General features: G+C 42.9%; 1 protein-coding gene across 1 annotated transcript; it reads left to right on the top strand.

The window, feature by feature from the left end:
- The first annotated feature begins 25,943 nt into the window (after positions 1-25,943).
- Positions 25,944-50,941, top strand: LOC148030104 (ABC transporter B family member 10-like). Its single transcript, XM_087686365.1, has 11 exons — positions 25,944-26,974; positions 27,229-27,283; positions 27,376-27,551; positions 27,688-27,888; positions 27,980-28,239; positions 46,943-47,259; positions 47,339-47,562; positions 47,730-48,103; positions 48,181-48,614; positions 48,693-48,928; positions 49,141-50,941. Exons 1-11 carry the CDS (start codon positions 26,597-26,599, stop codon positions 50,344-50,346), a joined length of 3,861 nt encoding a protein of 1,286 aa, XP_087542491.1. The 5' UTR covers positions 25,944-26,596; the 3' UTR covers positions 50,347-50,941.
- The last annotated feature ends 21,148 nt before the right edge of the window (positions 50,942-72,089 follow it).

Raw genomic sequence — 72,089 nt, 5'->3', positions numbered from 1 at the left:
GCCACTTTCATAGAGACTCCTTACCATGATGTTTATCTTCGAGCCATGGTCTAAGAGTGCAATACATGGTGTTTATTTTTCTCCAATTTTGATGACTGTCTTCGTTGTTGCTCTTGCCCAATGCATACGGGAGTAGTGACTGCTTTGAATGAACCGAGCCTCTTCCTCCTCACGCATGTGCTGTAGACGGCCTTCTTTTTTAGAGGTGGGCTGCCCAACGGGTTTGGACCAGCTGACCATTACATTTTCAGCTTTCACTTCTTTAAATTTTTCAGCTTCAATTGCTGTAATTAATTCTTTAACTGCTTCAAGATGAAATCCTTGCGAAGTTAGCTTCTCTTCATCCTATACAAAAACTTGAAGAACTTGTAAAAAAGCATGCACTGTTTCTTCACCTTCATACCTGTTTCGGAGGGCCAGAAGAGGAAGACCCTGGTTCATCTTATCTTCTTCTCTTTTCTTCAATCAAGACTTCTTTATGATTGACGTCAGCCAAATGTGCAAAGGCAAAAAAATAATCAATCAGTTCTTTCCAACCAGTTATTCCTCGAATGCACTGACTGGAGTTAGCCAAATCTTCTTTGGTTGCTTTATCACGTTCCATTTGATCTAGTGTCTGAATCCATACTTTAGATTGCACATTAGCTTTACATGCTTTCAAATTTGATTTAGTTGGTTCAATTTACAGCCCATAGGTAGCTGCATCTACATAGGCATTCTTTACAGCTAAATCTTCTAATCTTTTCTTCATTCCGCCATTACCAAAATTTGGCTCCAGTGGAAGAACATTTTCAGCTGCATGAATTTTTTCATCTTTCCAAAAGACGAGCTTCTGTTTAGCCTCATGAAAGGCAGAACAGTCCCTTTTGTCATGTTATTGGCTATCACACCAAATACAACACCTCTTAAAGCCTTCACTCATGGGTCTTTGAGCCAATAATCGTCCTTGTTCTTCAACTTTAACATCTAGCTTCTCCACCTTGGAACTAAATTCTGTAAGATTCAAATGAAGGTCACGAATGCTTTTAATGAGTTCATCCATTACATCATTTTTAGAAGGAATAGAAGAAGAAAAAGTTGGTTGATTAGTCAAAGGAATAGGGGATTTTGAAGGTGGAACAAGCTCCATCAATGGAGTTGTTGAAGTTGAAGTAGAGCCCAATCTTAGTCGCACCCGCTCTCTTTGAGCAATCATGTTAACTGTATCAGTAACATTTGTCCATGTAGTCTTGACTCCTGATTCGGAGGTAGCATCTTCTAGGCGATCAACAAGCTTCTCTTGCAGAATGGGATCTGTAGCCTTAAGGAATAATTCAATCTTCTGACCTTCAATACTTTGTTAGTCTTCAGCATCAAGTTGTCCAAATTTACTTTCAAACTTATGGTATAAAGCTGTTGCAGCGGGTTTCTCAACCCAATCAGTGAAACTTTTCTTCGTCATTAGGCCAGATCTTTTACGAAGAATTCTTCACATAGGGTTTTTTTGAATGCAGCCCAATCCACATCTCGCTGACAAAGACAATGGATTCTTTCTTGAAGACCATGCTTAGCTAGTCTGGCAAAATAGTGATTCCATGCATGTTGCAAAACACCAAAAAAGAGCATTTTCTCAACATACAAGCGAATAAAAACAAAGATATTTTGACCATTAAATTGTTTTAATTCCCGCCCAACTTCCTCTAGGGCCTTGATAGTTGTGGAATCAATCTTCTCTTCGTCTTGCCTTTGTTGTTGTTGTTGTAACATTTGAATTTGTTGTTGTCGAGTCTACTGCAATATGCGCACCAACTGTTGTAGGGTATCTCCTAAAGAATCCCCCATCTTGGAGTTCTCTTACACCGATCTTCACATCAACTTCACCAATGTCGCGGTGCGTAGGGTTGAAGGTCACCACATGGGTTTGGCAAGAAAACTGGAAAAGATAGATGGAGATGTGTCTTCAAGAGATAAGTAGATTACAATGAATGTTTAAAGAAAACTGGACAAGATAGATGGAGATGTGTCTTCAAGAGATAAGTAGATTACAATGAATGTTTAAAGGTTCAAGAGGTACTTCACAATCAATCACAAGGGTTTGAGAGAGAAGAATGTATGGGGGTTCAAGAGCTTAGACTCCGGAGATGGTAGAGATAAGAGAAGGGTTAAAGGTTTCAAGCCAAGTTCTTGATGATGTTAATAGAGCTTCCAACTGCATGTTCTTAACAAAGATCACAAGAGTATTATCTCAAATCAAGCTTGTTTTCTTGACTGTAAGAGCAATTACAAATTATAAAATCAAGTACAATATGATGTCATGTATCATAAACAACTCTACATCCCATCATTCATACATGATGCCATAGCATGAATCAACTTTGCATGATTACATTCAATGTAGAATGTTAGGGACAAAAGCTTATGAGTCAATTACAAGGCTTGTAGGGCAAAGAGACTTGCTTCAAGAGAGCTTAAAATTGAGTTCCTGATAAGGATAAGTTACCACAGCCAAGAAATAAGAGAAAAAGCTCCTCTTAATTCAACTCAAAGCATCTATGAATGATCTACAAGCATTGCCCTGCCATAAGGCGCATAATACTTGCATATTTTGACAAGATGTCTTCTGTAGAGTAAGAAATGAATAAAAAGAACACCTTCCTCTATGCTACTCAAATCGCCAATTTGATACTTCCATTGGCTCCGAAAGGGGTGTAAAATACTGGCACACCTGGTCAGAATTCTTCCAAATCACTCCTTCTTCATCTCCCACTTTGGAGTGATGTTCACTGCCTGAAAACAGTGATTGCATGTTGCATGATTTCGTCAATCTCTCTATTTACATAAAATCCTCCCAAATTGGCTGAAAGCTACATGCTTTCTTTTACATGTCATCCTAATTTAGAAGTTGTCTATAGTTTTATGGATTTTTACAAGAGATAATATCTAAAATATCAAAAATTGGCTAAAACTTGTCCAAAAATCTAATATTTTTGAACCATGGATACTAACACTAATGTCTAAAATGGCATTGGCTCTCTAAATCAATAAGAAAGCCACACCCTAGATTTTTTACATGGTGTGCGCGTAGCGGCACAATAGCGTAGACAGAGTCTCCAAACAAATCGATAAGGTAAGATTTGGTAGCTTCTTGTAGTGCAAGGAGGGCATGGGCAGTCCAACGATCGGGTTATTTCAAGCGTGATCCATCTGGGAAGTGCCTCATGTTGTTTTTAATCAATATGTTGTCCATAATCTCCCGTACCAACTTCTAGAATGGAGCCTTCGATATCAGGAGGTATGTGGTCTTCTGGTAATGGTGGAGGATCTCATGAAGAGCCAATGTGCCTAGCCTCCATCGATGCTTGCGATGCTGGTGTGGTGGTGGAGCTAGGGAACATGATAGCATGTCAGCAACTAGATTTTCCTTTCTTACAATATGCTTTAATTCATCTTAGCATAGCAATGTCGGGTGTAGAGCAGTTGGCAATCATGCCCAAGAGTGGAAGACAATTAGTTTCTACCACTATGGAAGCACCTATAAAGTATTCATAATCACACTTTAATGCTGTTACAACTCCCCATAATTCCCTTTTTACTTGTGCATACCTTCTTTGACGTTCATTGAGAACTTTTGCTCCAAAACGAATCTCATACGTGTTACCTTTAAGATCCTCTTGGCCAACAGCCCATCCTATTAAACTTCCTTGATCTACAAAGTATGGACCATGTGCTTCAAGTATATGCTGCACTAGGAGAGAGATTAGAAACACGAACTAATTAAAAATGATGATATTTTTTTGTAGTGGTGACAATACTAACCATGTAGTGTGTTATGTTGTTTGTAGTCCATGCCTCCACCATGGACTTATGAAATTTAGCAACTGTCTCTTTAAATTTATTAGCATCACCATCCCTAAACCTCAACTTTTGTAAGAGAGTTGCTAATCTATCTAGGTGTATCCACACTTCTACCTTCACAATCCTTGTTCGTCCCCCATTGCTCCAATATGGAACAGCAAGGTGCAACTTTTTTCGTGCTTCATACTTCTTTAGTTGTTTTATAAGTATATTGCATTCCTCGTCTCAAGGTGGAGATATAAACTTCCTAGCCTTGGGTCTGCCAGTGCATGGTTTACAAGGGATATTTCCACTCTTGCCTGATTTTTTCTCATCCTTTTTTATTTCTACTTGGTCCCTGTGCAATCCAACTTCAAAGAGGACTTGTTTTACACTCTTGCATGTAGCATCAGCTTCTGACACATGCTACATCTTGTATGCAAAGTATATATATTCATATACTAGCTTCTCAACTATTCTGACCAAACAATGCAATGTGCAAAAGTGAACCCTCGTTAGTGGTATTTCGAAAATAGGGCACCACTTTGGATCCACTAGAAATAGCATTCCATTTCTCATGACTTTTTGATTATGTGTTGGAGCACCTTGTTGTCCTACCTTGGCAAGCCATTCTTTCTTTCCATATTTCCCTTTCTTCCTAGTTTGCATGCAATATATGCACGGAAATTTTGCATTCGATGCATTTGATAAATGAAACATACACTTCAATGTTTTTAAATCACCTGCAAGATGCCATTGAACTTGATAGTACCCAAACCCCTCGATGTGTAAAAGTGTTCCATTATTTTGATGTTGAATAACACTGGGTATATTAGTGAGGTTTAAAAAAACTTTAAGTACTTCATGGTCCTCCTTTGGTACTTCAAATGCTGCAAGCCACCATATTTCATTCTTTGATTGCACACTAGAGTATAAAGGATGGTTTTTATCGATGTTGGGATCCAATGCTTGATTCATAAGTGTTATACTCACATGTTCAAGTTTTTGCCCCTTAATAATCTCACTCTCATCAAGTTTTAGGATAAACTTAAGCTTGTCTCTACATTACTCTATAGACATATTGTAGAACTTGAGTATAGCAATTCTGAACCCTACATATATCCAATACAAAGTTTTTGGATGCATTCAATACAAATGCAACTTCTTTGAAACCATACTTTAATATGTGTGTGTGTTCTAGATGCATCGACTCATCTTAGTTCTAAAACTTTCTTATTTAGTTGTTTTTGAGCCTTTTTCACATGAAATGGTTTGGGCAGAGACATTACTCGCTTAGTTTTGAAGACTTGCTTAAAACCTGTATCCAAATGTTGATAGAGCATATTGTATGACTCAGAACTCATTCCCACCTTGTCACATAATCCATGAGCATCTATAGTAGTAAACAAGTTACTCACATTCATAAGATGTTCACTTGCGACACCATCTATAATGTCCTTGAATTTACAATTTTCCAATGTATTTTTAACCATATCCTTACTTAGGACTTTGGCAATAGGATCATTCTCTGCATGAGGGAACACATTTCTCATTGTAGCAAATTGAGCATATATCCATCTATGATATTGTCCACTTCCTTTGGTTAATTGGTGAATTGGTTTAACTAATCGGATGCGCCGACATACTTCTTTGGTTTTTTAAGTGGCTCCAATCTCCAAAGTTTTTGTGAACTTCCTCTTTATGTTTCGATTCTCTTTCTCCAAGTCCATAACTTCAAATTGTAACTCCATATTTTACATGTGTGTAGCATGCATAGCATCTTCAATGACATACATTGATTATTGTAGGCTATGGTTCTCCCTATCCTTCTCAGCCAATAATATATCATTTTCCATCAAAGATTGCATATTCCCTTGTAATCTTGTCTGCATATTTGTCAAGGCTTGATGAACCCCTGCTAATCCTTGTGTGACAAGTCTACATGTGTATCCAAAAAATCCTTCATTGCCTTCACAAACAACTTTACAAATGATGTAAGCCCTTCAAATTGTGGTGGCCTTTGAGTGAGTGGATCAAGTGGATAAATACATCCCCCAATCAACCCAAAGGTCCACATTTTTCCCCCCTGCATTTCTTTCTTGTTGCATCCTATATCTTATTGCATCATCCCTTTCCATAGTTCTTTTGAACATTTGTGCATATTCATCCTCCAATTGAAAGTGAATATCTCTCTTTCTATTGGTACGTTATCCTGCATCTGCATTTTGCAAAGAAAAATGTATGCCAATTTTAACTTGGATTAACATTCAAATCATACAATTATACCCCTTTGATTCACTATATTTGTGTTCTTTTTTACCCAGTTGGATCTTGTCTCTTTCTCTTGATTTCAATCATGATAGACCCTAATTAACCCCTAATCAGCATGTAATCTTAGCTTTTAATCTGCCTCTAATTAGCACCAAACCTTATCTTCTGTTTTATCCAAAATATTCTCTCTCTCTCTCTCTCTCTCTCTCTCTCTCTCTCTCTCTCTCTCTCTCTCTCTCTCTCTCTCTCTCTCTCTCTCTCTCTCTCTCTCTCTCTCTCTCTCAACAAGAATTGATCAAAGATATTTAAACACATTTATACCAAAGCTTGGCTAATGGAGAACAATAATATCATCTTATGTTCTGCTCTGATTTACTCTTTGTCACTCTATCACTTATTTTCTTAGTTCATCTCACACAGTCCTCTCTCTTTCCCCCCTTCTCCCTCCTTCCCTCCCTCCCTCCCTCCCTCTCTCTCTCTCTCTCTCTCTCTCTCTCTCTCTCTCTCTCTCTCTCTCTCAATTGATGCTTAAGGATTAAACAACAACTGTGAAGAATAATAACATCACAGAGATTAAAAAAATAAAGATATCTCCATTATCACTTGATTGCTTGTAGTAAAGACAATTGAAGAGAAATATATCTTATAGCATAGTACTGAAGAGGGAGATTGCTTGTAGTAGGGTAGAGAGTGTTGTAGATAGAGATTATTTGATTTTAACAAGTGGTATCAAAACCACTCCTCAATGCTGCTTCAGAAGATTTCGTATGCAAGAAACCATATTTTAAAGGAAAGGAGAAGAGTACACAAAATTTGGAACAAAACTAGAGCTTTGAGAGGAAATAAAAAAATACTTAGAAATAGGCATATACTTGTCCAAAAAAGATAAAAAATTACGAGGAAACTCTCGAGTCAAAAAGGTGTCACTGGGTAAAAAATAATCTTAAATTATGATGTGTATGTCATTTTATATCATTTTTAAAAACTTTTACCCTTTTAATAAGCAATAATGAGAATGATTCTAATATATTTTAATGTTGAAAAGTCATGATGACATTAAAGAGTCGTATATCAATGATTGGCTTTATTTTTAGAGAAAATAAAATCGTATTTTTTTAGTTATGAGGATTTTGAGAAAAAGGGACCTTATCCTACAGTTTGGGAATAAAATAATAGGTGAAATCTATTGAAAATACAAATACGAGATTTGCTTGATTGTAGAAGATATCTCATTATAATATTATTTTGGAATCTTTTTTTAGAGAGACAGAGGTGATAGAAATCCCTTAAGGGGCAAAAAAGAGAGTCCATATTTCTCTAAATGACATGCATGATTATGGCTACCATACTTGCCTACTTGAGTGAACCATCGAATCAATAAGCCAACATGAATCAAGAGCTAAATGAATAAGAAAGCATGCCTACTTGCTAGCTGCACTACCTATTTTTGTTTTGTCGAATTTGCAACTCCTCCCTATGTTAATGGAAATGATAAATGTTTTATTTGCCTTGCTCACTACCATTTGCAATCTTTAGTGTCCTCTCCCACTTACTTGAAGACTACCTTGGGAGGAAGCCAATCTATTGCAATTGAATGTTCTCATATTCGGTCTCTAAATCATCACATCTTCATTAACATTGCAAGAGATACCTACCTCTAGAGAATGTTACACTACATGATTTCTCTCCAAGCGAGGGAAAGATATAACATTAAAGGGGATGATTATTATCACATCAAAATCAATGAGTTGGAAAAAAAAAATGAAAAGTGGGATTTTGAGTAGGATGCTATCTATAAAGGACTTGCAAATTGTTTACATAAATGATGTCCTATCAACTTGGGGACTCATTTTTTGTTTGATGTTTTTAAAGGTTGTCCATATGGTACTGATAAAGGCATTGCAAGCCCTTATATTCTTGAGTATTGTGGGAGCTTTTGCTCAACCGCCAAGATCCATAGACCGCTTATTGTTTCAAGCGTTCCAAGTGAGCTCTAATGGCTATCTCTCACCTAGCCGATGCGCCATCAATCCTAGGAGTGTAGTGAGCTTACCTTAGTGCCAATATGAGTTGCCTCCTCTCTTCCACACACCGATAGCTCCACGATCCTAGATGCTAGCTCAAGCATCCTCAAGCCTCCTCCACCTCCAAGCTCCATCCTCCATAGCCGCGCATGCAAGAAGAGAGAAGGGAAGAGAAGAAAAAGAAGAGGAGATGGTGAAGAGCTTCACCCTCTTGATCCCTCACTCACACACACACTCATTCCCTCACAATCTCACACTCCCTCTCTCAAGAGCACAAACAAGCAAGAAGGTGAGAAGGAGAGAAAAAGAAGAAGACTCTTTTGTCACGCACCAAAGAATGATCTCTTATTCACTTTTTAAACTTTATATATACAAACCCTAAAATCCCATGGGCACCCATCGCTTTTTTACATGACTAGCCATTGTGGCAAGGTCCTTTTTCCATTTTCCTCTTTTAGCCTCGTGCCTATTGCCTACACCCGTCTAATATTTTACAATGGGCATAGAAGGGAGCCTGGCACTCTTTTACAAGGATTTTTCGAGTTTTTTGAGGTGCCTTTTCTTTTAAGATTGCGCTTTTTTCCCCAGTTAATCTTTGGAGGCCACTTGCATTTCTTTTCTCTTTCTCCATCTTCCTTTGCTTTCCCTCCATTTTTCGCCAACTTGACTTGGGGTTAACATTACCCCCCTCCTAGACGAGTGCCAGTTCCATGGCACTTTGGCGTGGATGTACCTGAAGAAGAAGGTGCGGTGCTCTACCTAGGGGGGGTGTTGTCCTCAACGTGTTGGTGCAATGTGCTCATGCTAGTGAAATGGGAAAGTGAGTCTAACCGCAGGCGAACCCAGGTGACGTCCCACACTTGAGGACCCCATTTGTGCCAAGGGGGTGTGGTGCTAGTGGCTTAGGGTGACAAGTCGAACCATAGGTGAGTGTTGCCTCCCTAGGTGTGTCATGTCGTTGATATGCCCTAAGCGTGACGTGGGGGATCAAAAAGGGCTAGGGGGTTAGGAGTGGAGCCAGCCGACCAAGGTCACTGGACACGCCTAACTTAAGGACCCCTAGGTGTAGTGATCGTGCGTTTTTTTTAAAATACATTTCGGGATAGTATTACATGAGGAGCAGGACAGCCAAGTCTAGTTCTCGTCGTCGGAATGAGGGGGGGAGGGTGGATGGATGGATTTGCGTAAAAAATGGTGGCTCTGCATATACCCTTTCAGGTTCATGCGGACATGGAGAGAGGTGGTGGATAGGAAGGGGTGATTGCACCTAGTGAATTGGCTGTCGCTCATATCCTCTAGGAGCGCTATGCAAAATGAAGGTAGTAGGCTAGCCTCATCATTAAGCAGGTCATAGCACAACTATCGATAGCATTAGGATCAAAAAAGAGGGGAGACAAGCCGCTTTCTTGCGGTGCCGGATCTTGCTTAAGTGGGAGTTTAAGGAGCCTAAGGTAATTATAGGTGGTTATGAATGTGGGATCTGGGCAGGAGGAAAACTCATCAAGGAAATGCGTCATGGAGGGGGGCAGGCTTCCTAGATCAAAAAGTAGAGAGTTCTCAAAGGAAGTGGCATTGGCATTGTAGATGACAGGGAAGTCATGCCTCCCATGGAGGGTGGCGACAAAATCCACGCCTACCCTATGGGGATACACCATAGACGTGTGGTCATTCTGCTCGTAGGGTAGGGTATTACAAAATGCCATCCAGGTGAGCATGTTGGTATTACATATTTGCCTCCTCCAGAGGGGTTGGCTGTCGTAGCCCCTTACCGTGTGTGGCACTTCGTATATTTTGTCTTGCCAGAATTCGGCCTCCTCCGTGCCCCACAAAGTGGGGGTCCTTGCCCTGTCCTCCAGCCATCTTTGGCCTAGTTGGCTACCAGTCGCGATCACCTCCTTCATCACTTTGATTGGAAGGACCCTTCTCAAGCTATCAGGCATAAGGAAACTGAAGGAGAAAGGGTCATTTTCCATTTCTTGCCGTTCCCAAACCACTAGTTCTGCATGGAATTGCATTGGTAGGTCTTCGAGGCATGGTGGGAGGGGGATGGATGGCTGCACGACTGGCTTGGCCTACAGCCGTTTTTCGGCCTCTTCCACCAGCTTTTTCTGTCTCTCCTTGAGGAAGGCCTGTCTGTCCAGGGGCGAGTCGGATTGTTGCTGATCTTGTTCGTGCAGTGAGGGGAGCTACAGGATTACACCTTCTCTGAATCTGCTCATGTCGATTTCGAATTCGACTTCCTTCCCCTGGTGGTTTTCTTATAGTGCTCTTTCTTCAAAGTCGAGGGCATCTTCCTCCTGGGGGGTTAGGCCGGCTAGTAGTAGATACTTTCACTGCTCCTCTAGGCCCAACCTTACCTCTGCAGGTTGGGTTGGCATCTGCAGCCCCACATACATGGCTCTGCATGCGATGCTTAATTTCTTCTTCACCACCTCCAACGGCTCCGTTCCCTTTGGTTGAATTGTATCCATCAACGTATTGAGGAAGGCTTGTTGTTGGGCAGTGAAAGCTGTCTAGGCGGCGTCCGCTTTGCTTTCTGCCAAGATTTTTTCCTTCTCCACCAAGGTGAGGCGCCGCGCCAGTGCCTTCGCCTGTGCCTCGTTCTACGTAGCCATTCCTCAACCCTTTTGCTCATTCCTTCCATGCTCTCCCCTTGCTTTTGAGCTAGGGTTACGAGCTTTTGCTCTTGGGCCCTGAGCTCTTTGCTCATGTTGTCTTGTTCTTTCTTCCCGAGACTTAGCTGATCGGTCATATACTCGATCTCCTTTTGTTGTTGCTCCCTCTCTTGGCTCCTCTCCTCTTCCTTGGTGTTCAGCTCCTCCATCATCTGCTCAATGGTGGCAGTCTTTGACTCCAGTTCCTTATACTTTGACTCCAGTTCCTTATATTGCATCAGGAGGAGCTTGTACTCCCGCTGCATCTGCATGAGTTCCTGATTCTCGCCTCCAGCTACTGCTTGTAACTTTTTTCCCTATCCTCTTTGGCTTTCAACTCTTACTTGAGTTCGAATATTTGGTGTTGCTACATGGTGATGATGCGGGTTTTTTCCAATTGGAAAGCCGCCACTGACTATTTTTCTGTCATCAACTCAACCACAACCATCCTTTTTTCCTCCTTCGCTCTCTCCAGTTGGGAGAGCAGCTCAACAACGTATTTATCGTAACTGGATGGTGGCATCATTGTTATGTGGGTGGGGGTGGTTGAGGCTTCCATGCGCGGGCGCTTTTGATCCTGCCTTGATTTTCAGCATCTGCAGCAGCTGGCCTTTTTGGTCCCATGGTCATAGTTTCCGTGCTTTTCCCTTGAGCCATTTCCTTGCTGATGAAGTATTGCATCCACGCCACCAGGTTGGACACTTCCAAGCTGGTGGGGATGCTAGGGGTGGGCGTAGTGGGTTCAGCGGGGGGTGCCATGAGGGTGGGGATGGAATGCAGGGGTGCTTTGCCTTTTCCTTCTGGAACTACAGGGGGCGAGGGTTCTGGGGCCTGCATGCTGGAGCTAGGCCTTTCTTGCCTGGGATGATTCCAGGCTTCTAGGTCATCTGCCCTACACTGCTGCTCGATGGATGGCGTGTAGCTTCGGCCAGGTCCTCCTCCTCTTTTCTTCTTAACTCCTCGTCCTCCTCCGCGACTCTTCTTTTCCTTCCCTCCTCGGCCTTTTTGCATTCTTCCTCTAGTTTTTCTTTTTACTCCTGCTCTTCTTTTCTTCTCCTTTCAGCCTCTTGCTTGGACGCCTTTTTAGCCTGCCTGACTTGTTCCGTTGTCTCTTCTTCTTCCTGCTTCCTCTTCCTTTCTCTCTCCTCTGCCTCCCTAAGGGATTGTCGTTTCGCTTTGTCCAAGTCCTCCCTCTCCTTTCTACGGCCTTCATCTTGTTTCTTTTTCTTCTGCGCTGCTTTTTTCTTAGTCTCCTTAACCTGCTTTTTGCTCTTCTGCTCTTCCCCTTCTTCCTCAGTCTCCATCCTATCGCTAGACCTCTCTTGGTGTTGATAGGGAGGTGATCGGTCGAGTGTTTCTCCCTCCCCCTCTTTTGCTTCCTTCACAGCCTCCTAGATAAGCGCCATTAAGATGCCCCCGTATGCGATGAACGAGGCTTTGGAGAAAGCCCTTTTTCTTTCTACGGCCTTCGACATCGGTGATTCTCCTCCTGTTGGTAGGCTTCCTAAGGCTAGCACTCGGGCTACGTGGTCGATAGTCTTGCGCACGTAGCCATTCCAGTCTACTTCGTGTAGGGTCTGGGCCGCTACATTTTCTAGTATTGGTACGCTGATCCGGTGCATCAACGCGTTATAGCGCTGGCTGGAAAAGAGCCCATGTATGAGCTTTCCCTGTAGCCTGGTCTCTGCATTGGGGATGTCCTGGATACTAATGCCATCGTTCATCAGCACATCCTCCTTTCTCATCCCTAGCATGGCATATACGTCCCTTTTTTACTTCTTTTTCACCTTCGATTCCAGTCCCAGTGCCTTCTCCACCAAGGCCGGGGTTAGATGAACCAGTACCTGCTTAGCATTTTGTCCTCTTCCCACTGTGACAGTGCCGCACTCCTTGTCGGGATTGTAGGACCTAAGAAATTCCACACATCTTGTGTGCTCAGGTTCTCGTGCGAAACTTTCCAGGTACTTCTTGAGGTTGCAACTTTCCACGACGCTCCTGGCCGCCTCTTCCTTGGTCACTAATTCTTCCAAATTGTGAATAGTTCGGAATTTCAACTGATTATAGGTGCAGCTCTCCAGATTGATGCTGTACCGCGTTCTCTCTTCCTCCGTGAAGGGGAGTCGGTGGGCTCGATCCTGCTGTGACATTTTTTGTTCCTATCATAATCGTTATTTTCATTAGTGCTTACGACATAGTAATCGCTGAAATAGAAAAAACTCTATGCTTTTGAATGAATTCATTAAGGTCTAGTGCAGATTCCCTTTTCAAACTTTGACTTTTTGCCTTTTAATTCAAAGTTTTTGTGTCCTTTTTCTACCCCATCCGTTTTTCACAATGTATGTCTACGTACTTCACTGACTTTGATTTGCTTTATTGCTTCTAATCTGATTCACCTTACCCCCTCCCCTTCCAGTTTGAGAAGAATCCTTCCTAGGATGAGGGTTAGAAGGTATAGGGCTTTCGGTATGGAGGTGTAGGGGCTACTTGTGAAGGAGCCAAGTATAGAAATTGGGGTTGTATCCCAAATGGGCTTCGCGGTCCAGGTCGGAGGGTTTAATCTCCACTTGGGTGATGTATGTGAGGACGTCAGTCAGGAAGTCGCCCAAGTTGACTCGGCTAGCAATGTGTAACTCCTCTTCGGTCAACAAACGGTCGAGGTAGGGGTGTCCCTTGATGTGGTCTTCTATAGGACGGCCCCGCAGCGTGGTTAACACTTGATATGATGTCGGTGCGTTGTATGTGGGGTCGTACTCTGCCGTTTTGATAGCGCATCGCTGCTTGATGTTGATCATTACTCGATATCCAACTTTCCATTGCAGTCTAAGATCGTACCAATGCCTTAAGAACTGGGATTTTGTCTCAGCAAGTTTTGACAGCTTTGCCACTTCTTGGTCAGTGATGGCAGAGGTGGTTCGTTGATTATACGAGGTGATGAGGCGTTGTTTGATTGCTTGCTCTTTTGAGATCTCACCACTGAGCAACTTAGCAGCGGAGATAGGGGCTTTTGCAAATGCAAATTCAAACGTTTCCCAAGAACAATGCATCGTTTGAACTTCGGCTGCGAAGGATTCATCCAATAGGCCTAAGTCGAGGCGATCGTAGCTCAAAGCTAGCAACACAAAAGTAGCGTCCAGTCGCTTAATGCAATCCACCACGTCATCCCCTGTTTCCTCAGCTAAATCAGCTGCTAGTGAGAGAAAGGATTTCCTCTCGTAAGAGGGCTTAAGGCTTGCGAGTGGTTGGGGTTTGGAAGGACTTGAGCCTTTGACGATGGAGAGTTGCTATGGTAGGACTTCAGGACCTTGTGATTGGGTCGTTGGGACGGAGACTAGGTTAGCAGCGGCCTCGAGTGATGGCCTATTGCTTTCAGGATGGATTTGGAAAGCCGGATTTTTTCTGCTTGTGATGATGCTCGAGCTAGCGGTTGTTGATTAGTCCAACAGGCTTGGGCGATTGGCGTAGGTTCGTGCGTGGATGGACTCGATGGTTGCGGGTTGAGGAAGCTCTGTGGCTTGTGGTTTCGAGGTCCTATGATTTTTGGGATGATCGAGCTTGAGGTTGGTGTATACGTGGTGCCTCTGGCCGTGTGGACCTTAGGTATCCATAGCCAAGCATTGCCCTCATAGTAGCCTTGTGCACGCAAGAGAGCCTTGGGGACCCATCTTTGACTGATTACACGTCTATTACAATGAATGCGTTTGGGCCTCCTAGATTTAGAGTTTCTGGTCTTATGAGGGTAGGAATGTCAACTCCTAGGCGGTTGTTTAGGCACCCATTGGAGGCGAGGCTGTGGGGCCTTAGCTTTGGCTAGTATGGGTTGCGATCGATGAGACTCAGGGAGTGGCGGCCGCGCACTACCCCCCTCCTTAGAATTGCCTACAGGTGTTTCTATCAATGGCTGGGTGGCCCGTGATGAGGTTGCACAGCCCTTGCTGAAAGCTGTAACAATGCGAACGCTGCCTATTGCTAGATGGATGCGCTGCGACGTATAGTCGACATTGCAATGGGTTTGCTTTTTAAAGGTGTCCCCCAGTAGTGACTCTGTGCCTGCGTTTTTAGCATTTGGCAGCACGTAAAAAATCATTGGAACAATCTCAGACTCGATAGAAACGGCTACCTTGCACTTGCCGAGTAGTGCATAGGAATGAGCCCCATATGGGCTTAATTTTGCAGTGGTGGGTTGAAGTTATGGCTGGCCAAGTTGAGTCCAATGATCGCAGGTCAGGATGTTGAAGTTTGCTCCCTCGTCGATCAAGGCGGTGAAAGCATATGTTTGTTTTGCCGTGACCATGATACGGAGGTATGCAGGTTCCACGGCTTCCTCGTCCTCGTCGTCGATTTCAGTGATTGTGGCTACTCGTACCTTGACAAGCGGTTCTAACATCGCTGGTTCGTGCAAAGGATCCGTAGGAGGGTAGTACTTCTTAACACGACTATCATTGAAGAAGCCTATTCCTTCATTGTTTAGGGTCTCGAGTTTGACGTTGCATGTTTGGCTGATTGCACGAACATTGAAGGGTCCAAGACCTCTAAATTTCATCTTTTGCTTATGCCCTTTAACTGAGTAGAGGAGCACTAAGTCACCCTATTCGAACTCGCACTGCTTGACGTGCTTGTCAAACCAGCTCTTGCGTCGGGCTTTCTCAGAGATCAGTGTATGGGTGGTAAGAAGACGAGTCTCCGAGAGACGTTCGAGCTCAACTAGTCGTTGTGTCCATGCCTCCTTCCCTTCCCATCGCTCTTGAAGCGCTATTCTCAAGCTAGGAACGAAGAACTCTAATGGTAGAATCGCTTCTGTCCCATACGTCAGCCTAAAAAGGGTTTGACCGACAGCCATTTTATAAGCGGTTCGGTAAGCCCACAGAGCTGCCATCAACTTGTTGTCCCAATCGTTGTGTGAAGCAGAGACAACCTTGGTTAGGACATTGACAAGAATCTTATTTATTGATTCAGCCTAGCCGTTTGCCTAAGGGTAGTATGGCGAGGATTTGCGATGGATGATGAGGAAGGTGGACAGGAGATGCACGATTACTTCATTGATGAAGTGCGTGCCTTGGTCACTGACCAGTTCAATGGAGCAACCAAATCGTGAGATTACTTACTCCCATAAGAACTTAGCCGTTGTTTTAGCATCGTTTTTTCATGTGGCTCGCACTTCTACCCACTTAGTGAGGTAATCCACGGCCATAATGATGTACTTAGCCTGCGAATATTGTGCTGCAAGACTGATGGGCCCCATGAAATCAATTCTCCATTTTTCGAAGGGTTGTCGAGCAATAACCGAGGTTAATTCTATTCGATCTTTGCGAATTGGGACCTTCGTCCCGCTGGCACTCGTCACAGTGCTTGATGAATCATGTTGTGTCACGGAAAAGCGTGGGCCACCACAGTTGAGACTGCAACACTTTTCGTGCTGTCGTGTCTCCTCTAAAGTGTCCCTCCGACAATGCCGCTGTGCGCTTCTAAGAGCACATCGTGCATCTCATATTTGCACACGCATCTGCGCAACAATCCGTCTTGCCCCAGCCTATAGAGTTGGCCTACAATCAGCTGATAGGGCTGTATCTTAAGGATTAATCGCCTAAGCCAGGCTTTTTCTATTGGTTGGTCAGGCAGTCCATGTTCAAGCACTTGGACTATGTCATCTGCCCAATACGGCGTTAGATCAGCCTTAAATAGGTCTCTCTCGTTGGAGAGGTTAAACAGATGGGCGTCGGGCAGTTCATCAATAACACCTTGTCCAGCGGCTTCTCCGGTGGGATTGCGTGACATGTGATCAGCCACGTAATGCTGCTTTCCCTTCCGTACCACTACGGAGAAGTCGAACTCTAAAAGCAGAAGGAGCCATCGAGCTATGCGTCCTGTAGCACAAGGTTTGTTTACTAGATATAGCAAGGCTTGATGGTCCACAAAGAAGGTGAAGGGCGTGGCCAAAAGGTAATGCCAAAATTTCTTTACTGCGAATACCATGGCTAATCCCTCTCTTTCCGTCATTGAGTAATTCATTTCCGTCTCAGTGAGTTGTCTGCTAGCAAAGCTCACTGGATAGTCTAAATTGTGTTTGCCAGGCTCGCACAACACTGCCTCCACGACAAACTTAGAAGCGTCGATATGTACGTGGAAGGTGATGGTCCAATCTGGGGCTCGTAGGATTGGTGTTGTGGTTAGAGCCTTCTTCAACTCTTCATATGCCCTTTGGCATGCTTCAGTCCATTTGAAGACTATAAGCAGCTTGTACAATGGTCTAGCGATCAACGCATAATTGAGTACAAACCGTCGACAGTACCCGGTATGGCCTAGGAAGCATTGAACTCCTTTGTAGTTGCTCAGGGGTGGAAGGTCAACAATGACCCTGACCTTCGAGAAGTAAGTGGCAATGCCGTTCTTCGACACCACATGCCCCAGAATGCATCCATGCTTCACCCAAAACTGGCACTTTAAGGGGTTCAAGGAGAGATGGTATAAACAACACCGCTTCAAGACTGCTTGGAGTTTGTCTAAGTGTTCAATCCAGGTCGAGTGGATACAGAGGTCGTCGACAAAGACTTCTAACTCCTTGCGAAGCATGTCCTTAAAGATGGTGCACATGAGGCGTTGGAAAGTTGCAGGGGCATTAGTCAACCCGAAGGGCATGACTATGTAAGCAAAGACGCCCCACTCAGTGGCGAAGGCAATCTTATGTCCACAGGATGCACTTGCACCTGGTTGTACCCTGAGAAGCCGTCCAAGAAACTGTAGGCTTCCTTGCCTGCCACTCTCTCAAGCATGTACTCAATGTACGGCAATGGATAGTTGTCCCTCTTGGTGGCAGCATTTACCTTCTTGTAATTGACGCACACTCGGATTTTTCCATTCTTCTTCATCACGATGACTATGGGCAATACCCAGTCTGTGTGCTCAATTTCATAAATGAATCCTGCTCTCATCAGCTTATCAATCTCCTCCTTGACAGCATGAGCATGTTTTGGATTCATAGGGTACAGTCGTTGCTTGACCGGTATTGTGTTCGACATCATGGGTATGTTGTGGGTCACGACACTCGGATCTACCCCCTTAAGCTCTCCTAAGGACCAAGCAAACACGTCTATGTACTCTCGCAAGAGAGCAACAAGACTCATTTCTTCTTCATTAGTCAAGTCATCAGCAATGAAGACTGGTCGGGGTGGTTCCCCTTCTTGAGCTAGGTCCACCTCTTTGACCTTGGCTAGTCCCTCGATTGGTTCGCTTGTCTGTGCTTGACATTTGGCACCTAGCAGAACTACCACCCTATCCCCCTTTTTGAATTTCGTAAATCGTTTAGGGGGATCTTGTGGTTTTCGTTGTTCTTCCGTTCGAGCATCCTTGGGTTGTTTTGCCTTTTCCTGTCTCAATTGTCTGTGCCTCAGGTGGACAGGTAGGTCCCCCTTGGTGCATCTGGTTGTGGGCGGCCTAGGGATCTCTAGATCACTATCCAAACTAGCCTCTGATTCAGAGTCGAATCCCCCTCCTTCGCTAGAAGAGGTGGTCTCTCCTAGTGAGCGTAGTTCGATGGGGATCTAGTTCTAAACATTGATGTCATTCCTGGCTGGGATAGTCCCTCTTGCTCAAGGTACATGGCTCCTATGTGTTCCAACCAGGCACGGTCACATTCCACGCTCATGACTCTTCGCTCCATCTGGAAGGTACTCTTTCTCTACAGCTTGAAGTCTGCTCGTATTTTCTCTATTTCTTGTCCTTCAATGTCGTATTCCACGGTATCTACCTCACCCTCACTTTCATCCACTGAAGGACTGGCAGTCTTCGTATTCGTCATTCGAATTTTCTTCATCAAACTGCTCGTCATCTCCTAGGACTCGGTCTATCCCTGGTCGCTGGTCAAGCACTAGGGCCCAGTTATACATGAGGTTTAAGTCATGCACTCTGGTCCATTGCCACTTGGATTCATCTAAGAGATCCTGGAGTGGTTTGAGATTTGCAGCCGGATTGCCAATTAGCTTGTCCGATAGACATTCTAGTATCTCCTGGAGTTCCCTTTTGTTGGTTGGGATGTGGGAGTTGACAGGCTTCGGCTTCCCTTGAAGGCTTCCTTCCATCATGCAGAGACTGGCACGGAGGGTGTGTTGTCAGCCTTACCGATTGTTTTGATGGCTTGCTTATATGCTTCGTGATTAGAGAACGGCAGGTCGATTGTAGCAAGGACATGCATCCAATCCCGCTTGTCCTCTGGGCATGGGATATACCTGGTTAGGGGCCCGTAGGACTTCTTGGCCTGAGCATTACCCTTGAGCATAGTAGAGATGGCATCTAAGTCGATGGATGAGGTCTTCCAAGTGTCCATCTCTACTCCCACGGCGTCCATCCTATTGCCAAGGAAGATTAAGCCGTTACCCCAATCTTCGATGACCCTAGAGTTGCGCATCTAGGGGCGGCCTGATAGGATGTCGTAGTCCACTCCCTTCATGACTATAAAGTCAACGGAGAACTGGACACCTGCGAACTTCACTGGCCAATTCTTAAGCACCCCGAATGGCTTAACTCTCATACCATTCGCTAGTGTGACATTAAACCTAGCCATCTCAACAGGTGGGTTTCCCCAAGTCTGAAGCACTGTGTGGCTAAGCACACTAACCCCGACCCCCATGTCTACCTCATTGTATCGCCTAGGGCTAAGACCGGTAAGACCGCATGCATCTCGGAGCCTTCCCAAAAGGCATTGACGTGCAAGGACTTAGGCGTAGAGTGCAGCGTCAAACTCGGTATTTGCGTTTCTGCCTCATGGTCATGAGGGTCTGTCGTGACCTGCTCTTGTGACCCTTCAACCCACTACTTAAGATCCTGCTGTAGGGTGGGGTGCTGCCTAAGCAAATCTCCCAAGCTGAGTGTTACAGGGGTAGTCACTAGTGTGGTTAGGAGATCGTTGGGTCTTCGTCTCTCTCCTAACCTGGATTGTCCTGGCTAGTGCCCATGACTGAACCGCAGCCCTGTAGCAGCGCCGAGGCTTGGCCTTAGCGGTACCGCTTGTGGTGCAGTTGCTTCTCTTGACTTTGGTTGTGGGGGTGAAGTTGGCGTACTTATACTGGAGAGATCCTCGATCCCATCCTCTATGATGGGCTCAGTGTCCTTTAGGTGTTCTTGGGCTTCCCTCACCCATTCTCTCACCTTTTCTATGGCCTCTAATTGTCGCTTCGGGTGCGGGTATTCCCCTACCTTAGCGCTTTCCTTTTCAGCCGTCTTAGGGGCTGACGTCTCTGCTTTTGCATCGGAGGCCTTCTTTCCAGCGGGCAGAGTCGTAACACTCTTCGTTTTTAGTGCAATTTTAGCTTTCGACTTCCTCTTCCGCCGTCTACGCTCTTCTTCCCTATCGAGGCTGCATCAAGATTGCTAGGTCCTGGAAGAGAGATGCCAGCCTACTTTGTTTGGGCACGGGTCATGACCCGCAAGGGGATAGGCATGGCCTCCTCGTCGTGGTTCTCGACACCAAACAGCCCCAATGGGACCGATGGTTCGTTGGCTGAGCTAGATGACGGTTTTCGCCTTGGGCAGTCAACGAAAAGATGGGTGATTTCACACTCAGCACACCTTTGGTCAGTCTTATCTCTATTTTGCTACTCTCTCTTAGGGCAACGCGATGATACATGACCTAGGTGGCCACAGGTCCAACAGGTGATTGGATCCTGCGTCCTAGGCCCTTACCTCGTCCTCTTTCTAATGCCATCACCAAGATGGAGCGATAGTCCATGAGGACAGCGTTGCCCTCGTCGTCATGCGAAACATAAGGGTATATGTAAGCTTCCTCCTCGTTTGGTTCTTCCACATAGTGGACAGGAGTGTCACTCGGTGGGTGGGTCACGTAAGGACCAAGCGGCCTAAGAATGCCTGTAGGATTTATTTCCATCCTAGGAATGGCCGGCTTAATGTCATTGGCGCGGGGAGGGCCAATGGGGCTCCCCTTTCGAAAAATGGTTGCGGCCTATTTACTAGGTAAGGCTGGCCGTATGGTTGTGAGTATGGAAGTCTCCTTAGCAGTCTACAATGTGCGATGTCATGACCAAACCTACCACAGCTAGCGCAAGGTCGTGACCTAGGGTCTTGACACTTGGCTGGCAAGTGATTTCCGCCACAATACACGCATTGGATGTGTGGGGGCGTTGGTCGTCTCAACATATCTTGCAACTTGGCTAGTTCCATTCTAATGTCAGCTAAGTCTTGATCCGTTTCGGTGGTTTTCCCCTTATCCTGGGATGATGGTGCTAATCGCTCACTCGGGGCTGACGCTCTCTCTGAGCTCCACAAGTTGGTCTCCTCAAGGTTCGCACCTCTAGAGCTCCGCTTCTTCAGTTGATTGTTAACTCGGATGGCCTCCTCAAAGACCCTGGCTAGTGTGTCTCGCTGCAAGCTCGAGTTGCCTGCCAAAGCCTTATATAGTTCCTCGTTCTGAATCCCGCTGATGAATACAGTTGATACTGCTCTTTCAGTCGGTCGCTCTCCAGTAGGGATTCTCTTGAAAAGACTCCATACATGGGTCACGTAATCGCGAATGTCCTCCTTCTCTTTCTGCTTGATGTTCATCAAGTGTACTAGTAGATTATCGGAGTATCCGAGCTCGGCAAATCTCTTAATGAAGAGATCCTTGAGGCCATCGAAGTTGGCTCGCTCTGCATTATCTAAGCTCGTATACCACGTCCTACCTTTGTCGCCCAAGCAAAGCCCGAACGCTTGCAAGCATTGAGTCAGGTTGTTTAGGCCGTTGGCTTCGCAGACTTGCTCGAACTGCTCGACAAAGTTGTAGGGATCGTCATGGGGCTGGTACTTGTTAAGTTGCTTGGCAACAATAGGGATTTTAGACTGGCTATTTGAGCCCTGGTTTGCTCCTAATCCTGCGAGCAACTATGTCACTAGAGCCATGGCATTTTGCTCTGCAGCTGTGTTATCGAGTAGTCGCTTCATAAGAAGCTCACTCAGCGTTAAGTCTTCTTCTAGTGCCATCTCATGGTCCGTTCGATTCTTGCCAGCCAAGTTCAGTACCCGTTGCACCTCTCGCAACTCCATGCCTTGCCTTTGGTTCCTAGACTGCTGATCTCTATTGTACTCAGCCATGCTTTGCAATGCTTTGCGGGCCAGCTTTCTCTCCTTTTCTAGATCTACAATGATAGCGTCTGCCATCCTACCGCAGTGCTTGTATAGAGCATGAGCGTCGTAACTACTGACCAGCTTGCTGAACTAAATCTGGAAAGGCTCCTAAGTCAAATTCCTCGCTTTATCTACGGTCTGGACTTTCTTCTGCCATTGTCAAGTTATCGTGCTCCACCAAGCTATCGATCAGGTTCAGTAGGCTCGTCAGATCCACTTCGTCGGCGTCCCTTGCTTAGTCCTACTCTTGCGCGTTGATGATTTGTCTATGTATTGGGTTCTCTCCTATTGGTGGGTTCCTTGAGTGGTTTATCTGGGTGAGTTCCTTCAGTTATTTAATACAATCCTCAATTTATGGTCACTCAATGTGTCTTTCTTTGTGCACTCGTGCTCAATCAGGCTTTCAGTTTCCTTATGTGTACTTCAAGTGCGAAAATTCAGGGTGAGTGCAGCAACCACTTCCTAGTCGTCTTACACACTCTCGTATTGTTTTGGGCCGAATAGGCTTGTTGGTCAACTTCCTGTGGCTGTCTTGTCAGGGTTTCGGGTTTCCCTAAGATGTTGCCTCGTTTGTTTTGGTCCGATCAGACCTTACAGCTCAGCGGGTCGCGTCTAAGCCTCCGGGTCTCGCAACTGCCCACTTCTAGCTGCTAAGCAGCAACGCCCTACAATTTTGCTTATTCCGCGTGCGAGAATTAAGTTCTGAGCGCCCTACAAGCTTTCGACAGTTTGAGTTGCTAAGTCCGGGTCAGGTCAATTTTTTGAAAATCTGGTAACAATCTACACTCGGCCCAACTGGTCTGAATTGCAGGGTCCGAGTGGGTTACTCGGACGGCTCGAGGTGTATGGGCCGAGGGCCGAATTCGAGATTCAGACGGAATTACTCGGATGGAGTCACTCGGACGGGGTCAGTCAGACGGGCCGAGTGGTTAACTCAGACAAGGTTGTTTGGACGGGCCGAGGTAAGTGGAGCGAGGGCCGAATTTGATACGTGGCCGAGGGCCGAGTTTGTCCACGGTCCGAATTATAGACTCGGACGGGCCGATTAGAGTTTTGGTTGGATGGGCCGAATGGCGAGGAGCCGAGGGCCAATTCTGGGACTCGGCCTAGGAGTGGCCATTCGGACGGGCCGAGCGCGGCGCACGTAAACAACGCAAACTTGATTTTGATTGTTTCGCGTGCTTCACTCAATCATACCAGTCATAACCCTCCAGATCCTACCTAAGGGAGTAAGAGAAGGGATTCATATACCTGGGTGGAGTAACGGGCTCGTTGTTGGTGCGATCGAATTGAATCGGCCGGTAGCTCTCTCTCTCTCTCTCTCTCTCTCTCTCTCTCTCTCTCTCTCTCTCTCTTTCACACCGAACTGTTGCAAATGAGTGTTTCCTTGGTCTTTTGGCTCTTATACTCCTTCTTGGGTATGGTGTTAACGTCCCCAATCACTCACTTACCAATGTTAAGCATCGCAAGCGAGCTTTTTGCCATTTTTGCATGATTTTTTGCCCTGTTTGCCCTGTTTTACAACAGTAAACCCTACCCTTCTCCGATGCGATTTCCTAATCCTATCCTACTCTAAATGCAACACGAATCGAAAGCAAAATACTGAACTGATTTCTCCATGTTTCCTAATCATCAAACAAACAAAATAACCCAAAATACTTACTTGAAGGTGAGAAGGAGAGAAGAAGAAAACTCTTTTGCCACACACTAAAGAATGATCTCTTATTCACTTTTTGAACTTTATATATACAAACCCTAAAATCCCATGGGCACCCATCCCTTTTTTACATGGCCGGCCATTGTGGCAAGGTCATTTTTTCATTTTCCTCTTTTAGCCCCATGCCTCTGGCCTACACCCGTCTAATATTTTATGGGCATAGGAGGGAGCCTGGCACTCTTTTACAAGGATTTTCCGAGTTTTTTGAGGCGCATTTTCTTTTAAGATTGCACTTTTTGCCCCGGTTCATCTTTAGAGGCCGCTTGCGTGTCTTTACTCTTTCTCTATCTTCCTTTGCTTTCCCTTCATTTTTCGCCATCTTGACTTGGGGTTAACAAGTATCATAGGTTTTGCTTAAGAAAAATCAATAGAAGTGCCTTATGCACACATGAGGCTTACTAGTTTGACAAATTATTACTCAATGCATGTAAAAGGTTTTGTATAAATAAAACCAACTTCTTGTTTTTTTTTCCTACCTTATCTTGGAAATCCAAGTCCTCTTCATCTCCATCCTCCCTATTAAGCTTCTATAATTTCCTCTCTCTACTTCCATGATCTCTCTCTCCTTGTCCAAACTTTCTCTCTCCTAGCATGGAAAAAATATTATTCAAAACTTTATATTTTAGATGCGTCTATAAGCGCAACGACATTCCATACATAGGTGCGCAATAGATTTATTATATACATATTTATCAAAAGAGATTAAATATTATTTTTGATTGTAAAGCTATTTAGAATAGGGTATATCTAATTTATTCCTATAAAAGAAAGTTATGGAAGGAAATGAAAATCAATAACTAAAAATATATATTGCTTTCAATGTATTTTGAGCACAAAAGCTTAACTAAATATTATAAATACATGCATGGGGGAGGTGCTCACCCATGCATGGGGGAGATTGTACCCAATCTTGTGTCATACAAGTTTTATTGAATTCTTTTCTCTTGTGCAATTTGTTCTCTTATATTTTTTCTATCGATTATTGGCTATTGTATGATGAAGTCTAGGAACAGAGGTAGGCAAATTAGGTCACCACAAATCAAGGCATTCTTTGTTATGTCTAGGTGATAAGTTCAATTGGAACACAATGGCAATGCAAGCAGTCACAAAGAAGCTCTTGAATGTGAGTAGCCTCAAAGGACACGGTGCAGCCAGATACATATGCTTTGAAGGTGCAGTCGTGTAGAGGAGGTGCTAAAATGTTGCTTGATTTGGCTGAAGTGCTAGTTTTCTCGGACCCTTTTCAAATGTAGATTTTGAGTTTTTCACATGCGCACCTATTCGAAGTTTTTAATGTATCTTTTTCCTCGTCTGATCAAAATTTTCTTCTTCTTGTCATTTAAAAAAAGTTTATTGTGTCAACAATAGTAAGCTCCAAAAAATAATACCTTATGGGCATTGTTCACCTGGAAGATGGTTTGGAATTCCCTTCAAGCACGCTGATGATTGTATGTCACAATATGCATTTTCTTCTTCTCTTGAAGGGAAGTCATCTAAGGTAAGCTACACAAACATGAGCACTTGTTAGAGCCTCTTTGCATGTGAAGTAAAACTATACCTCATGCATCAAATGCTAAAAAAGATTGCTATTCGTTTGACAAATGAAGCCAAGGATTTGCAAATTATTACTCTTTGGGTATTGTATGGCAATGGAAGCTACATTACAAAATTTGTGGTAAGCAGCCAAACTACGCTAAGTTTCGAAAACCCTCTCGAGTCTCACTCGAGTTTATGGGAACTTGTTATGTGAGCAAGTTTGCAAAATGGGAACCCAAAACACCCTTGAAAAGGGTGAGCCCTTTGGAATCCTCACGGGAACTGCTACTATGTGTCCTTGGTGGATCGTTGAGATCCTCACGGGAACTGCTCCTATGTGTCCCTCCCCTGGTGGGCCATACGTTCTCGAAAGTGTTCGTCGAAACCGAGCTTTTGCTGCCATGCCGACGAGTGTGTCTCGAGCCACACTAAGACACGTGTCTCTCGATGGGAGACATCAGGACTCGCAAAGAGACAGAGCGACGACTTGGTAGTAAATGCGGATGGCTGCATTTGAATTTTGGGGGGCTCTCGCGAGTCGCAACACGCACTCGACCCCGACTCTGGTCTGGTGTCTCTCCAGACTCCCGAGTCCCTGGTGGTGGTAAATTCTAATCCAACAGACACACGCTTGGAATGTGGAAGTCGGCGAGAGCCGAGAGACGATGGAAGCCTTGTCATCATAATGCCATCCATCAAGAAGCGAGCGGCAGCCGAGCCACCCTTTTAACTTCAAAAGCGAAAAGAGCCAGAGTGAGAGAGAGAGAGGTGACCACTGACTATAATCTATTCTTTCTCGTTCTTTCAGTACATACCCTACTGACAACCTCCACGTTCCAGTTCGTTAAGCTGTTCCAACTTCCCCCCTTGTCATTCACTATTTCACCTGGGTGACGCCTGGGTCCTGCTCTCTCTCTCTCTCTCTCTCTCTCTCTCTGTGTCGAGTCTAGCGGCTAGCCTACGCATCAAGACATTCATGTGCAATCCCTGCACTTATTCTTCTGCCAGCTTCCACCTTTCACGGCCTTCCCGCTGGCGCCCTTTCCCAAATTCCTTCCCTCTTCTCTCTCATTGCCCGTTGCACCTTCACCTCCAGAGTCCAGGCCCAGGCTTCTCTCACTTCCCATATCTGACACACTCTAGTGACTCACTGACTACTCTCTGATCTCTTTCCCCTCCCCCCCTCCCAAGTACCTTGACCACTGCCATCCCTGCCAAACCTGCAGACCTTGTAGTTCTCCATATTCTCTTTTACCGACGAGCTCAGTCGTCCCTCTTTGGCTCTTGTTGTCCCTGCCAAGCTTTTCGTGGTGGTTCCCCCGGCATGCATGCATGAGATCATGCACATCTGAAACGTAAGCTTTACCATTCGTTCCTAATGCTTGCTACATCTCTAGCCTGACACTGTTGCACTCGCTCCTCTTTGCTTGCCATAGCTTAAAAAAGGGGGGAGATAGGTGAGCCTAGAGACGATGAACGGCGGCCTCGAGCTTTCTTCTCAAGAGCGCGGGGCCTTCGAGTCAGACGTCCGCATGTCCCTGAACTCGGACAAGCCTCTGGATATGGATGAAGATGGCAAGGAAAAAACGAAATTGACGACAGAAGAACCGAAACGTGATAATACTCTCGCTTCCGAGGATAAAGAAGAGCCTTCTCAAGGAAGTTTACCTTTCTACAAGCTGTTCTCGTATGCGGATGGCGTTGATTATCTGCTCATGCTGATTGGTGGCCTTGGGGCAGCTACGCATGGGGCAGCTGTACCTGTCTTCTTCATTTTCTTTGGAAAGCTGATTGATGCTATGGGGAACGGGTTTAGAAATCAAGCACAGGTTTCTCATGAAGTGGCCAAGGTGAGCGCATTTTTGTCCACCTTTCCATTCGGAATTCTGACGTGCCTGCCAGCCTGAAGGACGGCTGTCTAACGCCTGCTTCCTAATATGTGCCCTCTGTCTGTTCGTCCGTCTCTCTTTAATTGTCCGTCTAAACAAGGTTCTGATGTTTTGTCGACATAAAAATGGCCAATTTCAGCAACAGGCAGTCAGATTTGGTTGAGAACATCAACGTCGTCCCTCAATTAACACAACGCTATTGTTTTCTGTTTCAGTACTCTTTGGACTTCGTTTACTTGAGCATTGTGGTGCTGGTCTCCGGTTGGCTTGGTGAGTTTTCTTTACAGATAGTTCAACTCTGTTTCTCTTAACGGATTCATTGCCTTGACTCAACAGTTTGTGGAAACCTTGTCGTGCTGCAGAGGTTTCGTGCTGGATGTACACTGGAGAGAGGCAATCTGCAAGGATCAGGCTCAATTATCTCCAGGCAATGCTTGGTCAAGATGTAGGCTTTTTCGACACAGACACATCCACCGGAGAAATTGTGGTTGGAATTTCAAGTGACACCATTCTTGTGCAAGAGGCGATAGGGGAGAAGGTTAGTGAATGACTTATTTTATCCACACGACCATTGTCTGCTTAACAAACATAAATGGGTCAGCTACATGCGGAATTTCAGTTGTGAGACTTAGAGAGGGAAAAAGTGAGGGAGTTTAATTGTTATGTATGTGTAGACAGGGAACTATATCCACTACATGGCAAGATTCTTTACTGGCTTTGCAGTTGGCTTCTCTTCCGTTTGGCAGCTCAGTCTTGTTACACTTTCTGTGGTGCCACTAATAGCTATGGCAGGAGGATCCTATGCATATATTATGATAGGGCTCACAAACAAGAGTAAACATGCCTACATCAAGGCCAGTGAGATTGCTGAGCAGGTGAGCCTGATTATTTCTCAACCTGGATTGAAGCAATGCTCTGGAGATTGTTGATTGCCGTTCTAACAGAATTTGCACTGTTTTTTTCCAGACCATGGCTCAAATACGCACAGTTTGTGCATTTGGAGGGGAGAAGAGAGCGGTTGCTGCCTATGTGAGTGCTCTAGATGTCACTCAGAAACTTGGGAAGAAGGGTGGACTTGCGAAAGGTGTTGGTGTTGGTTCCATGTATGGACTATTGTTCTGTGCTTGGGCTCTCCTGCTTTGGTTTTCTGGTAAGCTTGTCCAAAGTGGAGTCACTAATGGTGGACAAGCCTTCACAACAATTCTGAATGTCATCATAAGTGGCCTGTAAGCTCCATCTGTCACTTCTGCTCTTCAATTTGAATCTACTTAATCTAATCATTTTTGGCAGTGTCCGAGTTTGTGAATGCTACCTGTATATCTGGCAAGATGTGACTCATTTAGTATTATTTCTTATGGCAACCTGAGAAACCAGTTCAGAGCTTGTCGAGTGAGGAAACTGCCTCATTTGTTACACTCTGCAATTTATCGGAAGGCCTTTTGTTAATGACATTTGCATCCTCTACTTCTAATGCAGTCTGTTGACGTTGTACAGTACCACTAATGGTGAGGGTGAGTCTGAATTGAAAGAGAGATGATTGGAAACACAAGTGGGAAATGTATTTCAAATGGAGCAATGTCTCTGTGCAAAATTACAAGTATTTGCTTACATCTTTGATGAGCTCATGGTAGCCCATGCTTGCATCTATATATATATATATATATATATATATATATATATATATATCACAAATAAGCAACTGGGTGTCCAATACATTCATGCTTGCCTAGTACACCTAAAGTTTCAATATGTGGCATCATTTGCCCCAAACTGGCTGTTTTCCTAATTTTTATAGTCTGCTCCAATATATTGTCATCTGCCTCAGCTTTTCACAAGATTTCAACAATTTGTACCGATGTTGATGATCTAATGTGTGCATGCGTGCGTGCATGTGTGCATAATTGTGGGAGTGCGTGCACGCGCGCGCGCGCGTGCACACACACACACACACACACAACACATAGCCCATCAGGCCCAATCCCAGCTCCCTTACATGCATACATGTGTGCACATACATATAATATATAGCCCATCAGGCCCAATCCCAGCTCCCTTACATGCATACATGTGTGTGTGTGTGTGTGTGGATATACATATGTTTATATATGTATGTGTGTGTGCACATGTGCATGTTAGATACGCGTGCCTAAAATATTGAGTAACGTAAAAATATATGTACCATAACAGACCTACTGTTGAAAGGTGCATTCATGCTCATCTAAGCTCATTGTTCATACAAGTTGGCCTTGCACAAGGACTGTCATGGTGTGCTTGTGTGTCGTAATATCCATTCTTAGACACAAAGTCCATTGATTCTGAGAACAGTTCCAAGGGTGTCATACCTGAGATGGATCCCAAAACGCAGCAGCAACAGTCCACTGTGAGAGATGTCAAAGAAGAGTGTAGACAGCAGGATTTTGAAGAAGCAGCGACAGCAGCAGCAGAGGGAGTGAGTGAGACACAGTCCTCTAGAGAGCGGGATGTCAAAGAAGACTGTAGGCAGGTGAAACCTGGCTGGGCAAGCTGAAAATGAAGTGTACATGGCAAGCGATGATGACCAGCTGATTGCATAGATGGAGGAGGAGAGGCAACCAGCAAAATGCAACTGTTCCACCTCTAGATGACAATGAGAATGCAGGTGACAGCTGACTGGCAGTGCTTCCGTGCAGGGTGGCAGCACTTGACAACAGGCAGCAGCCTATGGGGCAAGGCGGCAGCCTCTGGAGTAGGTTGTGGTAGTAAGGAGATTGTTAAAGGCTGATGCCTGGGAGCAAGGAGATGATAATGATCAGGGTTGGAATGGACTGCCCACAATATATCCTTTTATAGGAGATATTTGGGCCATTTTCCCTAGTATAAAAAACATTATCCTATTCTTTTAAATTTTTTTTTGGGGGACTGTTTTTGTGGAGTTAAATTAGTCCAAAATGCATGGTGATCTTCCATTAATTGAGGCGTTCAAATTTACCCTCCTTAACACCCCTCTTAGGCCCAAAAAGTTGCCCAAGGGATGAGAGAGAGAGTATAACTCTGTCCTCATACACCCAAAAGTTTCCACCCCAAAGAGATTGAGGCATTATACCATGGGTGTCATGATGGACTGCTCAAGGGCTTGCCAAGGTGCACAAGCAATGGATATCTTCTTTTGGGAAGTCCAAGTGAATGGGTCTATGATTGTTTTAAAAGAATGGGTATTTGTAGTAGGATTCCCTGTAAAAGATGGTTATGTGGCAAGGGTGTCAATGACAAAGATCGCTTGGGCTATAGAAGAGGGAAGCTACCAATGCTACAAATAGTGATTGCTTTGCACAGGAAGCCAAGCCGACCACCCTTTGAAAAGGTTAACAAGAGAGATGCTTACACACGATGCGAGAGTCTTTGTTTGGAGGGACACCTACTCTCATAGGTTTTTATCCATTCCAAATGCCCCATTTCACAGCAATATTGCCATGCAGCAAGGGGTGATGCAAGGTGTGATGCAAAACAACAAGGGTGAATGGTGTAGGTATGTAGGGGAATTGTTACTCACTCAAGGGCCCTCTTACAATGATCATAGATACAAACGAAAGATGATACAAAGAGATGCTGAAGTAGATATAGTAACCGAATCCCCATAAGTAGTAAGAGCGGAAATTGCCCCCTCTCACTACCAAAAGGTGGAGGAGGAAGCAACCATGGGGTGCCAAACTATCCAGTCTTCAACCCAATTGAAGTCCATAGGTCCTTGCAATGTTAGTTTGTAATTGAAATGCAAGGCATAAGTTTAAACACCAACATAGGACCTTAGGAAACATAACCTTGGCTACAATGAAGATGCTTTTGTTGCTTAAGTGAAAGGGTAAGGAGAGATACCACTAGCAAAAGGTAGGTAGGATCAATATGTAAGACAGTAAAAGTACAAATGTGCAATAGAAGAGAGAATGTAATCTTGCTTATTTCCATAGCATTTGAACCAAGGGAGGTCTATGCTCCAAAGATCCTCTAGATTGGAGGGTTTTGTGGGAAGGTGGGTTCAATTGCTTTTGATAATGAAGTGGAAGGAGATGGCGCCTTAGTAGAAATCTAGGATGCATCTTCCTCAATAGAGACAAGATGTGCTTGACGACGAAAGTCCAAGGGAGGACCAGTCAGACAACACTTGTGGTGTCAAGAAGGGGGTTGTGTACTGGCCATGTGACCAGTAGCTCTCCATCATTGCAAGCACTTTATAGGTGTGGTGGATGAGTTGCAAGTGCAGGAGTATGACCCCCTCTCGACTACCAAGGAGATGCAACATTGTCACCTCTTGGTAAGCTCAAGGTCTTAGGAGCAGTGAGTCTTGGGATTGGGGCATTGTGCCCTTGGCCTTTGAACACACTTGCCATTGAAATGGCATGCCTTTTGGCAATGTTGGCAAAAGTCTGTTTTGCTTTGGTATATTTTGACACCTCAACTGAAGACACGATTTGGATTAACTATGCTCTCTACTACTCAGCTTGGAGTTAATGTTCTTCCCACTCTTTGGCTTCCCTTTCTTAGTAGTGAATGCTAGAGCCCCCTTTGAAGATGATAAGGAGACCCCTAGTGGAGTTGGTCCAACAATGTTGTCAACACAGAGTTGGTCCAACAATCTTGTCTTGTGTTGACACTCAAAACTCATAAAAGGTAGGGAGTTGTGACTGTGATATGGCTTGCTGTATAAAATTGAAATATTTTGGGGCAACTTGATCGTCATTGGACTTTGGCGGTCTAGTGGTCACAAATTTGGCAAGTAAGTTCCAATACTTAGTCAACTTGACTATCAAGTTGTTCCTCATTGATTTTGAACTCTTGGAGCTCAAGATCAAAGGTTGATGTGATGGGTAAGATGAGATGAGCCACATACTGTGGGTCAAATGTGCCTGATGCTCAAATGCATGTCCAAAGTGTTGCAAGTGTGACTAGAATTTAGGCATGAGACGTTGCATTCAATTAAATATGCTTTTGTAGCATTATAGATCTTCCATAGGTGAACCACCTCATTTGAAGACCATTGTGGATTGAGTTAGGTTTCCTATCCTTGAATGAGGTCCCATAGATCTTGGGAACCCAACACATACCAAATTAGTATACCATGATGTATAATTCGATTTGTTAAAATGAGTCTTATCACTAAATGCATTCTTTGCCATAGTGGTAGAGTGGGAAGAGAAGTGAGATTAAGGATAAGTGCATGGCAAATCATTAGAAGAGGATTGGGTGGGCCTGATGGGTACTACATGTGACGCAAAGGTGCTTGTTATGTGCACTCCAAGGGCTCCCCAAGCAGAAGATGGAAGGATAGAAGAGTAGGATGAGATTTGGATGTGAGAAGGGACTTGAAACTTTGAAGGTGATGCACTAAAAGCAAACTCATTAGACAAAGCATGTGATTGAGAAGTATTATGTGTCCTATAGCTGCAATCATCTCTTCTCATATTCACATGTAGGTACATATTCGGGTCTTTTTGGTAACTTATGCCCATAACTTGCACATTAGTGGGAGCAACGAGAGGACTAGCAAAATACATTCCGTATATATCTTTCATTGACTTGGCGGACACAAAGACATTGAATAGCTCATGTACCCTTGTCAATGTATATTGTTGCAGCTAGGAGCTTTGGATTTTCACTCTTATTTAGCTCTAACCGTTGTGCATCTCCTTGTGAGCTACAGATTGGGACAATGTGTTGATATGCCGAAGGTAATGGAGGAGTATTATGAGGTGAATTTTGTGCAAAAGGATGACATTGACTTGCTTCTTTTTAGTGACTCTCATATCTCCATCTCGGGACTTCTATATATTCATCACTATATAAGAGGTAGAGTGACCTAGAAGGGAGATGTTCCCTTGCAGTTCTAGAGGGGGAAATTACATTTATTGGAGCAGGCTGTGCTTTGATAAGGTTGGTTGAAAGATCCCTGATAGTTGTGCTCTTGTATACCCCAAGTTTTTTGAATTGAGGCTTAGGTGTTAGCCAAGAGCACTTGGCTCTGATACCGTATGAGGAAATGCTAGAGCAGAAAAGGAGAAACACAAATGTACTGCACATGATAAGCACAATTTGATGAATGCTTAATGCAGATGATGGTGCATAGAGATGATGAGTGATATAGAGGGGCTGCAAGCCTGAAGTCTCTAGGACTAGGGCTGAGGTGAGCTGAGATTGGTCTATGGGATGCCAAAGAACAACTCCAAGAGTGTGTTGTGCCCGGCACGGATCCCAAAATGCAGGAGCAGCAATCCACTGTTTGATGATGATATAGGCAGCAGTAGAGGGAGCAAAACATCTCTCAGGCTGCAGGACGTTGAAGAAGACAATGGGCAAGTGAAACACTATTGGGCAGTCTGAAGATGCGGCCTATACAGCATGCGATGATGCTAGCGGATTGCACTAATGAAGCAAGAAAGGACAACAAAATGCAGCTGGTTCACCTCCAGTGCTGATGAGGCTGCAGACGACATCAGGGTGGGGTTGCAACTCTTTTAGGCAGGGTAGCGGCATTGGATAGTAGGCAGCAGTTTTTGGCAGTAGAGCAGTAACCGTTGGGATCAACTGGAAAGCACGATGACAGCCTCCTGATGATGTCTTAGCATGGAGGAGTATTATGCAGTGAATTTTGTGCAAAAGGATGACTTTGACATGCTTCTTCCAGATGCCTCTCATAATTTCATCTCAAGATTTTGTGTATATTTGTCACTAGATGAGAAGTAGGGTGTCCTAGAAGGTGTTGAGCTAAAAAATACATTACATACTGATTAGCTCTTCATCACAGCCACAAAACTCAAATATTATCAGCATTTCCTAGAGAGAGTTTGTGTCCCACATGCCAAACCATGATCTGGGAGGATCTACTCATCTATAAACAGATAGGCTACCCACCATTCAGCCATAATCCTCTTTTGAATGTTGGTGTCTTTTCTCTGCTGTCCACACCTCTTCCGGTGGACATCTCAATTTGAGTTTGCTATCCATTGGCTGGCACTTGCATCGAGCTTGTCTCACATCGGTTGGCAACAGTTTGCAGCCCCTGGTTTCTATGTTTACTGATAAGCTTCACTTGCAATCAGCTGGTGATTGATTTCCAGCCCTCTCCTCCTACTTGGATATATCAAGACTGCCCTGTTTCACTGATTTAGGAACTTCCAGCTTGCTGTTGTTGGCTAGGAGATGACAGTGGCCTGTCACATCATCATCGCAGCCTACGTTTACTGTTCTGCTGCAGTTTCCTAGCTGCCATGTCAGCGTCTACAGCTGTATTTCCAGTTTTTGCTGCTATTCTCATCATTTTGACACTTTTCTCAGCTGCTGCCCACAATTCAAGCTCAGCATTGATCGAGACTCTCCAAATTTGTGCTGGCTACTAATGGTGTACACATTTGGAGGCTGTTTGTTGTGTTTTGAGATTTGTCAATGCTCTCCAACTCACATCCTCTCTCTCGGTCCTATAGGGACACGTGAGTTCAAGGTTCAGTATTTACCTTGCATAGTGTGTTTGGTGCATTAAGCATTGTATTTATTCATCAATCTTTAGTGTTTATTGCCTTTGAGTTACCCTAACCCTATTGAGTTCTTTTATTGGCTTGTGCTTTGTTGTAAGATTGTGTTTGTATTCTGTGTTCGAGTATCTCTTTACGTGGTATTAGAGCTAGGTGTGAAGATATGCTAGGGTTTGCACTAAGGAAACACAAAATATACTACCATGGCTGAAACCCAAAGCCTTAGACAATGACATGCAAAACTCAAACCCTAAATGCAAAGCTCAAAATACAAAAACACAAACACAAACAGAGAAGAAAAAGAACTCTTAAGTTAATGAGTCAATGCTGTAAATGAAGGAGAGAATATATAGAATGCCCAAGGGAAGAGCTGTCTAATAGTTGGTGGCTCTCATGGAAGTGGGCCGAGGGAGTTGGATGTGTCATCTGTTGAGGACGAATCCCAAGTGTAGTAACCACCAGCCAAAGCAAAGGACGATGAAGAAAAGTTCTGAAAGGACAAAAATGACATAATGTAGATGATGGAAGAAGTTGATCATTGATAGGAGTGGAAGGTTTGGGGATAGCTTTAGACCATGTAGCAACAATTGCTAAGGTTTGGAAAAAATTCTAGGGTTTGGAAAACTAGTGAAAGAGGGCTGATGGTTGCTACCTACAAGAGAAGGGGTTGAATGGTGGGCAACTTGTTATTTAAAGACATGGAAGGATCCTCCCACATTGGGATTTTGAATGTGGGACACAAAAACTCTTTAGAACTGCTCCCCATTTAATGAAACTTTTGGTAATTTACCGTTTTGGGGCTGTTTAAAGAGCTAATCAGTGGACAATGAATTTTTAGCTCAATTCCTTCTCTTAGGCTTGAAACTGAAACCAGAAAGGTATTGCAAGAAAAGCTCAAGCCTAATTTTACCCCAAGGCATTCCATCTCAAAGTGGCGAGTGGAAAAAGGGTATGTTAGTTTCCCAATGGCCTACCAAGACTATAGAAGTGATGATCATCTTTCCAAGGGAGTCCAAGTAGTCACTTATTGGGGTTTTGTGTGTGCCACATGTGCAATGGTTGTTGAGGTAGAAGAAGTAGATGGGGCAACAAGAGGAGACGTAACCCCACTAGACTATCTAGTAGAAGTGGAGGTAGTGGCAGCGGTCTGCTAAGGTTTCTTTGGAGGAAGACCCTAGGCCTTAGTACGACACTCCTTGTCCACATGGTGTGATCTCTAGCAGTGTGTGCAAAACCTATTTTTTTAAAGAGAGTTGTTGCTAGATGGGTTTTATTTTTTAGTTTTTGTCAGAGAAAGAGGTGTCATCCTTGTTTTGGCTTGCCTTTGCATCTTGTGAGTTCTTGCCACCATGGTTTTCTCTTGCAAAGAAGAGGCAACTAGATCTCTCTTTGAAGAAGAGTATGTGTTGGACTTCTTGTGGATTTGGTCGTACAACCTTGCATAATGCATTAACTAACACACTCTCGAACTCATAGAAGGTTGGAAATCGGGGCAACGAGATGATGTGCTAGATGAAATGGAAGTATTTTTATGGCAACTTGTTTAAAAAGAATGTGACTTGATCATCATTTGACTTTAGTGAGCTAGTAGTGGTAAACTTAATGAGTAATTGTCGATATTTTGCTAATTTGACTTTCAGATCATCCTCTTCCTTAATGGAAAACTCTTAAAGATCAAAGTCGAGATTTATACGCCAAGTGTGATTTCATGCCACATAGTGGTCAATGAGATGACTCCAAAGTTTAGATATGAGGGGAAAATCCTTTAATTGAGAGTGGAACTCTAGAAGCAATCCTTGCCTAAGCTCAACATTGGCTACGGCATTAGCAGGCTCTCCATTGACGGATGTGACCAAGGTGAGCAAGTTGAGGGTTCGACATAGGCTCAAGACCAATAACTAGGTTTCAAAGACCTTGAGACTTGAGCACTTATGCATGAAGTTTGACCAAGTAGTGAAATTCGACTCATTAAAACAAGTCTTATCTGTGAAGGCATTCTTGGCCAATAGGAGTGGTAGTGTTGAAGGAAAGCTAATGTGGGTAGAGGAGATAGGGTGGACAGGGGTGGGGAGTGGAGTACACTTGGGAATGAATCCCAAAGTGCTGTAGGAAGTGTGCACAATGGATTCAAATGTGGGCATGGATTGATTGCTAGGCATGGGCATGGTGACTGCATGAGTAGCCCATGGAGGGGAGATAGGGACAAGTGGGGTGAGGATGGAAATCCCTATGTAGGAGTGACCCATGGAGTGTGTGGATGATGCACCATAAGGAGAGGATGGAAATCCCTACATCTGGAAGGTCGATGAATAGGGAGGTGAGTGATTGGGAGTAGTGAGGGGGATACCCATCACAGCCGTCCTAGGGTAAAAAGAAGTATTCCCTTGTGGGAATGTGGGATGCATGACATTAAAGGGTGGCATTCTCCTCAATGATATACCATGGTGCAAAGAGGTAGTGGAGTGAGGGTAGGTAGAATATGGTGTGGAGAAAGAAAAAGTGCCAGGAGCAAAGATGGAGGATTCAACCCTTGGTGCAATGGATGCGGAAATTGAGTGCAACGTGAGGTTTTGGAATGAAGAAGATAGGAAATTGAGGTGTGGATTAGAAGAGGGTGGGATGGCAGGGATTTGAGAAGAATGGTTTACATTCTTAAATGACATAGAAGATGTAGTTATACTTGATGAAGTATGTTTGCTTAGAGAGTCCCCTCTATTGAAGTCTACATACTGAAAATCATTTGGATCTTGCACATCAAAAGGAGAAATAAGAGAGGGTTTTGACTCATACAACTCAAAGGGATTGTATGAACCTGATATTGGGCTTGGTTGCTAGTCGTCCCAAATGCCCCCATGATAGGAGAGGTGATCAGTCTCACCAACCAATTTGGATGTAGTAGCAAAGCTAGTAGGAGGGGTGTAAGCTCGACTATACATGATGCGCAAGTACTCTTCAAACTCCTTTGTTAAGTGATTGAAATCTGAAATAGGAAAAGAAGTTGAAGGTGAAGATGGGTGTTGTCTTCCTTGCGGAGTCCATAATGCCTCCTTAGGGCCTCCAATGATGGAGAAGCTTGACAAGACATGATGGGATCTCGAGAAAAAGGTATCTAAGTACACATCGCTTGTGTATCTCACACAAAACCAAGCCTCCACAATATCTGCAAGATACTCTTTATAAGAGCATTGACTCCAATACCATGTGAAGATATGCTAGGGCCAGGTTGCATTCCGTCTACGCATGGATCCATATAGTATGATCCATCTAGTCCAATCGGATGTGTACGATTTGCCGTTCAGTTTTTGTCCTTTAAAAAAAAAAAAAGTCGATGCTTAAAGAAAAGTTGTTTTCTACTATACCCTTTTTCTATTTCTTCTTGTTGATCTCTACCTATATTTCACCTACCACCTCCTCTTCTTCTACCTCTCTTACAAGCTCCTCTATTTTTCTCTCTCCTCCATCCACTTCTCTCTAGACTCTGCCTCTACATCCTCCTCTTCCTCTTGTGTCTCATCCCCTATAGCTTTATTTCTATTTGCTCTTCCTTTACCTCTTCTTTCCCTTGCCTTGCCTCTACCTATTTCTCTATATTATTTACTTCTCTTACTATGCCTAAGCCTCTTCATGAAGCCATCGCATTATACACAGCTCACCTTAAGTCTTAGCCTTAACTTTGCTTTCGTATCTAATATCTACTACTTTTTGTACTTGGCACTTGACACTTGGCACTTGTGACTTGCTATGTCATGATCCATCATTGCAACTAGCTTTTTTTTGATCCATTGTACATGTCTTCAATCTTATAAATAAAATTGGATCTTGGAAATTACTTGTGACAAGAGTCTTGGATTTACATTTTGTCTTAACCTCTCATTATATTCATGACTCGTAAAAAATTGAAGCAGAGACATTTGTGATTTGTAAACTGTATTAGTATTGGATGGATAATGCCTTGTGATACTCTTATCTCATGGGTAGCTACTCTCATGTCAAAACAAGTAATGACCGTACGAAACACCAGATTTTATCCGAGATTTTTTTGTGTACATTAGGTACCGTATTAAGTCTAGGGATTGGATGGATTATACCTAAATATCTTGTGCTAGGGTTTGCACCAAGGAAACATAGAATGCACGACCACGATTGGAACACAAAGACTTAGAGGGTGACATGCAAAACTCAAATCCTAAACACAGAACTCAAAACTAGCTAAAAACACAAAAACACAAACACAAATAGAGAAGAAAGAGAACTCTGAAGTGAATGAATCAATACTGTAAATGAAGGAGAGAACATACAGAATACTCAAGGGTAGATTGTCCAACAGCTAGTGGCTCACGTGGGAGCAGGCCAAGGGAGGTGTTGATGTGTGTCATCCACTGGAGACGGATTCCGAGTGGAGTAACTATCAGTCAAAGCAGAGATTGATGAAGAAAAGTGCTGAAAACACAAAAAAGACTTGACGTAGATGATGGAAGTTGATCACTGATAGTAGTTGGAGGCTGGGTGATAGTATACACCATGTAGCAGTAGTCGTTGGGGCTTGGATAGTTGGTGGAAGAGGACTAATGGTTGAAACTTGCAAGATAAGGATGGGACTGAATGGTGGGTAGCCTGTCTACTTATAGACGTGGCAGAATCCTCCCAAATTAGGGTTTTGCATATGGGACACAGAAACTCTCAAGAACTGCTCGCTTTTTAATAAAACTTATAGTAATTTATTGTTTTGGGATTGTTTAAAGAGTTAATCAGTGGGTAGTGAATTTTTAGCTCAACACTAGGTACACTTTAAAGAAACCTAGGCTTTTGATCGGAAAGTCGACATTAGGTACAAGATCACAAAGCGAAAATGACTTTGAACACATCTTTAGTCTCTAGAGCAACCCATGTTGAGAATTGAGCAGGAGTGGGCTTCATAGCTCACTCCATGAGGTTCCAACAGTTGTGGAGAGACATTAGACTACCATTAAGTCTATAGACCATTTGAGATCTCACGGATTGAGTCCAAGTTTATCCTTGTGTATTGAGTCCAACAGCAATTGGAAGGTAATATTGATTAATCCCCTTTAGTTTCAATGGACAGATCTATTGGTTTTGTAGGAAGGATGGAACCTCCACTGGAGATTAACCATTCTAGTGGAGAAACTAGCACATAATATAAGCCTACCCTTTCTTCTCCTCCATCTACTCTAGTGTTAGGTATGCATGTAACTTCTATATCAACTCTTGTTATCTTCCGAGCAAGATTTTGCTGATAACTAAGAAGAAGAGGGAAATCTTCAGAATATTCATTCAATTCTAAGTCCTGTAAAGGATCGGTTTTTGTATGTAATCATAAGAAGAGGTGTGTATAAGAAAAAATTAGTAATCCCTTTTGTAAGTTTTCCTTCTTTTGTTTTTCCTTAAGTTTTCAATCTCAAAGTCAAATTGATCTTCATTTTACACATCATCGTCTAACTTTCAATTTCCCAAAAATGAATTTCCATTGACTTTAGTCCTCTCCACACCTCAATTTCCAATTCCACCCAGCCCATGCTTCTGTTCCTCTACATCTCACTCATCATTTAGACTTGCATTCACTTCACCATTCTCTACACTAGAAATGGAGTCCTCTCTACACCTCAATTTCCAATTCCACCCAGCCCACGCTTCTCTTCCTCTACATATCACTCATCATTTAGACTTGCACTCACTTCACCATTCACTACACTAGAAATGCAGTCTCACATTATACTTGGGGGTTCTGTAAACTAAGGCACATCCTTTCCTCTTGGGTCCTCTGTGTTTTCATGTTTAGGTGGTATAGATGCACCATAAGGCTAGTACTCCACCCAACACATTGTCAAGTTTCTTTGCATTTTGGATATCCTCCCAATCATTTCCTTTCTCGAGTGTAGACCAATTGGTACCAAAGTTTTCCCACATGGCTATTCCCAATGGACCTTGTAGTTCGTTCAAGTGCCATAGTTGATAATTGGTCAAGGTTATCGGGTTCCAATGCCTTCTTCATCTGCAGCTTATGGAGAATCTCATCCTAGTTTTGCCTGCATGTTCTTTTTTCCTTACTATTCCCCTTCCTTTTCTTACTCGATGTCTCAAAATTCTTCTTCCTCCTCATCAACCAAGCATGCATCCACTAGTAAGACTTGTTTTAATGGGTTGAACTACACTACTTGGTCAAATATGATGAGACATGTCTTAGACTCATAGAACTTGTGGGACATTGTTCAGGGGTTGGAATCCCAATGAGACCCTCACCTTTTCCCCCTAAGGTCGTCGTTCTTGGAAGGCACATGATACGTGTGCCATAACTAATTAATGCAAGGATTGCTTCCATAATTCAACTCACAGCTACAACATTTTGACCTTGCAGCTCATATGTTACTCAGGAGAGGAGTCATTGTATCAATCTTAACCGTGAGTTGCAAGAATTTAGGAGTTCAATCCATGATGGCCTTAAGGTCAAGTTGGTTGAATATTGACAATTACTTGCTGAGTTCTCTAGTATAGGGAATCCTAAGTCCCTTAACAACCAGGTCACATTGTTCCTTAGTAAGGTTCAAAATAAATATTTTATTTTCATTCATAAGTGATTTCATAGTCGCCTATACTCACATTTTATGAATTTGAGTCTTACGTATTGTGTTATGCTCGATCGTTTGATCAGTTTCATAACAATGCCACTCACTTTGTAGAGGGGATCTTGTTTCCACTTCTCAAAAGAGGTAACAAAAGGGAAGGGCAATAAGGCATAAAACCACAATCAAAATCAAACTCCAAATCAAAATAGTGAATGACATGGGAACTCCTAGTTATCTCTTAAACCAAGGTGGCAAAATGCGCCTAAGAAAAATAGGTATTGCCAACGTTTCAAAAGGCTTGCCATTTTGATGATGAGTGTTGTTCAAAGGCTAGGGACACACAACCAAAATCCAAAAACCACACCCTTGCCTCTCAGTATTAGGTTAACTCCCTAACAAGGGAGTTAGGTTGTGGCACCCAACAAAATCAAGGGTAGTGGAGATCTTAGATCTACACAGCACTGGTTTGCCATCATAGTTGGCATTGTTTTTAACTCTCGCGGGCTTGTGTGACTGGTTTGTTGGATAATTGATAGACTTTTGTACTCACATCCACCTTGTTGTAGGGAATGCGAGCTTGGTCCATATTCTTGAGTTGCCTCTAATGAGGCGATCGCGGGGGCCCACTCTACTTGATCGAGTAGTTCTCCCATAGAATAGTGGAGCCACCCATCACATGACCCCCATATAGGACCTTTTTTTCACCCAAGCCCCTGCAATGGGGAATGTTCGATGCATGAATAACTCCTCGGTCAAGATCCAAGGTCTATGTTGTGTCAAGTTTGATACTGATAATGGCCCGGATCTCGCTTTGCTGGATGATGTGTATTATGTGCCCTAGCTTAGGGTCCATCGCCTTTGCCAATTGGGGCAAATGGTCTTCTTTATTGTAACCATAGTCGAGGTGCTTGATGTCCACATTGGTCTAGTGATTGCTTGCAGTGAAGTATAGCCTACTAACCTTTGTATGATATCCCAGTTCCTCTCCTAGCCAACCACCGAGAACTTTGAGTTTCATTGGTTTTAGATCCTAGCTTCCACTAGGAAACTGACAAATGATGATTGTCTCCGGCATTTTCGCCTAGAATACTTTGGGTATGATGCTCTTTATGAGCTGTCATGTCGTTAGATTATTGAGAGCCTTCCATGCCTAAAGTCGTCTAAGGATGTTTGTAAAGCTTGTCAACTTGGAAAACAACATTGCACACCATTTAATACTCAAAGCTTGTCGACTTGGAAAACAACATTGCACACCATTTAATACTCACAGAGCTGAGGGGGCCTCGTAGGTTGACTCACATGGACCTTTGTAGGTCAGCATCCACTACCACCATTAGTGGCGCATTGCATAGTTGATAACATATGTTTCATACTTCCATACATGTACAGGTATGAAAGTTCAAAGTATGATTAAAGTAGGATTCAGATCCTCGGGCTGAATCATATGTTGCCCTGATTTTTTTCTTTAAGAACTAGAAATATATAAGAATAATAAGTTGAACCTTGGAAGGAATTGTGAACATTTCAACAAAGCTTACACTCCAAAAAACAAGCATAAAAGACAATGACATTTGACAAGGGAAACTGTATGAATTTTGAGAGCGTGTAGGCTATAGAGCACTCGGAACTATAGCACGGGAGAGAGGAAGAGGATGAGGCTGAGCACTCAACAATGAGCACACTGCAATATGCAAGGGTTGAGCACACACTACCCTATTTTTGCACATGCTGAGAACACTGCCCTAAATCTCAATTACTGCATATGCTGCCCTAGTTTTGCACAGTGCACAGGCCGACGATTGATCTTGCTGGTTGCACACGAACAAACTGAGGTGCATAGGCTGCACATGCAGGTAATCTATAGGGAAAATATTGAGACTGTAGCGAAAAATGTCACCGAGCAAAAAGCAGCAGTTTTGACAAGTTAGGTGCCATTTTTAAAAACCCAAAAATGGGCAGGTATGAAATGGCTTTTCATTCATCTGCTGGGCACATTTTTTTCAGAGTGTAATTTGGTTGCCTGTTTATATCCAATTATCATTTTCTAGGCTGGCTGACTTTATTTCGTGGCCCCGGATTATGGCTGACCTGATCATATTCTTGGCCTATTTATAGGGAACTGTTCTCTTCTTTGCAGTCATTCAACATACACCATACTTCCAGGGCCTGGTGGAGAGAGGGAGATAGTGCCAATACCCACATTGCTTGTGACTTGCTATTGTTTCTGTACTATCTTATGTCTTGGTATATGGATCCCACTTCCTAAGCATCTCTTTTCTTCTACGTTCTCTGTGCAATGTTCTTCTTCTTTTGCAATATTTCTCTTTTCTCTTCTTTCTTGTGTTATGTAGTCTATTACAGCAATCTTCTATGCTTCCGTTGCTGCACCCACTTCTAACATGGTATCAGATTTCAGGTCGGGGTTTTGCATTTGCTTGGTATCAGCCGCTTGATGCATGCTGGTGCTGTTTTCTGCTGCTGCAGGTCTGTTTACATCTCTCTGCTGCTGTTCAGACCTCTCTTATGACTGCCATGACTGCTGCTGCAGCATGGGTGACCAGTTTCTAATGAATTTTAGCCTGTTCTTGTTCCTTGACATCTGTATTTTGTGTACAGCACTCTGCATTTTAGTGTTTTTGCTCTGTTCCAGGGCTGAGATGACACTTTTCCCTCCTGTACAGCAGCATTTAATGCCTGCTATATCTGCGTTTTGATTAACAGCACCAATGTTTTGATTTCTTGAACCTGTACAAGGTTGGGCGACTCTTTTTTCAGGTTGTATTTCTCTATTTGGTGGCTGCCAGCAGTGCAATTGTGTGTTTTTTGGCTGTGTCTTGGTATGTTCTCTATTGCTTTCTCTCTGTGCAGCAATTGTGGTGTTTTTTGATCAGCTGTTTTGTGATTCATTGCTTAGCTTTAGAGATGTTTCTTGTGTATCTGGTTTTCATGTTCTTTTCACTACACTCTAGTTATTGTTGATCCCTTCTCTATGTGCTTTCTTTATTGCTTGAACTCTTGAGACTGTTGGGAGTCGTCTTCTTGGCACAAATCTATCCCTCAAGATCCCTTGTCTCCATTCATCTTCTTTTCCTCTCTGATAACATGGCTCCTTTGGTTTCTCCTACTGATGCTTAGTAGGCAGACATTGTTTACTCATCTGTAGGTGTTATGTTGGAGAATTGCTGTATTTAGATCCAAGTTTCAGTGAGGATGCTGTCCCTAGGCATTCCAACGGTTTCAATTTCAGAGAGGGGTGACGTATGGGAGAAGAACCCATTGCTATTATTGTGGCAAGACCGGGCATCTTTGGAAGGATTGTAGGACATTAGCAGCTTTGTGGAAGGAGACAGAGCAGACAAAGTAGAAGGGTGATGACTCTATTGACAAGTCCTCATCATCTATAGGTCTAGGCTAAGGTCCCTGCAATGTAGGGGCTTCCTTTCCATCTTGCTAGAATGGGTGATGTAGGTTATCCCTCATAACTCTCGAATGATAGAGAGAGAGTGTGATAGGGTGTTGAGATTGAACAATCATGCCTCATCTATACTTCATTCTAGGTGCATAGGATCCAGAGGGGGGTTTCCTTGTCTCATTGACGGAAGTTTGATAGTTTGAAATCTTGGAGTTGGGATTGACCTCCAGATTAATGATGAGTTGTTTGACAGAGAGCAAGATTGACTCTCCTAGTTTGAGTTCACATGAGGGGACACTTTGGCGGTTTGGACAAAAGAAGAGAATCCATGGTCATTTATGCATTGTAGCATTGGTGATAGCATGGTCATGTGTGCTACTTTAGAGGCATTGTTGATAGACATTGAGTTCTACTATGACTACTTTTTGATTTTAGGAGTTGGTATGATTGACATCAACATCAGGTTCTCTTAGAGGCAACTTAGTGGTAGCTTGAGTACCGATTGCTTGGGTATCCATGGTCCTATTTAAGTGTCATTGTTGTATGTGCTCTGATGAGATATTCTCATCGTGTATTGTCTTGTGTCAGATCACGCATAATCTGAGAGAGGGTATTAGTAGATTCATCAGTTCATGAATGAGTTTGTGCATGTCCTAGTGGGTTGAGCACATTGTTTTCAGTGTGTGATGTGGTCTCTTGATGTATGGGTGCCTGTTTATGGTCGATTGGTGTTTTCTATGCTGGCTGACCTCATTTTGTTGCCCCAGATTATGGCCTGCCGCCCACGTGATCATATTCTTGGCCTATTTATAGGTCACTACTGCCTCCTCATTCATTCAACATACACCATACTTATAGGTTCTGATGCCAGTGCCCACACAACTGGTGACTCACTGTTGTTTGTGTACTGTCTCATGTCTTGGAATGTGGATTCCATCTCCTGAGCATCTCTTTTCTTGTGAGTTCTTTGTGCAGTGTTCTTCTTCTTTTTGTAGTGTTTCTCTTTTCTTTTCTTTGTTGTGTTATGCAGTCTATTACAACATTTTTCTCTGCTTCCATCCTTGCACCCACTTTTGTCATACTTGACCCAGATTCCAAAGTGCAACAATGCAATTCATCATCTGATGATGATGTAGGAGCAGCAAAGGGAGCAAAATGTCCCTCAGGCAGTGGGACATCAAAGAAGACTCTGGGCAAGTGAAACACAGTTCGGCAGGCTGAAAATGCAGTCTATACAGCATTTGATGATGCCAGCTGATTGCACTGATGGGGCAGGTGCAAAAGCAAAATGCAATGGACTGAACATTTCAGTGGCAAAGAAGTATTTTCGGAAGGCCTCTTTTGACTCTATGGCTTGATCTGTGCTATTTGGCTGAGACATTTTTCTCTTTCAAGATCATGAGGTCATTAGTGAGACTGATGTAGAACTTTAGGAAGCTGGGAGTTATTTCGGCAACTTTGGGATATACTGAAACAAACCCTCTTATTCATGATACATTGGTCTTGGATTCAAAGGGTTATGGCTCCCTTTTTACCATGAAGGTATAGTCAGACTTGACCATAAATGTATTACAAATTTGGAGTGCAATCAAGTTCATAGGCAGCCGGGTGGTCTTTCTACGATTCTGGATATGCTTGAACAACCCCACTTGCTCAATGATAAAGTGATCTTGGAATACAGGTTGTTACACAGTAGGCCCCTTCTTGCCAGAGGTATGTTTGGAATGAAGCCAAAAAGATTAGATTTTTAAAATTCTGTGATTGGTGACCCGTCACTCTTAGGCCAGTAATCATTACTGAAATGATCGTATATAGACTTTGATATTCTCAGAAGATTGTCGTGTTGGTGCTAGGATGGCTTTGTGCCTATAAACCGAATTACTGATAATATCTGCAATGTCTCTGTGGCCATTGGGTTGGTGATGCATTGATTTAAACTAAATTAGAACATTCACCTACTGACACTTCATGTGAGGCTAAAAATAGTACAACTATGGGGGCTTACATCAAATTTTATTGCCATGATTGGATTGTATTAAGGTGATTCCTATATGCATTGTGAGAATCTTTTGGATGATAACGCAGATAGAAAGGCATCCTGGCTGATTAGATATGAAAGAATACGATTATCGATAACTAAAAATGCACGCTGGCTTGACAATTCTCAACTTCCTGACCTTTGCCTTGTGAGAAAGGCCATAATGTTGCATATGTTCTTAGCACACGACCACTGTTCATGATAACCTGCATGTGCCAGGTTGACATATGTGGCAGTTAGCAGCTGTCTAATAAATGCATCCATACTTTACATGCTTTCTGACAGTGCAAGGACTATATAGTCCCTGACAACGTGTTGTGTTTGCTGTTGCAATCTGCTCTGCTTTGAACGTTTTCAGTTCTCCTAATATAACATGCTGTATTGTGTGGTATTTTACAGATCCCTGGGTCAAGCAGCTCCAGATTTAACTGCATTTGGCAAGGCTAAAGTAGCTGGTTACACTATCATGGAGATGATCAAGAAGAAGCCAAATATGAACCACAATGATTTATTGGGCAAGAAATTCTCAACTGTTGCGGGCCACATTGAACTGAAGAATGTTTCTTTCAGTTATCCTTCTCGTCCAGGCATCCTGGTATTTCAAGACTTTTGTATCAATGTTCCTGCTGGCAAAGTTGTGGCTATAGTTGGAAGTAGTGGATCTGGGAAGAGCACAGTAATTTCACTCATTGAGCGGTTCTATGATCCAAATTCAGGTAGAATCTTGTGTCTTCAAGTGTGCTCCATTTCTATGTTCATATTGCAAGAGTCTCATATAACTTCAGCATGCCATAGGGGAGGTGCTTCTTGATGGACACAATATAAAAGACCTGCAGTTGAGATGGCTGAGGGAGAAAATAGGTCTGGTCAACCAAGAACCTGCCCTTTTTGCTACAAGTATACGAGAGAACATCCTGTATGGGAAGGATGATGCTACCATGGAAGAAATAGTACATGCAGCTAGCATTTCTGGTGCTCATGTATTTATTGAGATGCTTCCGCTTAAGTATGAGACCCAGGTTAGTTTATAAAGTGGTTCTGCAGGATTTTTTGGTTTTCGATACCATCATCAAGAGGCTGATTACAGTTGAAAGCAGTGCTAGCTGGAATCTACAAATATAGTTGGTAATTATAAATGTTTGAGAAAGGTTCAAGCTATGCAGTCAATTATTTGTTATACATGCAGGTAGGTGAGAGAGGGGTGCAAATGTCTGGTGGACAGAAGCAGCGTATAGCGATTGCGCGGGCAATGGTTAAGAATCCTTCAATACTTCTTTTGGATGAAGCTACTAGTGCATTAGATGCTGAATCAGAGAAGAGTGTTCAGGAAGCACTTGATCGTGTTATGGTAGGACGGACCACTGTGATTGTAGCTCATCGACTATCTACAATTCGAAATGCTGATTTTATAGCAGTTGTGCAAAATGGAAGAGTTGCAGAGTATGGATCTCACATTGAGTTGATAAAAAATGAAAAAGGAGCATATGCATCTTTGGTGAAACTTCAAGAGGCTTCCGTACAACAGCCTGTAGACGGTGCATCAATAAGCCATCAAAACAGGTATTTCCTTTGTGCAGTGATGGTATGTGATTGCCCATGTACTGTGCTATATATTGATGGCCTATACATATTGTCAGACTTTCTCGTGGGTCTCTATCCCAGCGGACATTCAGTTTTCGTTCAACTGGACCCTCAGACTCGGATGCTGGTGCTGGGTTTACCAAGAAACTTTATGGATCAGAACAGAACACTCCCTCATATAGTGAAGGCAGACCTTCAATGAAAAGATTGTTGCTACTGAATCTGGAGGAATGGCCCTATGGCCTCGTGGGTGCATTTGGGGCCATTGTTGCAGGTGCTGAAACTCCTCTTTTTGCCTTAGCAATCACTCAAAGCTTGGTGGCCTTCTATTCACCAGATAAAAGCTATATGAAGCACGAAGTTAACATGATTGCAACAATATTTTGTGGGGCTGCAATAGTAACTGTGCTAGTTTACACCTTGGAACACTATTTTTTTGGGATTGTTGGAGAACGACTAACAATGCGTGTCAGAGAGATGATGTTCTCAGGTGAAACTATGTCTAGTTATACTAGTTTATCAAACTTGCGATCTGTAAGATGCTGAAGCTTGTTATTTGCTTTTGTAGCAATACTCAGAAATGAAATGGGCTGGTTTGACAAAAACAGCAGCAGCCTTTTGGCAGCACGCCTTTCATCAGATGGTACTTTGGTCAAGGCAGCTGTTGCAGATCGCATATCAACCTTATTGCAGAATTTTGCCTTGATCTTTACTGCTTTTATTATTGCCTTTCTGCTTGAATGGCGTGTTGCTTTGATCATAGTTGGCACTTATCCAGCTCTTATTGCCTCACATACAAGTGAGGTCAGTCCTCTTGTGCCTTGAACTCGTCTCTGAAGGCTTAGTTCCTGTGATGCATGCAACATGTTCATTTCTTTGTGATGATCTCAAACATCCTTTTTCCTGGGGTGGATTTTGAAATGCACATTCCCTGTTGATGTTTGCTCTAATGTTATGTTTGTTTGTTTTGAATTAGTTGTGTTTGTTTGTTTTGAATTATGTTGTCTTATTGGCAGAACCTTTTCTTGAAAGGATATGGCGGGGATCTTAGCAAATGTTATTCCAGATCTAATATGGTGGCAGGTGAAGCCGTGAGCAATATTCGCACCGTTGCTGCTTTTTGTGCTGAAAATAAAGTACTTGAACTCTTCAACAAGGAGCTTGAGGCACCTAAAAAGCAAGCCTTTCTCCGTGGGCAGATAGCAGGACTAGGATATGGTGTTGCACAATTTTGTATGTACAGCTCTTATGCTTTAGCACTTTGGTATGCATCAACGCTCATACAAAAAGGGGAAGTGAATTTTGGTCAAGTGATGAAATGCTTTATGGTGCTCATTCTCACAGCTTTTGGTATTGCTGAGACACTTGCGCTGGCTCCTGATATAGTTAAGGGCTCACAAGCCTTGAGTTCTGTTTTTGAAATACTCGATCGCAAAACTGAAATAGATCCAGATGATCCAGAAGCAGCAGAAGTGACCCAACTGCAAGGGGCAATTGAACTCAAAAACATTGAATTCAGTTATCCCTCGAGGCCATCTATTGTGATATTTAAAGGCTTCAATCTCAAAGTGCATCGAGGTCATAGTCTAGCTCTTGTTGGAGCAAGTGGTTCTGGAAAAAGTTCAGTTATTGGTTTGATAGCAAGGTTTTATGATCCTCAAGTAGGGCAAGTGCTAATTGATGGAAAAGATATAAAGAAGCTGAAACTGAGGTCATTGAGGCAACACATGGGTTTAGTTCAGCAAGAACCGGCTTTGTTTTCTACCTCGATATATGAGAACATTCGATATGGGAGGGATAATGCAACTGAGACAGAGATCATCGAGGCGGCTAAGGCAGCAAACGCATATGACTTCATATGTGGATTAGTGAGTGGGTACAGCACTGAAGTAGGTGAGCGAGGAGTGCAATTATCGGGTGGTCAAAAGCAGAGAATAGCCATAGCTAGGGCAGTGCTTAGAAACCCTACTATTTTACTTCTGGATGAAGCAACCAGTGCATTGGACACCGAGTCTGAGAAGATAGTACAGGATGCTTTAGATAAGCTGATGATTCATCGGACAACCATTATCGTCGCTCATCGCTTGTCTACAATAAGGAATGCAGACTCAATTGCAGTTTTGCAAGGTGGCAATATTGTGGAGCAAGGAACCCATGAAGAGCTGCTTGACAAGGCAGGGGCCTACTGTCAACTTGTGAAATTGCAGCAGAATAATGTCTGACTTCTACCTGTGCTCACAAGCGATGGGCTGCAAAATGACCTCGCTCAGTCCAAACAATGGCCAGGAGTGACCAGGCAGTGTTTATATCAAAGCATTCTTGTTATACTGTCTCTTGGGAGAGCAAAAATCAGGTCAGAAGAAAGAAGCTCTATTCTTTATATTTCTTCCAATGCAATAACAGGTTGTGGAGGAGGTTGATCTATTATATGTATATATCACATTCCTTTCACACCCCTGCCATGACTAAGGCATGCATCCAAGCAGTGCAGAGTGATTTGAAGGCAAAGCCAACAAAAGTTGAATCTGCGATAAGGTTGCTTGGTTTGCTACTTCATTTGACATTTTGTCAAACACTTCAAAGTAACGATACACTGGTCATTGTATGTCGATATCTTATATGGAAACGATTAGAATATATTTATACTTCTCCTTGCACTACTTGGGGAGCTCCAAGGGACGAGTGTCAGACGAAGTGTGGGTAAAATAGTCATCGATTGATCAAGCTATCCTTACATTAAAAGGTCGGTTGAAAAGAGCTTACTAGTAGTACTAACTAGGTAAAGACACGTGCAAGTAAGGTGTGACGATAATTTTTGACAATGCAATTTTGAAGAAAAAATCAACCATTCATTACAAATTTGTTAGCTTACGACACTAACTATATGGTTCAACTTGCACATCACTGCAAATCTGAGGGCGAAGTTTTTCGCCAAGAATTTGATCACATTAGTCAGTATCATTAGGAATTTATTTTTCATTGTGTCTCTTCGTTTGCATTTGCATGACACACGAATATCTATAGTTAGGTTAGGCATAAATTTTTCAATGCATTCATATTTTTTTGTGGAGGCATCATTTGATTGATTGCATTACATGAATTTTAATTTGCAAATCGCATGAATGTTTGGGTATGAATTTCTCTTTCAATTCATATTCTTAATAGGGCACATTGCATGGAAAAACATGTTTATATGAAGGTTTCTATTTTGAAGACTAAAGGATCAAAGGAAAAGGTCGTAAGTTTTACATCGTTAGTGAGTATTTCTTGAAAAAAAAAGGACGTGTGTTGAAAAAGTGTGCAATTACAAGTAGAATAGGTCAAGGAAGATTGGTACATGAACATGCCTACCTTGATCTCAGAAGCTCTAGTTCATGTGACTTTCAAAGTACACAAAGGAAGCCGAACTAGTTTACTAGAATAGTTTGAAATCTCTAGTATTATGTTTAGATGACTTAATTTTCACTTTAGATGGATCAAAACATATATTGTGACTTATTTTGAAGGGAATAAGTTGTCTAAGAAAAAATATGAAGAAAAGTAATGTGATTTACGAAAATGATATTTTCATTTATTTTTGATAGATTTTTACAATTCTACCCACGCAAGCTTTTCGACCAGATGTGTTCTGATCGTTTTGAGTATCTGAATGATTATATTCAGAGTTCATATAATGAAGTTATGATCCAAACAAGTTGCAGATAGACACATGGTAGAAATAAACGAAAATAGTAAAAAGCAATAAAAAAGCATAATCTTTAAAGCTAAATGCCTTAAGCTTTTATGAGTGAAAGGGAATGGAGAAAAACTATAAAAGGGAGGACAAGGAAAGAAGGAGGGCCATCAAATCAAGGAAGAGATGTTAGAGGTTGAGCTTGTATTCCTTGCCTTCTTTGAAGACCGTCATCGAATTTTGGAGAGAAAGCTTGAGGATGAGCTTTAAGCCCCTCGCCTATAACGAAGTTTCCATCATCGCGAGTTGCTATGAAGATTGCCTTGAGTTGAGCTTGATGCTCCTCGCCTTTAAGCCCCTTGCCTATATCGAGGTTTCCATCATTGTGAGTCACTACGAAGATTGGCTTGAGTCAAGCTTGATGCTCCTCGGCTTCATTGAAGATCTTTCCACAAATCATGACATCTCATCTTTTTCTCTTTTCTCTCGATTCGAAATCTATGAGCTTGTATTTTGCCTATATTTTTAAATTAATAATTTAATTAATTTATTTTTTTGAATAACTTTTATTTCGTCGAGTTTTTCTCTCATCTCAAAGCATCCCTACGACGAGCGACTTTCACGAACCCCTGCGCGAATTCCGTGCAACATCAACAAATATCTTACTACTATATTATTGTTGTTGTAGGTTTGGTAAGCCTCGAACTTCCAAAGGGCTTCTCGAACAACCTACCCCCTTTTCCAAACCTCCTTTTTTCAATTAAAACCCCCTCTCTTTCTCTCTTTCTCCCACATAATCTCTTCTTTTCTCTTCCCCCTCCCTTTTTTCATTAAAAGCTCCATTTTTAAAATCAAAACCCTCTCCCCTCTATCTCACTTATAATCGCTCTCTTTCTTTTCTCCCTTTCCTTTTTAATTAAATTCCTCCCCCTCCCCCCTCTCTCTCATGTGTAGGGTCTAAGTTCTCTCTCTCTCTCTCTCTCTCTCTCCCCTTTAATTAAATCAAACTTCTTTTTTAATCAAAAGTCTCTCTCTCTCTCTCTCTCTCTCTTAGATTAAGCTTTTTAATTTAAAAAAATTTCAATTATTAATTTTTTTAAATTTAAAGTTTTTTGAACATAGTTTTTGAGAGAGAGAGAGAGAGAGAGAGAGAGAGAGGATAAAAAGAAGACGGAGAGGAGGGATGAAAAGAGAAAACAGAATAGCCTTTTTTAAATTAAACATTTTTTTCTTCCCTTTCTCCCCTCTCTCTTATGTATAGGGGCCTAGGTTCTGTGTGTGTGTGTGTGTGTGTTAGAGTTAGATTAAAAATTTTAATTTAAACTTTATTTTTGATTAAATATTTTAAAAAGTTTTTTTTAATTTATTTTTTTGGACATTTTTTCACACACTTTAAGAAGAAGAAGAAGAAGAAGAAGAAAGAGATAAAAAGGAAGAGAGGGAAGAAAGAGAAAATAGAAAAGTTTTTTAAAATTAAAATTTTAAATATAATATTTAAATTATATATATATATATATATATATATAAAATTTGAAAGAAAAAATAGGGGAAGAGAAAGGGAAGGAGAGAAAATAGAAAAATATATAGAGAGTGAAAAGAGAGAAAAAAACTTGAAAGAGAAAGAGAGAGGAAAAGAAAAATAAGCACACACATACACACACACAGAGTAAAAAAGAAAGAAGAGGAGAGGAAGAGAGAGAGAGAGGGATAGCAGAGAGAAAGTGAATTATAGAGAGAAAATATAAAATTTAAGGGAGGAAAAGAAAAAAAAAAGAGAGGAGAGAGGGGAAAGAAGAAAAGGGGGGAGAAAGACAGAGAGAAAAAAATGAGAGAGAGAAAAGAAGAAGAGAGATATAACGTGCTTGCCTATTAACTGCCCATGCACATTTTTAGTGGTTCATCGAGAGAGGAGTTTAAGCAACGCCACCTGGTACTCCCATGGAATGTCACCGGGTTTGTCGCCTAGGGTTTACCAAGTCCGCCTTGCAAGGGAACATCCACAGTCGAACCCACTAGGATCGACTTGAAATCTGGGTTCGTAGTAGACAAGGTCTCATGACAGTATCCTAGCGTCGGGTTTTGAACATCCTACATTACGTAGAGATATCCAATTCGAAGCAGATGCATACCGCACTTGGTTCAAAGAGAATGGGAAACGAGAGGGATGTGTCACTCAATCTCTCTGCCCGTAGGGCATAGTCTCATTTCGGTCCCCTAAAATGACATGAATCGGGTTCTAACCTAACCATGACGGTAAAACCTTGTGAGAAGTCTCCCAGTTCTCTGGGACTACCTTGCTATAGAGGACAGACCCGTAGGGGTTCTGCCCACCCGCTTCCCTTGATAGCTTTAGTTTTCTAATTAGGTCCTATCACATTTATGGTGACATTTAAAATCAACTTCCTTAATTAAGACTTTTAGGAAACAAGGTTCGTTCGCGTAATTTACAACATTGACACGCAAATAAAACAAGCAATCCTTTTTACAAACAAGTTCCTTAACTTATTTTCTAGTTAATCTTTGTCTCTTGCCCATATAGGGGAATTATGTATCCCTTCTGTCCAATAGAAGTACCCCGGTCCAAATCACTTTGCACCATAATTTCTATTCTTTATCTAGAATAGGATCTTCCAATGCCCAAGATGTTGGGCTCCTATAGTCTACAGCTTCATTTCGGACTCGGCAAGGGGTGTTTAGAGCTCCATTGACCCCAAGCGTCCTAGGAGTGAGACACAACATCCCTGGTTGGCCTTTTCACCACTCAACCTTCGGCTCGTGAATCAAGCAATGTCCTCTCGGGTTGAAATGCGGCGTGACCTTGGAGATGATCCACTTGGGCAAAATATCATTCCTTAATTAATCCCATTAAGAACCAAGCACAATCAAGGCAATTAGCCTAATATCATCTTCCAAGAAGAACATTCCTTTATTCCCATGGCAACTTATCATTACAGACCCTTACCATGCATTTACAATCAAACAGAAGCACTTGGAATAATCATCCAACTCACATCTCACAATTAGTTTATCTAATCAATCCACAAAACAATGGTATCCTTTTCCAAACATTGCAGGAATAGTTGCGATAACCTTCCGTCGCGTGTTTGCTCTCCCCCTTGGGATCTAAGCGATTCCATGCAAAAATTACTTTACACTTCCTCCATATTTGACTAGGACATATGTCGAAGTTTCAACATTGTTCAAGACATGAGTTCTAATAATCTCTTACTTTGATTGATAAACAAACATTCTTGAGTACAAAAGTATTGGTCTTTCCTTTGACTTAGGGTTTCCTAACTCTTGAGCTCTTCATTTGCCTTTGAGGCGTAGAGTTGTTTGTATCCATTCTAGTCCTTGAATAGGATTGATAACATCGTAGCTATGGGACGGATCTCAAGGTATCTCAGTTTTAGCCCTTATGATCACCGCTTGCATTAACTACCCACAACATCAAGGCTCCCAAGCTATCAACATAAGCTATTAACGAGAGCTTGGACAAAGGGCTAGAGCTATAACAATTCTTTTCTAGGCTAAGCTGCTTGCCAAGCAATCAAACACTTGTGATGCCGTTTATCATTTTTAATGTCTTATTCCCGTATGGCATAACATGGGTCTAATGCATCTCATGCAGGAAATCAAAGCAAGCACTTATTAATTTGGAAATACATTAATTATGACTGGTATCGCATGCGGATTGGCAATGTCCTTGTGCAAGCCTTCGTTGCTCATTGTGAGGTTTCCATCTGTGTGTGTTATGTTCCGCTTGGGGGACCATCCCCAAACGTTGCGAGTCACGTAAGATTTCACACCTTGTGCTTGAATAGTGGGGCCGTTTGCGAGTGGTGGATAATCTCATGAGACATGTATATGTTTGTAGCCACGGGGGAAAGAGATGCGTGTGGCCACCCTCTTCGGAGGGGAAAGGAAAGAATCTCTCTCCTTCTCTCTCTCTCTCTCTCTCTCTCTCCCCCTCTTCTTCCTCTTCTTCTTCCCTTCTTATTCTCTCCATCTCTCCCTCTCCCTCTTCTTCTTCTTCTTCTTCTTTTTCTTCTTCTTCTCCTCCTCCTCTCTCTCTCTCTCTCTCTCTCTTTTCTTCTCCTCCTCCTCTCTCTCCCTCTCTTCTTCTCTTCTTCTCCTTCTTTTCTTCTCTCCTCTCTCTCCCTCTCTTCTTCTTCTTCTTCTTCTTCTTCTTCTATTCTTCTCTGCTCTCTCTCTCTTCCTCTCCCTCTTCTTCTTCTTCCTCTTCTCTTCTTCTTCTCCTCCATCTCTCCCTCTCTTTTCCTCTCCCTCTCTTTCTCCCAACGTTCAGGCCGCTAAGCCTTCTCCCTAAGGCCTCCTCCTTTTTTTATCTTGCAATTGGGGGGGGGGGGGGGGGGGGGGAGGTTGGAGGGGACACACATGTGCCCCTCCTCCCTATCAGCGTTAATGTCATTGTCCTCATCTTCTTGGATGTCTTCATGATCCTCATCCCTCATTGCTATCGCCTTGATCTCTCTGTTGTCTTGCACTTACTCAGTGTCAATGATCATCACTGCAACTCCATGATCATTTGTAGATGACAAAAGAGAAGCACTATCATTAACTGTTTCACTCAATGTAGCTCCCTCTTCCTCCACCTGGCGGTGTTGATAGAGGGGGGCGTTTTTTAAAAAAATTATTTTATTATAAAAAGGGGGGGGGAAGGTCGTTCCCATGCGGAGGGGGGGAAAGAACGGAATGTTACATCCTCTCCCCCTTAGAGAACTCGAGATGTCCTCATCTTGAAAGACTAGGAAAACAAGAATTAATGGGGCTTAAGGTTTGTGGGTTAGGACTCACCATGCATTCGCTGCGCTACTCTTAATGAATCAAGTAATGCAACTTATATTATCCCAATTAACCGCAGGTACAAGAGTAGGATTTATTCTCAATATAAGTTGTGTTACATGTTAGTAGAATTGTTAGGATCGCTAATCATCGTGAAAAGGTGTAGGAGGCTAGACTAGGTCTTTGTCTTCATCTGATTCCTCTATATATCCGAAGACTGCACTTGTGTAGCTTCATTTCCTTGGAGGTTCACTGTCCTTTGGACTTAGGTTAGGGCAGTCTGCTTGGACGTGTCCTAGCTCATTGCAATGGAATCATTGACGGTAGGGACATCTCCTACGGATGTGCCCTATTTCTCCGCACGTGTGGCATCTCTTGCCCTGATTTTAGGGATCATCTTTGTCACCATTGCTTAATCCATGTTCTTGGACGATTGGCTTTGCTTGAAGTATTGTATCTTGCAAGTCCATTGGATGTATTGCTTCTAGATGGTGATTCAAAGGAGTGTTTAGGCTATGGCAAAACTTGGATACTTGCTGCGCAAAATCCATGGAGGGTGCATATTTTAGTAGGGTTATAAACTTCAAGGAGTAGGCTTCCAATGGTAATTCCAGCTATTTGAGCTTGAAAAATTCATTCATCCTCAAAGTCTGGTAGGTTGGCGGAAGGTATCGTCCGCGTACAAAATCTTTTAGTAGCTGAGCCCAAGTAACAACTCCTTCAGAAATACCTTGATCTTTGCACCATTGCTTCCGCTATATCCGAGCATGACCAACTAACTTAAGTTTGCTTATCATTGCTTGATTGGAGAAAGTGGTTCCTGAAGCAGAGAAATAGTCATCTGTTGACTCAATCCATATCTCCGCCTCTGCTGCGACATCTATCACTTCTCCATCAAACTCGAGTGCCTTAATTTGCTTGAGAAGAAATTTCTTCTCTTGCATGTCAACATTCATGGGTGCAAAGGTGCCTGACAATCAAGCCATACCACTTAGATTATTCTGTTTAGGATATGCCTATGCACCATATAATAATCAATCACACATCCTTATGAAGTTTCGATCTGATACCAACTGCAACGTGCCCGCCTATCGGTTGCCTAGGCATGTTATTAGCAGTCTATCGAGAGACGAGTCTAAGGGACACCTCCCGACACTCCCATGGAATGTCACCGGGTTTGTCGCCTAGGGTTTCCTGAGTCTGCCACGCAACGGAATGCCCACGGTTGGAACCTATTGGGATTGACTTGAAATTTGGGTTTCCAGTAGACAAGGTCTTATGACAGCATCCTAACGTCAGGTTTTGAGCATCCTACTTTACGCAGAGATACCCAATCCGAAGTAGATCCATACCACACTTGGTTCAAAGAGAATGGGAAACGAGAGGGATGTGTCACTCAACCTCTCTGCTCATAGGGCATAGTCTCATTTCAGTCCCCTAAAATGACATGAATTGGGTTCTAACCTAACCATGACGGTAAAACCTTGTGAGAAGCCTCCTAGTTCTCTGGGACCATCTTGCCGAAGAGGACATGCCTATCAGGGTTTTGCCCACCCGCTTTCCTTGATAGCTTTAGTTTTCTAATTAGGACCTATCACATTTATGATGACATTTAAAATCAACTTCCTTAATTAAGTCTTTTAGGAAACAAGGTTCGTTCACATAATTTACAGCACTGACACGCAAACCTTTAGCCCGTGAATTGAGCAGTGTCCTCTCGGGTTGAAACACGGCATGACATTGGAGATGATCCACCAGGGCAAAATATCCTTCCTTAAATAATTCCATTAAGAACCAAGCACAATCAACGCAATCAGCCTAATATCATCTTCCAAGAAGAACATTCCTTTATTCCCATGGAAACTTGTCATTACAAACCCTTGCCATGCATTTAACATCAAACAGAAGCACTTGGAATAATCATCCAATTCACATCCCACAATTGGTTTATCTAATCAATCCACAAAACAATGGTATCCTTTTCCAAACATTGAAGGAATAGTCGTGATAACCTTGCATCGCGTGTTTGCTCTCCCCCTTGGGATCTAAACGATTCCATACAAAAATTACTTAACACTTCCTCCATATTCGGCTAGGACATATGTCGAAGTTTCAACATTCTTCAGACGTGAGTTCTAGTTATCCCTTACTTTGATTGATAAACAAACATTCTTGAGTACAAAAGCATCGGTCTTTCCTTTGACTTAGGGTTTCCTAACTCTTGAGCTCTTCATTTGCCTTTGAGGTGTAGAGCTGTTTGTATCCATTCTAGTCCCTGAATAGGATTAATAACATTGTAGCTATGGGACGGATCTCAAGGTATCTTAGTTTTAGCCCTTATGATCGCCATTTGCATTAACTACGCACAACATCAAGACTCCCAATCTATCAACCTAAGCTATTAACGAGAGCTTGGACAAGGGCTAGAGCTCGATAACAATTCTTTTCTAGGCTAAGCTACTTGCCAAGCAATCCTTCGAACACTTGTGATGCAATTTATCCTTTTTAATGTCTTATTCCTGTATGGCATAACATGGGTCTAATGCATCTCATGCAGGAAATCAAAGCAAGCACCTATTAATTTAAAAATACATTAATTATGACCGATATTGCATGCGGATTGGCAGTGATGTCCTTGTGCGAGCCTTCGTTGCTCATTGTGAGGTTTCCATCTGCATGTGTCATTTTCTGCTTGGGGGGCCATCCCCGATCATTGCAAGTTGCGTAAGATTTCTGCACCTTGTGCTCAATTTGTGGGGCCGTTTGCCAATGGTGGATAATCTCGCGAGACAAGTATAGGTTTACAGCCATGGGGGAAAGAGATGTGTGTGGCCACCCTAGGGGAAAGGAAAGAATCTCTCTCCTCTGTCTCTCTCCCTCTTCTCCCTCTTCTTCTTCCCTTCTTCTCTCACTCTCTCCCTCTTCTTCTTCTCTTTTTCTTCTCTTCTTCTTCTCCTCCCTCTCTCTCTTCCTCTTCTACTTCTTCTTCCTCTCTTCTTTTTCTGGTCTCTCTCTCTCTCTCCCCCGTCTTCTTCTTCTTCTTCTTCTCTTCTTCTTCTCCTTCTCTTCTTCTCCTCCTCTTCTCCTTCTCTCTCTCTCTCTCTCTCTCTTCTTCTTCTTCTTCTTCTCACTCTCTCCCTCTCTTCTTCTCTTCTTCTTCTCCTCTTCTCCTCCTCTTATTCTCCTTCTTTTCTTCTCTCCTCTCTCTCCTCTCTCTCCCTCTCTTGTTGTTGTTGTTCTTCTTCTTCTTCTTCTTCACTTCTTTCTTCCTCTTCTTCTTCTTCTCTCTCTCTCCCTCTTCTTCTTCTTCTCCTCACTCTCTCCCTCTCGCTTCCTCTCCCTCTCTTTCTCCTAGCGTTCAGGCCGCTAAGCCTTCTCCCTAAGGCCTCCTCCTTTTTTTAATCTTGCAATTGGGGGCGGGGGGCGGGTGGGGGAGGTTGGAGGGGGCACACGTGTGCCCCTCCTCCCTATCAGTATTAATGCTGTCATCCTCATCTTCCTCGATGTCTTCGTGATCATTGTCCATCACTGCTATAGCCTCGATCTCTCCGCTGTCTTGCACTTACTCAGCATCAACGATCACTGCAGCTCCATTATTATTTGCAGTTGACAAAAGTGAAGCACTATCATTTAACTGTCTGACTCACACTACAGCTCCCCCTCCCTTCGCCAGCTAGTGGCGCCAATAGGGGGCGTTTAAATTTTTTTTTCATTTTATTACAAAAAGGGGGGAAGATCGTTCCCATGCAAAGGGGGGGAAAGAACGGAATGTTACAAGAGAATTTGAACACAGAGAGAGAATTATATAGAGCAAAAAGTTAACATTTAAAAGAAAGAGAGAGAATTATATAGAGCAAAAAGTTAACATTTAAAAGAAAGAGAAAATAAAAGAATTTAGAGAGAGAGAGAGAGAGAGAGAGAGAGAGAAGAAGAAGAAGAAGAAGAAGAAAGAGGGTGAGATGGGAAAAGAGAAAAGAGAAAAATCTTTTTAAAATTTAAATATTTTTTTAAAGAGAGAGGAAGGGAGAGAGAGAGAGAGAGAGAGAGAGAGAGAGAGAGAGAGAGAGAGATTAGAATCATAAAGAGAGAATTATATATAGGAAAAATATTAAATTTACATACTTTAAGAGAGACTGGGGAGGGGAAGAAAGTGAAAGAAGAAGAAGAAGAGACTGGGGAGGGGAAGAAATTTACATACTTTAAGAGAGACTGGGGAGGGGAAGAAATTTACATACTTTAAGAGAGACTGGGGAGGGGAAGAAAATGAAAGAAGGAGAGAGAGAGAGAGAGAGAGAGAGAGAGAGAGAGAGAGAGAGAGAGAGAGAGAGAGAGAGAGAGAGAGAGAGAGAGAGAATTAGACATAAGGAATTTGGGGGGGGGGAGAGAGACAGAAAAGAAAAAAATTAGCAACAGAGAGGGAAAAGAGGAGAGAGAAAGATGAGATGGATTGTTGAGCAAAGTTGTCATGCGATAGTAGCGTTTCGTGTGTGCGGAATGCTAGTAGGACCAAATGAGCTCTGCAAAGCCATTCTCAAAGAACTATAGGACTAAGCCCTGTTTCCGTCGTGACCATTTTGCAACCAATAGATAGACAAGTAGCAAGCCTTGTCATGCAAGGCTTCCAACTCGAGATCTCCACGATTCTTCTTTGTCACGACGATCTGATCCCATGCCATGGTTGGAATGGATTTCTAGAGCCGTAAGACCATGGCAGTTCTCTTATTAGCCTAAATTCAATTTGAAGACAACATGCCTTCAAGAAGAAGGGGAACATTGAGGCAATCCACACGATAGTGGAGATTGTACAACAATAGACAATGATAAGTCGGCCTACTAGCCCAATCTGAATTCTTGACCATGTTACAATAGACACATTTCTTTTCAAATAAAGAAGGTTTGTTTCTTAATTAATCATCATTTTGGACAGCTTAAGTGAAGCTAATGCTTTTTTAGCTTAAATACCCCCTCTCAAGCCTAACAACGGTGCCAGAAGAAGTAGGCTAGCTAAGCCTTTTAAAAAGGAAATCTTTTACCCCAAGGCATCCCACCCCAGCGCAACTAGAGCATCAGACAAAGGGTGTGCATCAGTTGCCCAATGGCCTACTAGGACTATAGAGGTGATGGTTATCTTACTAAGGGAGCCTAAGTGATCACCCAGAGAAACCAGGGCATCAGACACAGGATGCATGTTAGCTGCCTAGTGACCTACCAAGTCCTGCAAAGGTGGATGGAATTAATTATGGATTTTTTCTCTCTTTTTTTGAGGGTTTTGTAGATTTGATAGACGTAAGATTAAGTGAGGGTTTTGAATTACCTTTGGTCCTATTGAGTAACTGTACCCCAAACGAGAGAGTGATAAGGGATGGTTAGACCCAAGACCTTCACAAAACAAGCATACTATCCCTACCATTACTAGGTGTCAATGAAAAAGAAAAATGGCTAAGATGTGGGTGTCACAAAAATAGCAAATATGTGAAGCAAGCAAGACAAGCAAGCTAGGGAAAACTGCCTTGGAGACTGCTATGTGCAATGCCATGAATATGGTGGATCTAGAGTTGACCACTCTAATAGACCGAAAAGGGATAAATGAGCATAGATGCATGTTTACATGAACAAAATGCCAATGCATGGGGTAATGCAAAGAGATATACAAGATGTCATGCTCATGCAAAATACAATGTAGCTGTGCCATTTGGACAGTATCCTCGCAAGGGAATTATTCACTTGTCCAAGTGTCCTTTAACAATCATGCCATCCTAATAGTCCGAATGAAATTACAAATATCCATAAGTACAATATGAAATAATAAATAAATGAATAAATGTCTAAAAACTGTAAGCATCATCATTGTCACTATTAAGAGAAGTAGCTGCCCCCTCTCAAAGTGGAAGGGAAAGCAAGAGGGAAGCGCCCTCTCTCCATCAATTTGAAGAAGTAGAGAAGGGTGTACCCCAGATGATCCTGGGTAAAAGATATTGAAGCATCGGTTGGTTGACCGCTTTGGTCAAAATGTCTGCAAAATTTTCTAATGAAGGCACAAAATTTGGGCAGATAATGCCTAGCTCAACCTGTTCTCTGGAAAAGTGGAAGTGGACTCCCACATGTTGCATTTGTGGTGTGATGATCAGATTTCCCGCAAGAGCAATGGCACTCTGGTTGTTGCAGTAGACAACAGTGGGAGAGTCACAAGGGAAGTGAAGTGCAACCAGTAAGCTCCTTAGGTAGATGGCCTTGTTGGTGCCATCGCATAGAGCCTTATACTTAGCCTCGATCGTGGAAGCCGCCATTATCTCTTGCTTATGGCTAGACCAAGAAATAGGAGTCATGCCCAAGATAAAGAGGTAGCCACTATGGGAACGTCAGCTGTGAGGATCTCCTACCTAATCAGAATTAGTGTACCCCTGTAAACATAAACCAGAACCATAAGTGAGGTTATAAGAATAAGTACATCGTAAATAATGCAACACACAAAGACATGCAATCCAATCTTACATCGTAGGTGATGTGAAATACTAATTGAGAATGCAAATTAAGTAAGCTAAGTCTGGCCTAATATGAATTAACAAAAGAAGTTTTCCTACAATAGATCTATAGGTATGCGCATCATCAAAGACCTATAGCTTAGACGATCCAACAATGTCCAAGTCTCATTTCAGTCAATACTCTCTAGCTCCTTCTCCATGGCATCGAGGTGCTCAAGAGCCTCCTGCCATGTATTTAGCTCAGAATGCATGATGTAATCAGCTATAAGGGGCAGATCTTCTAGGTCCCTCCGAAGTGAAATTTGGTGGTAAGATCCACGAATCTTGCATGGTCTACTAGTACCTAGCGAGGTAATGGGTCTTGCAAAGGGGGCATGGGAGCTGAAGAATCCACAGGTAGGTCAGGAGCATGTAGTAGACCAGGCTCAGTAGGCATGATCTCTAATGATGTGGAAGGAGGAATTAGATCAGAATTTGGTATAGTGGATTGCATGATACCCCTCTCGTCAAAGATGACATAACTCTTAATGATCACCTTGTTCGTCCGAGGATCGAACGAATGATAGGCTTTTTCTTCGAAAAAATATTTGACAAAGATAAGGAGTTTAGCTCAGAGAGTATATTTCCTATTTTATCATCATGTGTGCGTATGCATTCACGACACTTGAAGACTCTAAAGTGGGATATGATAGGCCGAGATCCAAAGAATGCCTCATACGGGGGTTTTCCGATTTCGTTGCTTGATTTTGATTTGCAGTTTGATTTGGTTTACCCTTCCCTTGATGCCCCTTTTGAGAATGAGGAATAAGAGCCCCCTCTGAGAGATTATTCATATGAAACTAATCAAACAGCTTTGCATAATGCAATAGCTGACATTTAAATTCATAGAATGAGGGTAAATTGGGCAAAGAAACCACTTGCTGCAAAAAATTGAAGTATTTACACAAGATTTTGTTAAGAAACAATGTGACATGATCGTTAGAGAACTTAGGAGTTTATGTACTGGAGAATTCGACAAGGAGATGCTGATACTCAACCAACTTGAATTTCAAGTCGTCCCGGTTAGAAATTTTGAAGTTCTAAAGCTCATGGTCAAGATTTATTTGAGGATCCTATGCCGAGGTGCATAGCGGTCAATCAAGTGTGCCCATCGCTTTGATGCTAAGTCAAAATATTGAAGTTGAGAATGAAACTCAGGCAATAAGCCATGCATTAGCTCAACAATAGTGGAGGCATTCCTAGCCTTCCATGAGCAGACGATGTTGTATAGAATAAGTGCAAGATCGGGTTGGGGTTCTAACCCTTGCAGAAGATCCCATAGGTTCTGTGAGTCAAGGACATGTCTCATCAAGTTCAACCAAGTTGTAAAGTTTGACATGTTAAAACGAGTCTTGTAATTGAATGCATGCTTGGTGGAAGATGAGATAGAACCATGAGGTGTCGGGAATGTGGGGTAAGATGGATGTGGAGGATAGGATGTTGGTGGTGGTTGTGGTGGAGGTGTTTGATAAGAAGGAGGAGGGGGAGGAGGTGGATAGGTAGAAATAGGCTGTGCGTGTCCAATGAGTGTTGATTGATGCAGAGGCATTGGAACATGAATGGTTTCATAAGGTGTTGGTGGAGGTGGAGGCATTGGGACACGTAAGCCTTGTCCAAATGTCGGATGGGACTTAGCATAATGAACAAAGGGTCCACTAGGTAATGCCATAGGGGCAAATTGTGGCACCAATTGATCCATACTTGGGAGAGATTGGGTGGGATACCTAGGTGGCAATGATCTCGAAAGTGTGTGAGGAAATGGTGGAACACCACCCAGTTGAGGAAGAGATGAGGTCCTAATGGCTATGTCTAAGTTTGAAGAACACTCTCGGTGTGGTGAATGAAAACACATGTGATTCTACATGAGAGGCAACATGCGGTGCACTTAATGGAGGCTGAGAGGATGTGGCAGTGGAATAAGAGGGTGGGATGGAAGGGAGATTAAATGGATTTGTGATACATGCAGATGTGGGAAATAATGTGGGTTTCTTTTGTCCATTAAATGCATTAAATTGAAATAATGATAACAAAGATGCACCTACTTCATTTTGACATTTGAAAATAGAATTGTTTGAAGGAAAAGAAGAGGAAGGAGTACTCACAATTTCTTATTTCAACTGGTTACCTAGTCTTGAGTTCATAAAGAAATATTTGTCTTCCTCATTACTCATAAACTAAAAATTGTTTTGCATACATCCTTCATCATGAAAATCATCCATACCAATAGGAGAAGGGGAATCATCATTAACATAATTTGAAATGGTAGAAATAATTGGCACCAAAGAGAATAAGTATCAAGGTTGCATGGAGTGTACTCTACTATGCTAGTTTTTCCACTTGTGGATGGCTAGTACTAAGTGGAGATTCTACCCTTCTTGCATGGTTAGTAGATCGGTGCATCGAATCTAAAGGGTGAAATTTAGACTTACCTTCTATCTGCTGCTAGGCTCTATGCATCAAAACGAGATTGTACTCAGCTCTATAGTGATATCGTAAGGTCATGGAACTCCATGGTAGTCCAATGTCTCTCCTAGCCATGTTGGGAGCTTGTAAAGCAAGCTGTGAGGCCCACTATGACTTGTTCCTCAATGGATTTAACTCGTATGTGAAAAGTGGTGCGGAAGCAGTGTTCAAATTCATCTGCCCTTCTATTGTTCCTACTTCTTGTGTAGAGCTTTTAGATCAAGGCCTAGGTCTCTCTTAGAGAACTTGACTTTGATACCATGTGAAGAAATACCCTAACACAGAAACATAAATAACACTGTATGACAAAGCATAGACTAATAGAAAAACACAATTAGGGTTAGGGGAACTCAGAGACAATGAGCACATAGAATGAATGGAATGATATGACTATTGAATATACAATGCTCATGCAGTAAACATACTATGTAGTGAATGAATACTATACCTCAAACTCCAGTATCTCAAGGATCAAGGCAGGAGTAATGGGCTAGAGAGTGTGTCGTACTCCGAACGGATCCTGAATCCTAGCAAGGCAACCTATGGATGTTGAACATCAGCAAACACAGCTAAGGAGGAAGGATGGATTTGATATAGACGACAGTGTATGAGAGAAAAAGACTAAAAATGTAGTTGAGGAGAGAGAAAGAAAAAATGCTGGCATAGGAGAGGGAAACAACAAACGTAGATTGCAAGAGAGAAAGACTAAAAATGCAAGAAAAAAAACACTAGTAGTCAACATGCTGAAATTAGCTCCGAATAGTATGGTAGGCTAAAAACATGGCGGCAAACTAATTTAGATAGCAATGACTAGCTTGGACTATGATGTCCTCCACATCCAAGGTGTGGGCAACAAGCTGAAATACCTGAAATATGAAAAAACAAGATTAAGGATGAATGGAGGACATCATACCTATTTATAGAAAGTTTGGACCCTCCCAAGTAGGTTTGTGCTTATGGGATACAGACACTCTCTAGGAACACATTTTTAAAAATAAAAAAGGTTTCTTCCTAGATTAAGCATGTATTGGGGTTGTTTAAGTGAAGCTAATGCATTTTTAGCTCATCACATGTGCGTGGAAAATTGGTTTCCATTAGTTAGGGTGAGAGCATGGATGGCACCCTCTCTTACTCTAGCTTTCGGATTTATGAGTAGAGACTTGGTAATAAGAACGCATAGTAGTGGGGCCATGGGCAACCTTATCTCATCGACCTCCTGATGGTGAATGATCCTATGTGTGGCATTGCAATATTGCAAAAATCCTGGCCAAATGTAACATGCCATAGGAACCCCTCCTTCTTAATTTCAAAAAGAGAGAAATTATTATTGCTTGTAGTTCAAATTTTTTTACTCCCCCCTCTCTCCCCATCAACAGCACGTTCAGGAGAGAGAGAGAGGGAGTGATGGTGCTGGGGGGCATGTAGCCCCTAGGTGGGAGGGGTGGCCATGCCACCTACCTCCTCCCCTCCCCTGGCAGGAGACATAGAGGCTATGCCCCCCTTTGATACGTGGCCAATCTCCCTCCCCTTCAGCTACTGCGTAGGGCACCCGGGCCTTCGACTGGAGTTCTCTCCCCCCTGGTCTCTTGGCCGAAGCCACCCCCACCACCGGGAAGATAGGCGCTCCACCACCCCCTTGGGGCCCTTTCGAATGAAGTCTCCCCCTCGCGACCTGCTGCAACCGTAGCCTCTGGTCCGACATGCTGCTCCGCCACCTTGGCTGACGACTCAGCCCACTTCCCCCTGTTAGAAGACAGGCATAGGAACCCACTATAAGCAAGGGAGTATAAGGGCAGATGCGTGTGAATAGCCCTAGGGGCAGGGGAAACCCTAACCCTAGCTTGGAGAAGGCTATATAAACAGCCTATGGGTCACTATCAAGTGTGGGAGAGTGTATCCAAGTTGTACTCTAAGCAACTTAATAAGCAAGATCTTGTTCTTGTACTTTGAGCTCTCTTCTCTCTCTTATGCACACATTCCAATGCTGCAACTCTGATTTCCAACATGGTATCAGAGCCTCCTCTGATGCCCTCAGCTTCCTATACCCTCAACTACCACTAAATGCACATGAGCTATCATCTCCTTCATCTTATCCTTCTTTCCTCCATAGCTACTTGCAAGCTACCTCCATTGTAGGACTTGGGGAGGACAAAGGAGGCTGTATCAGCTCCTGGTTCCTTTTGAGGAACTCTTCCACATCTCAGGGCGTAGCTGTCTATCACCATAAACTATGGAATAAGGTGCGCAGAAGGACGACATTATGTTCTGAGTCAGAACGGTGCAGTTCTGGGCAGGCGACTACCTTGTGCTGAAATGCAGGCTGTAGGAGGTGCATTGATGGTAGCTACCATAGGGATTTTGTAGCCCCCCTAGTGGGCCATCTACCCCTAAGAGGGTTCTGAGAAATTCAACCTCTGCTGGCTGCTACAAGCCAAACCTTAACTGTGGGTCTTTGGCAGCCATAGCTAGCAAGCTCTAAGCTTGACATTTTGTCATTTTTTTAAAACTCTGAGCTTCATTAACAGTGATTCTAATCACTGAAGCATATTTTCTGAAGCTTATTCCAGATCTAAAAGCTTTTGGGCATGCTCAATGGACATCACTAAGTGCATTGGGAAGTCGACTTCCAACCGGGTTTCATTCAAGCATTTCACTAAGCTTGACATTAGTGTTTCTAAACACAAATCATTAATCATCCTTTGCTTGTTGGGTATTCACTAAAATCTAGTGAATTTTTATTCCTCTTCGTATATTGCTGTAAGGTTATGTGTACAATTATAAACACATAGACCATCATACACTAGAAGTGTATTGCATACCGTGAGTGACTTTGTCTCAAGTAAACTGATCAATGAAATCAAAAGGATGAGTGCCATTGTACTCTCCTCAGAATCATCAACAACAAGCATTGAGATCATAGACCAACCTTGTCCAACACAAGCTTCATCTACTAAGACATACCACAAGGAGGAGCCTAAAGTCTAGTCTAGGTTTACTTCATTAAAACCTAAAAAGACTATTAAACCTCGGAAGAAGTTTGCACATAAGAAAGGACCACCACAGTCGTACTTTGAAATATTACATTTATATGATTTTCAGCCTTTCTCTTCATTACAACTTTGATTTCAAATTGTCTGATTTGCTTCCACATTCAGTGAAAAAATTGTAAGGGACTAGACACTGCCGTTGTCCTAACAAGTGGTAAGACCTTCCCAATGACCACAACATATGCTGATGTCCGTCCTCAAATCTGAAAGTTTGATGGCAAAGATTTCCACCCATGGCAGGTACTTATAAAATACAAAATGATGGAGAGAGGGTATTGGCATCTCATTCAAGGCAGTAGTGCTGTAAACTCTACAAATCTGGTTGATATAGAGGATGACCAATGTGCTCAAGCAATCATAATGTACACTTAGATGAATCCCTGATTCATCATGTTGATAAACTAAACACTGCTAAAGAAAAATGGGATGAGCTTGAAAAGCTCTATGGAGCCACTGGTAAAAATACTAAAATATTCCTTAAAATTTAATTCTTTAGCTTGGAATATCGATCAGGAGAAGATTTGGGAAAATTCATCTCTATATGAAGGGACTTATGGCACAGCTTGCCTCTATACAAGCTCCAATACATGAAGAAGATGCTATTGCTATTCTCCTAAAAGCTGTAAAACAGGTGTTTCCTACTCTTGTAACCACTCTAACCAACATTCTTGATCCTACATTGGCAAGTACCATTCAATCTTGTTTAGATGAAGAAAAGAGGAACCACAAAGAAAGCAGCAACAGTCAGGCAACTTCAACTTCCCGTGATCAAGTATTGGTACATATAGCTCTCACTAGATGTTCTTTTTGTAAGAAAAAAGGACATCTTATAAACAACTGCTGGAAGAAGTATCCCGAGAAGATGAAATGTAACAAATGCAAGAAGACAAGGCATATCACTAGTAAATGCCCCAACACTCCTGATATACCCAAAGAATTGGTGGCCAACTATGCCTCCAATCCATCTGAAGATCGACTATTTTGACTCTTTAAATCATATACCTAAAACAACCTTGTAAGGCTGATTTATAAAGGCATCCCAAGAAGGGGGGAACCTCTTACATGCTTTGTAATCCAATGCCACCCTGGCATTGAGGGGGGGTGTTAGAAGACATGCATAAGAACCCACTATAAGCAAGGGAGTATAAGGGCAGATGAGTGTGAATAGCCCTAGGGGCAGGGGAAACCCTAACCCTAGCTTGGCAAAGGCTATATAAACAACCTATGGGTCACTATCAAGTGTGGGAGAGTGTACCCAAGTTGTACTCTAAGCAACTTAATAAGCAAGATTTTGTTCTTGTACTTTGAGCTCTCTTCTCCCTCTTGTGTACACATTTCAATGCTGCAACTTTGATTTTCAAAACACCCCCCGGTGCTGGCGGCGTCATCCTCCTCTGATGTGTTCTGCGGGCCGACATGTGAGGGAGAAAAAGTAGGTGAGGAAGTGGGAAGAGAAAGAAGGAGGGAGAGAGAGAGTGAGGGAGAGTGTGAGGAAGAAGAAGAAGAGGGAGAGAAGTAGAAGAAGAGAAGTAGTAGGAGAGAGGTAGAGGAAGAAGAAGAAGAGGGAGAGAAGGAGAAGGAGAGAAGAAGAAGGAGTGTGGAGAGAAAAGAAGAGGGAGAGGAGGAGAGAGGAAAAGAAGGAGTGGGAGAGTGAAGAAGAGGGAGAGGAGAAAGAGAGAAAAGAAGGAGTGGGAGAGAGAAGAGAAGAAGAGGGAGAGAAGGAGAAGGAGTGAGAAAGAGAAGAGAAGAAGGGGAGAGAAGTAGAAGGAGAAGAAGAGAAGGAGAGAGAGAAGTTGAAGGAAGAGAAAAAAAAAGGGGTAGAAGAGAGGAGGGGAGAGGAAGAAGGGGAAGGAGAGAGCTAGAAGGAGAAAAGAAGAGGAGGAGAAAAAGAAGAAGAAGAGAGAGAAAGAGAGAGAAAGAAGGAGAGGGAGTGAGAGTTGGTGAGGGACTGCAAATAGCCACACTCAAACCACTCCCTCGGTGAAGGACCCCATCCATCGGTCTTTCCCACCCGAACCTATCAAACCAAACACCGTTAAGGTCCGGATTGCCCAATCTCCGTGAGGCGAATGGCTCCCAAGAAGAAAGTGGCGGGAAGCGTAGGCGCCCAATCTACCGGTAATGCTGGAGAGGCAAGTGGAGCGACCAACGCAGCACACATGAATCAAGCCCAGGTTCTAAGCTTTAAAAATTAATTAGGTATTATTTCTCATGGAAGAGATGAAAGGATTGGTGACATGCATGGAATAAGAACGAGTCTTAGGGTTCTGTTTACTCTAAGTACTAAGTTGCATGTGCGAAACGGTAGAGTTTGGAATTCTCATAAGATTTTATGCATGAAATGATAGCTTTTACTCACATAAAATGATAAGGTTATCGCCTTACTTCACATAAAATGATAGCTTTTTAACCAGTTCAGTGCATGAATAGTCATTAAGAATTCATGTTTCGCAATCATGGTTAAAAGAAACACATGAAATGTTAATTTCTGTTCATGAGATACACTTGCATCGTTAGACAAAAGCCTAGACTTTCATAGATGCAAGTCACATGTGATCCGGTGCATTAGAAATAAGTACTTGTTGCTAGGAATAAAGAGAGATAAAAGTCATTTAGGGGGTACAACTATACTAAACGCACAATGTGCATGATGGTTAAGGTTGATTGGAAAATCCTGCATAGAACCGCACTAAGACAATTGGAAGGATCGCATGCATCTAGACTGCATCTTTAAAGTCTAAACGAAGAATCATGTGTTGCCATGTGTGTTAACTGAGCTTGGTTGGAATTAGAGATTAAAGACCCTTGGTTGGGTTGTGAATAAGGCATGTCCATTGCCTTGATTGACTAGCTAATGCTTGAGTTAGGGACTAAGATACCCTAAGGTAAAACCCAAGGAAAATAGGAAAGTATAAGTCAACTTACCAAGACCATTTGCTTGCGTATCTTGTTTGAAATTATTGGGATCTCGCCAAGTGGCGAAAAGACCCAAGATCGGATGCTGGGAGCATTTGGGAAAAAAGGAGTCACACCTTAGCAATCTGTCGTGCAAACGACCTCTGAAATTTTCGTGCTTGTACTTAGGTACATTATTTGATCTCTTTGCTCAAGGAACTAATTCAAGGAAAACAGTTAATGCTTTAGGTTGAAAGCCTGGAGGGAGCTAATTCAAGGAAAACACTTAATGCTTCAGGTTGAAAGCCTGGAGGGAGAGGCAGGAATAGTTACCTCCGACTGTCTTCCTGGCCCTATCCAAGGGGGTTGTTAGCCACGCCAGGTATATGGACCTAATCCGTCGTGAGAGGTTTCTTCGTGGGTGCTTCTTGGAGCGGGAGGATGCTTGGGTGCCAGGGGAGGCTCTGGTTGTAAATCCCTTGCCTCCGGATCCCGCACAAGAGCCTGATCTGACTCGAGATGGGATCTTGAGGCCTGGGTACTAGTCAACGGGTGGAACT

Source organism: Lygodium microphyllum, chromosome 10 (assembly GCF_053477565.2).
Source record: "Lygodium microphyllum isolate KBCC chromosome 10, Lygodium_microphyllum_v1.1.10, whole genome shotgun sequence".
NCBI lineage: Eukaryota > Viridiplantae > Streptophyta > Polypodiopsida > Schizaeales > Lygodiaceae > Lygodium > Lygodium microphyllum.
This window is presented reverse-complemented; position numbering and strand designations above follow the sequence as displayed.

Bases quoted from the DNA above. Each gene is read 5' to 3' on its own strand.
- LOC148030104 (XM_087686365.1), top strand. From the start codon at position 26,597: ATGAACGGCGGCCTCGAGCTTTCTTCTCAAGAGCGCGGGGCCTTCGAG. The intron at 27,889-27,979 runs GTGAGCCTGATT...GTTTTTTTCCAG, and splicing joins CCAGTGAGATTGCTGAGCAG to ACCATGGCTCAAATACGCAC. The intron at 48,929-49,140 runs GTCAGTCCTCTT...TCTTATTGGCAG, and splicing joins TTGCCTCACATACAAGTGAG to AACCTTTTCTTGAAAGGATA.